The 72089-nt window shown below is 46.2% G+C and overlaps 1 protein-coding gene and 1 long non-coding RNA gene across 2 annotated transcripts; both read left to right on the top strand.

The window, feature by feature from the left end:
• Positions 1-28304: 28304 nt before the first annotated feature.
• On the top strand, positions 28305-41545 carry LOC109941443 (uncharacterized). Its single transcript, XR_002264078.2, has 2 exons — positions 28305-35890; positions 35994-41545. It is a non-coding gene; the product is annotated as an uncharacterized lncRNA (long non-coding RNA).
• Positions 41546-62697: 21152 nt separating this feature from the next.
• Positions 62698-65677, top strand: LOC100285804 (SNF1-related protein kinase regulatory subunit beta-1). Its single transcript, NM_001350996.1, has 4 exons — positions 62698-63324; positions 64652-64827; positions 64944-65106; positions 65203-65677. Exons 1-4 carry the CDS (start codon positions 63133-63135, stop codon positions 65527-65529), a joined length of 858 nt encoding a protein of 285 aa, NP_001337925.1. The 5' UTR covers positions 62698-63132; the 3' UTR covers positions 65530-65677.
• Positions 65678-72089: the final 6412 nt, after the last annotated feature.

Raw genomic sequence — 72089 nt, 5'->3', positions numbered from 1 at the left:
AAATTCTCCAAGTGGATCGAGGTCCGACCCCTAAACAGCATCAGGTCCGAACAGGCGGTGGCGTTCTTTACTAACATCATCCATCGTTTCGGGGTCCCGAACTCCATCATCACTGACAATGGCACCCAGTTCACCGGCAGAAAGTTCCTGGACTTCTACGAGGATCACCACATCCGGGTGGACTGGGCCGCCGTGGCTCACCCCATGACGAATGGGCAAGTAGAGCGTGCCAACGACATGATTCTACAAGGACTCAAGCCTCGGATCTACAACGACCTCAACAAGTTCGGCAAGCGATGGATGAAGGAACTCCCCTCGGTGGTCTGGAGTCTGAGGACAACGCCGAGCCGAGCCACGGGCTTCACGCTGTTCTTTCTAGTCTATGGGGCCGAGGCCATCTTGCCCACAGACTTAGAATACGGCTCCCCGAGGACGAGGGCCTACGCCGACCAAAGCAACCAGGCCAGTCGAGAAGACTCGCTGGATCAGCTGAAAGAGGCTCGGGACATGGCCTTACTACACTCGGCGCGGTACCAGCAGTCCCTGCGACGCTACCGCGCCCGAGGGGTCCGGTCCTGAGACCTCCAGGTGGGCGACCTGGTGCTTCGGCTACGACAGGATGCCCGAGGGCGGCACAAGCTCACGCCTCCCTGGGAAGGGCCGTTCGTCATCGCCAAAGTTCTGAAGCCTGGAACGTACAAGCTGGCCAACAGTCAAGGTGAGGTCTACAGCAACGCTTGGAACATCCAATAGCTACGTCGCTTCTACCCTTAAGATGCTTTCAAGTTGTTCATATACCTCGCTCCCACGCAAAGTTTAGTCATCAAGGAAGGGTCAGCCTTGCCTCGGCAAAGCCCGACCCTCCCTCGGGGGCTAAAAGGGGGGAACCCCCTCTGCGTCGAAATTTTCCTCGAAAAAAGATCCTTTCTGCCAGAATGTCTTTCGTGCTTTTCGACTACTTCGAAAGTGGATCCTGAAAACGACGGAGTACACGTAAGCAGCCAAGGCTGACCGAGCCGAGGGACTCCTACGCCTCCGGGATACGGATACCTCACTCATCACCTTCTGCGATAAGTAACTCGCGTTCGGATAAGTGATTCCGCAGATCGAACAAGTTTTCACGCTCGAAAGCTCCTCTGCCGAAGCGATTCTTCGGGCCTTCTCGACTGCGTCGGTGACAGAACCCTATGGACGGGCAAGAGTGCGCGTAAGCGGCAAGGCCGACCGAGCCGAGGGATTCCTACGCCTCCGGGATACGGATACCTCACTCATCACCTTCCGTGAAAAGCAACTCTCGCTCGCACAGACAATTCTGTTACCGACGAAAAAGTCCAGATACTCGAAACAAGAGGAAAAGAAGCGCAACTTTACAACACGGCGAGGGTGTGTTTAGGCCTCGGCGGCCGCAGAAAACGCACACTACAAGATAATCCGATCCTGTAGGCTCGGATCTTAACAGTTGAAGGGAGCAGCAGCACCCTCGGCGTCGACTACACCTTCGGCGAGGTCCGACCTAACCTCGGACGGCGACGCGGTCCGAGGATCTCCACTCTGAAGGACGACTTCATCATCACGCCCGGGCCATCGCCGCTAGGGTCTCCTCCAAGAATCCGGCTCGAGCAGACGGCTCGGCTGGTCACCCCGAGGCCTCGGCGAGCTATCCCCCGAAGATATCAGCCCGGCCCGAGGCCTCGGCAGATCAACTCCGGCGTCGGTCCCGCTAACGGATGACCCGGCCAGGCTCCGGCCGACCAAGTCTTCTTTTCGAGCCAACTCTGCCTCTGTCCGTGCTGACACCGCTACCCCTGGCTTCGGCTCATCGAAGAGCGGCCGAGGGGTTCCTTTAACTAAGCAAGAGAAGCCTCGCACAGCAAGGCCGACCGAGCCGAGGGACTCCTACGCCTCCGAGATATGGATACCTCACTTGTCACCTTTGTACGGGGCGACTCACGCTTGGTGAAGCAGTTCAGACAACCAACAGGCGAGTCTTAGTGCTCGAAAATGAGGAAAAAACACGGCTCCGCGCCAAAAATACATACACGTTCAGGCCCCGACAGCCACAATGAACAAAAGACTGGCATTCAAGGTGCAATTACAAACGGAACTCCGGTTCCACCTCCGCAGGTACGAACAACCCCACACGATTGGGGGGCCTGCGGAGCAATAGAAGACCGACGGGTGGCTCGCCGTCGCCCGTTCCGGCAGCAGCGACAACGACCCCCGCTCGGGGTGGCCGAACTGCAGCAGCGATGGCCTCGGGGCGGACACTGCTGCAACCTTGCCCTCGCCCACGCCGACGCTCGAGGGGCGAGGACAAGTACAAAGAGCCGGAGGCCCGAAGCGCGGATGGTGGCGGTGATCCCGTCGGCGACGGGGACTTCTCGAGCCGCCCCCACCTCGGCACCAACGACAGGAGTCGTCAGCCCTCCGGCAGGTCCCCACTCAGATCCTCCCGGACGAGTGGAGCACCGACCTCCGCGCGGGGGCACTGTACCGGTGCAAAGGCAGGACCGCCCCAGAACACGAACGCCGCCCTAGCAGCGCGCGACGTCTTGGGCGGTCCTCCCGTGCGCACGGCGCGACAACCGCCCTCGCGGCAGGAGGGGGCACTGGGCGCCAAGCCGGCGAGCCCAACGCGCTGAAGCTGACGACGCCCGCCGTCGGCCAGCCCCGCGTTATCGAAGTCCGCCCCGCTCACAGGGCCAGTGAGCGCCCTCTCCCTTGAATGCTGAAGGAGAGGCTGACCCACGAACCTGCGCGGGAGGTAGAGCTCCGGCTCAGCCCGGCCCCCACCCCAGCGAGGATGATGAACATCCTTGAAGCTGAGGGCGGGACCAAGATCGCAGCCCGGCTTGCTTCTCCCCACCTAGGGGCTGGTGGTCACCGTCTTGGGTGACCACCGGCGAGGGGATGCAGCCGGGCTGACTGATGAAAATCCTTGAAGCCGAACGATGGCTGAAAGGTACCAACTCCCACGGAGTTGCGTTCCTCCAACGACAAGGCGGAAGGACTGCGGGTGTCCCCCGTCCGGGGGCTCGGAAGGTGGAAAGACACGATGCATAAGGGAGCGCGAAGACATGGTCGCCTTTCAAGGGGCCACCCTCCTTTTAAAGGCGACTCTCCCTACTTGCGTCCCCAGCCGTCGTGGGCTGAGTCTTCTCCAACACGCTCCAAGGTCCTCCCCCTACGGCGCGAGGGCTGGGTCCCACGCGTCGTGCAAGCTGGCCCAGAGCAGAAGAAGCCAAACCGCCGCGCGCGGTGCATACAACCGCCCAGCGGTTACGAGCATTCCTCCACTTTCGCCTAGACCAGCGGGCGAAAGGGCGGGCAGCCATGCAGGTGGCATGCAACCGCGCCAAGTGGGCGCGCCCCTCCGACTTCCAACGCACCCAGCATGGGGGCCCGCGCCCACGCGTCACGCAACCGGCGCGCCGGTCGCAACGTGCAAGCAACTGCACCGCCACTCGCACCACTGCCACGCCTCCTCGACTGCGGAACCAGTACCGCGACTCGAGGCAACCCTGCGTACGACTCAGCAGTGCCAGCCAGGCGCGACGGTCAATACGGCCAAAAATGGGCCGGCAGTAATGGCGGTGGCAGGCGGGCGGGAGCAGCGGTCACGTCGTCAGCCAAGCTTACGTCCCATCCTGGGGCAGTGAGAGAACCCTCTCTCACGGCGTGAAGACGGCGCGCCCGTGTTCCGTTCCTCGAACGACTCGCGCACGCGCAACGGCCACCCCGCGAACCGCTCGCCCCGTCGCATTAACTCCGCGGCGGGAAAAGCGGCGCCTCTGGCAGGGGAAGCGAGCGACGCTTCGCCTTTGCCATAATGACCGCGTCAAAAGAGGTACGCCACGTCATTCGATTTTGTATCCTTTTCCTTTTTCCTCTTTCTCTCTCTTACAACAGGGACCGGGAAATGGGGATACCCCGAAAAGGATCCTTCTCCGTGAAGGAAACAGGCTCCGAGCCTCCCTACTGATCAGAGGTTCGAAGGCTGGCCCCTCGGAGGGGTTCAACAGCCACCTCAGAGCGCGTGGGTTCTGCGCCCACTACTGGTCAGAGGTTCGAAGGCCGGCCCCTCGAAAGGGTTCAACGGCCGCCTCAGGCTACTCGGGCTCCGCGCCCACTACTGATCAGGGGTTCGTAGGCTGGCCCTCGAAGGGTTCACAGCCGCCTCAGACACAGAGAGAGGGATGACCATGGGTACGTTCGATACATAACCAAGGCTCGGGCTACGCTCCCGAGGTACCCTAGGACATTTCCGAGACCAGCGGGAACGATCTTGTAACGGAATCCCATCAGAGGGAGGCATCGAGCCCTCGGACCCCGTCGACAGGGGACCGGGTCCGGCAGATCACCCGCAGGTACTTTTGAGCGCGCCTCCGGGCCTCTAGCCGACCCCTAACAAATGGGGCACGGGCGTCCACTCGGATTACCCGCCAGCAGCTCACCGGAGACACCATGTTCGGCGCCCTCCGAGGGCAACATGGCGCTTTCCCCCCCCCCTCCTCCTTGCGGAAAGGCGACGCAGGGGCTCGAGTCTATCCTTGACCGTCCTCTCGCCCTGTGCGGAGGCTCGGGGGCTGCTCTCGCAAACCCGGCTCCGGCCAAACCGTTGACAGCGTCAACATACCAGCCCGAGAACTTGGGACCCGACCGTGCACCTGGGCTACGGCCAGCTCGCATGAGGGAATGACCAGACCAGCCGAAGCATTGCGCGAGGCATTAAGACCTCGGAGGAGTCAAACCACTCCTCCGAGGCCTCGGGGGCTACACCCAGCGGGTGCGCTCGTGCGCACCCACCGGAACAAAACGCAACCGAGAAAGGCTGGTCCCCTTGCAAAAAAGTGCGACAAAAGCCTCCAAGCGAGTGTTAACACTCCCTTCGAGGCTCGGGGGCTACTGTCGGGGACCATAATTAGGGGTACCCTCAAGACTCCTAATTCTCAGCTGGTAACCCCCATCAGCACAAAGTTGCAAAGGCCTGATGGGTGCGACTAAGTCAGGGATCGGTCCATTCGAGGGACTCGATCACGCCTCGCCCGAGCCTAGCCTCGGGCAAGGGCAGCCGACCCCGGAGGATCTCCGTCTCGCCCGAGGCCCCCCTTCAGCGACAAACATACTTCCGGCTCGCCCGAGGCCCAGTCTTCGCCAAGAAGCAACCCTGGCCAAAACGCCACGCCAACCGACCAAATCGCAGGGGCATTTAATGCAAAGGTGGACTGACACCTTTATCCTGATGCACGTCCTCTAGTCGACAGAGCCGAAGTGACCGCAGTCACTTCGCCGCTCCACTAACCAGCCTGACAAAAGGACAGCGCCGCCTGTGCCGCTCCGACTGCTGTACCACTCGACAGAGTGAGGCTGACAGGCAGTCAAGCCCGGCCTCAGGCACCATAGGAAACTCTGCTTCGCCCGACCCAGGGCTCGGACTCGGGCTCAGCCCCGGAAGACGGCGAACTCCGCTCCGCCCGACCCAGGGCTCGGACTCGGGCTCAGCCCCGGAAGACGGCGAACTCCGCTCCGCCCGACCCAGGGCTCGGACTCGGGCTCAGCCCCGGAAGACGGCGAACTCCGCTCCGCCCGACCCAGGGCTCAGACTCGGGCTCAGCCCCGGAAGACGACGAACTCCGCTTCGCCCGACCCTAGGGCTCGGACTCAGCCCTGGCCTCCGCCGACGGTCTCCGCCTCGCCCGACCCAGGGGCTCGGACTCGACCTCGGCCTCGGAAGACAGACTCGACCTCGACCTCGGAGGAGCTTCCACATCGCCCAACCTAGGGCACGGACCAACCACGTCAACAGGAGGCGCCATCATTACCCTACCCCAAGCTGACTCGGGCTACGGGGAACAAGACCGGCATCCCATCTGGCTCGCTCCGCCAGACAAGTAATGATGGCGCCCCGCACGCTCTATGACGACGACGGCTCCCAGCCCCCTTACGGAAGCAAGAGGACGTCAACAAGGACTCGACAGCCCCGACAGTTGTCCTTCCGCCAGGCTCCAGCGCTCCTCCGATGGCCACGACACCACACGAACCGGGTGCCAAAACCTCTCCGGCTGCCACGATGGCATGTACTTAGGGCACTAGCTCTCCTCCGCTAGACACGTTAGCACTCTGCTACACCCCCCATTGTACACCTGGATCCTCTCCTTACGCCTATAAAAGGAAGGACCAGGGCCCTCTTACAGAGGGTTGGCCGCGCGGGGAAGAGGACGGGACAGGCGCTCGCGTGAGGCCGCTCGCTCCCCTCCCGCGTGGACGCTTGTAACCCCCTACTGCAAGCGCACCCGACCTGGGCGCGGGACGAACACGAAGGCCGCGGGATTTCCACCTCTCTCTCTCTCGCTCCGGCCGCCTTCTTCCCCCCTTCACGCTCCGTCTCGCATCGACCCATCTGGGCTGGGGCACGCGGCGACATCTTCACTCGTCGGCCCAGGGACCCCCCCCCCCCGGTCTCGAAACGCCGACACCAGTGCAACGGTCGAGTTCAACGGTCGGCTGACATAGCTACAGTGCGCGGACAGTTCGCGCAGAGTCAGAGCAGGCGCCAGAAGGCTCACCGGACAGTGAACAGTACCTGTCCAGTGCACCACCGGACTGTCCAGTGGTTCCAGTTGTCAGAGCTCCAACGGTCGAACCCTAACGGTTGGGTGACGTGGCTGGCGCACCGGACAGTGTCCAGTGACGCACCGGACTGTCCGGTGCGCCCATCAACAGACAGCCTCCCCAAAGGCCACTTTGGTGGTTGGGGCTATAAATACCCCCCAACCACCACACTTCAAGGCATCCAAGTTTTGAGACTTCACATTCAATACAAGAGCTAGTGCAATCAATACAAGACACAAATCAAATAGAATCAAAGCCTCTCTAAGTCCCATTTCCACTCCAAGCAAATAGTGACTAGGGAGAGAGTTTTTGCTCGTGTTCTTTGAGCTCTTGTTCTTGGATCGCTTTTCTTCTTCCCATTTCTTGTTCTCAACACCTTTGTAATCAAAGCAAGAGACACCAAGCTGTGGTGATCCTTGTGAGGGGTCTAAGTGACCCATTTATTAAGGAGAAAAGCTCACTCGGTCTAGGTGTCCGTTTGAGAGAGGGAAAGGGTTGAAAGAGACCCGATCTTTGTGACCACCTCAACGGGGAGTAGGTTTGCAAGAACCGAACCTCGTTAAAACAAATCACCGTGTCACACTCTTCATTTGCTTGTGATTTGTTTTCACCCTCTCTTTCGGACTCGCTTTTATTTCTAACACTAACCCGACTTGTAGATTGTGCTTAAAGTTTATAAATTTCAGATTTGCCTATTCACCCCCTCTAGGCGACTTTCAAGGGAGTTAGTTGAGAATCTGGTGTATTTTAATGTAGTATATGTGCTTGATACTCTCTGTACTAGCTCCACTTTTGTATGAAGATTTTGGCTCACAAACTCTATTATATGCTCTCGATGCTTATGTTGAATGTGTGTATTGTGTTTTCACCTAATATGTTATCATCAGTCTTATAGTTCTTGTTCATCGATTTCATTTCGCTTTTATATGAACAAGAAACTTAAGTTGTGTATGCGCTCATTCTTATTATTATATTACACACTCTTTCTGTCAAAAATTATTGAGTATAACTAACCATCTTCTCTATTGACAGAAATTTCAAACAAACTACTCTCACAATCTTGTAGGGTTGTCATCAATCACCAAAAAGGGGGAGATTGAAAGCATCTAGGCCCCTGGTTGGTTTTAGTGATTAATGACAACGTAATATTATATGTGACTAACGTGTGTTTTGTAGAGACAAATGGTAAGTTAGGTCGCATTACAGGTAGATGTACTACAACGGTGAAAACAATCTCGGAGATAAGAACTTGAAGCGACGACTAAAGCGACGAAACAAAATGTAAAGGTCTTCGTATTCCGAGTGTCAAGGAGTTGCAGACACTCGTTATATAGTTAGCTCTTTTATTTTGTTTTAGCCGTACTATAAAGAGGGGTTGTCGATGAGTAGTTTGACCAAGAGAGTTCTAGTGTAGTGTTGGTGCATATTCACACTCACATATAGTGCTAGGTGTCACTCTAGAACATACTCACGAGTTAGAACGAAAACCGATTTGAAAATTAGTAGAAAATAGAAATTAGGGTTGGTTGATTGATCGAAAGCTACATGTTAAAGAAATGTCTGAAGGTTAGGAAACATTCGCTAATCAGTTTGAGCTTACCCCTGCCGATTGCGCTCCTAACCCTCCCCTTCCATGTTCCCCAGGCCAAAGATGGAGCGCTACTCCGGTTTGCGCACGGGTACTACATGCAGCATCAGCGTGCTCCTTAGTTCTCGGCTCCATGGACACCATCGTCTTCGTCTTTGATGTGTACTTCACCCTACCACACTGAACTGATCGTCCTTTGTATGGGCCTAATCCAAACCAAATCAATCTACTCGATCCGAGCCAACTAAGCAGGCATCAACCCACTCACTGTTATCAATGGGCCAACTTCAGTGTGTTTCCTCCGGTACATGGTGGCGACCGTGACACAAACTCGGATGTCACGGTCTCACAAGACTCTCGCTCCACTCGATACAATTACAACGGCTCGCGCAAGAGCCGAGGGGTTGTGTGTTTTCTAAACTCACTCAACTAACTAGGATTGACCTAGAGCAAGTGCATAAGCGGTCTAACTAACATAAACACTTAGCAAGGTACCTACGCTAACCACCGAGTGATTATATTAAACACTTAGGTGTTTAATATAATGAAAATGTCTACAACATGTATTAGTATGTTTCTTGGGCGCCCGCGCCTTCAAATAGTCGGTTGGAGATATATATATCCTCCCCTCAATTGTAGCCATTGGACAAAAAGTTGACTGTTTATGTTGACGGGCGCACCGGACAGTCCAGTGCACACTGGACATGTCCGGTGCCCTAGCCACGTCAGCCGACCGTTGAGGTCTATACCGTTGGATCCAACCATTAGCGGACTATCTGATGCACACCGGACAGTCCGGCGCTACAACGCCCGAGAGTCCCTGGTTGCGGGCCTCTCTGCTCAGACTGTCTGATCACACACCGAACAGTCTGGTGCACACCAAACATGTACTGTTCACTGTCCGGTGCGCCACTAGAGCATAGGCTGACTGCCCACTTCTTGGATTTCTTCACTGTTTTCTTGTGCTTCTTTTGATCTTGAGTCTTGGACTTCGATGGATCTTTTAGGTCTTATTTTGAAGTGTTGCGTTCTCAGAGTCTCAGCCCAATCCTCTTCGCATCCTATGAACTATAAACATAAATACTAGCAAACATATTATACAAATGGGCCGGGGGTCCATTTTCCTTACAATCTCCCTCTTTTTGGTGATTGATGACAACACAACCAAAACAAGCAAATATAACAAACATTCTAATGAAAATATGCAATCTACTTGCTATGATGCATGAATGTCCCCATAATGTGAGATTATGGACTTAAGCCTCCCCTAACTTCATAATTCACGTACTTCCTATTTTAGACCAAAAACACTTGTAGAACCAAAACCACTTGTAAGATCAAGATTTTAAAATTTTTAAATTGGGTGGTGTTTTGGTGTTTGATATATTGTGAATTGCTTTGGTCCCTAAAACTTCATCTTTGGAATCAAGCACCGAAAAGGAAGCATATAGGAAGCAAATAAAACTTGTCCTCTAAAAGATTACTCCCCCTAAAAGAGTGTTATCCCCATTTTAAAGAATATACTCTCCCTTTTTGTCATAAAAGAAAAGACATACTCCCCCTGTTGGAGACCTGTACCTGTAGCTGTTGATATAAGTGTTACTGCTTTACCTGACATCTGACGACGCATTAAATGCACATGTAGCCGCTGATATAGCCGTTACTGCTGACCTGTTGGGGACTTGTTCTCAAATGCTATGAATTAAGAACAAGGCAACATAAAATATTAAATATTAATGTCCTTCGTCCGCTGAAACATTATTTCCCCAAGGATTTAATGAACTTCGGACGAAGGTTATAATGACACAATTACGAAGGTTATATCTTCGTAATTGAACTCTCAAAGATAATATAAAATAACACGAGACATAAAGTATTAAAGACAAGTAAATTAGAAGTAAACAACATCATTTACATATTATATAAACTTAAGATATTCAAATATAATGTTTAGATACATTTATACCTCTGCCTTGGCAAAGAATAATTCCGAGTGATGTGATTGCAATTACAGGAATACGTGAACAATAAAGGAATATTGTTCACTATTTATAGGCACAGGACACAGCCTGTGAGCAATTACAATCATACCCCTCATAAAAGTTTACAACAACGACTCAAACTCTTATGGACTAAAAGGTCATTCTATCTTTAAGTCGGTTTGTAATTCCGAAGCTTCATGAACGGCACCCTTCGGCATCACGTACAGACAGCTTCAGCCAAAGCTGTTTCTTCCTGCAGGACCTTCGGCGACGAAGCATGGTCCCAACAGTAGCCCCTTCGCGGTGCTAGATCGTTTTTCGTAACGAGCTTGATCCGTGAAAAAGTCTCTTAGGCTTCAGGAAGCCGAAGGTCCGAAAAACACCTTCCCTGAGCTCGTTGTCGAGAAACGATACAGTTTCCGAGCGCGTAGCGGTCCCACCATGCAGGTTCACTATTTTGGTCTTTGCGGCCCACCGCGCAGCGGGTGCGAGCAGTTGTTTGCCTGGTGTAAAAATCCTGACGATTCACCTTCTTACCTGCAGCACTATATAAACAGACAAGTAGATGTGAAGTTACCACAACATTTATTGCTATTGCACTGTTTTGCTGCCAAAAATTTTAACCATAGCCGAAGCTTAACTCTCGCATTCAGACGAAGCTCCAGTTTGGTGCCTACTTCGTCAGAAGAAAAGCTTTGGGAGAAAAGGTTATTTAATTCCCAAGAAATCTTTCAAGAAATTCAAAATTAAATGGCCAGAGTGCGCTCTACTGCTAGAGTTGAGCGCGAGGGAGACGAAGCCGAAGGAGCAGAGACTGTTCCTATCTCCGAAGCAATGCAGCGATCCGGATTGGTGACCTCGGAAAGAATCCCCACTGCCGAAACAGAACAAGCTGCTGCCGAAGCGGAACAAGGAGATATTGAGGAAGCTGATTCTGACGGTGATTACCATATTGCAGTACCGAGCAAGCCTAGCCATTTGGACTTCGGAAAGTCAACTATCTCCAAGGCTGATTTTTCCAAAATGGTGAAGTCGGGCTATTTCAGTGAAGATGAGAAGAAGCTGATTCGCTTCGGGGGAGAGGAAACTACCCCGAAGCCAGAAAAGGATGAAATAGTTATTTTCAAGAGTTTTCTAAAAGCTGGGTTGAGATTTCCTTTAAATAGAATGATTTCTGATGTGCTGCAAAAGTTTGGGATCTATTTTCACCAACTGACTCCTAACGCCATTGTCAGGCTTAGCGTTTATATCTGGGCTCTCCGAAGTCAGGCGGTGGAGCCGTTTGCCGATAGCTTCTGTCGAGTACATGAGCTGCATTACCAGACTAAGGCCAGAAAGGATGGGTTGCATGAAAATTTTGGTTGTTATAATTTTGCCTATCGGAAAACCACAAAATTTCCTGTAATTAGCTACCGAAGCAAATGGCCGGCAGGCTGGAAGTCAGAATGGTTTTATGTCAAAGTTGACGATGACAAAGAGAAGCTGGTACAGAGCCCTCTTGAACTGATCTTCGGAGAAACCAGACCCCGATGCAATATGGCAGCAGAAGGTCCAACTTGGACCGCACTAACTGAATTCAAAATTATTGCAGAACACATTGGCACTAGAGATTTAGTGCAGGAATTTCTGGCCTTCAGAGTATTTCCAACTATGAAAGAGTGGACTATGCCGAAGCTTAAAGGAGAAAAGAAAGAGGGGGAGCTTGTCCGACTACCCTATTATTATAAGTTTAAGAAATATTTTAAAGCACCCTGCCAAGAATGGCTCGATACAATCGAAGTAATGAGTAATGAAATTCTTGGAAATTACTCCAAAAAAGAGGACCAACTGATGACAGCAGCCTTCGGCACTCGGCCGAAGCGAAGGCTGAACAGGGTGCTTGATGCTATAGGATTTGAATATGCTGATTATGGTCGACTGGGCGGAGATGCTGGAGGCTCGAAGCGAAAAAGAATTGCTAGCGCTGCTGACGAAGAGGTCGCCAAGGTAGCCAAAAAGAAAAGGGAAGATTCTGAAAAACTTAGCCCTGAAGAGTTGAACCCTGAGCCGAAGGTGGCCACTGCAAGAAAGAGGAAAACTGCATCTCCAGAACCAAAAACGTTGGTTCGAGAAGAAGGTACTCCTGCAACGCCTTCTGCTGTTGAAGTAGAAGAGATTATGAAGGTAATGACTGAACCCTTGCCTGTCAAGCTAAGTCCGCTGGCGCTGGAACTGACGAAGTTTTTTCAAAAGGACAAGGCAGCTTCGGCAGAAGAAGGTCCTGCACTGCCGAAAAAACGAAGGATCATTCAAATAGCAGATGTGATTCATGGGACACCGTTACCGACACTAGCATCAAGAATTGCTATTGACCAGACTGCCGAAACTGCCGAAGCTAAAGGCGCCGCAGCCGAAGCCACCAGAGCGGAAACCTTCGAAGCTGAAACTGGCACAGCCGAAGCTGCCGGGGCTGAAACCAGGGCCATAGAAGATCCGAACCTGGAAGACACACTTGAAGTTATTGATAACATACTCCTAAAAATGACTGAGAAAGAATCTGTTGTGGCCGCGGCGAGCACAGCTACTGAAAAGGGGAAAAATAAGCTGAAGACATTTTGGAGGAAGAAGATTTTGAATTTCAAGATTTACTTGGGCAAGAACTGACAGACGCTGAAAAAGCAGAGCTTAAAAAATGTGCCATAGCCTGCGGATATAAGCCAGGGGCTACACTGTTCAGCGGGGTTAACGAAGGAAAGCTGAGGTGCCTTCGAAACCGCAGCGAAGCTAAAATTGTTAGAACTCTCTGCAAAAACATTGGCTTGCCGAAGCTAGAAGCGGACCTCTGCCGTTTCCAACGACACCATATCGCCGGAAGCTTGCTTTATGCTAACTTCAAGGTAACAAATATTTTTGTTATTTTATTATTATTATTATTATTATTATCTTTTAGGTCGTTTTCTAACGAAGATCGTTTCGACAGAGCATATTATTAAGTAAGGTTCTAAAAATGCAACAAGATCTCGAAGAAGAGAAGAACAAAGCCGTCATCCAAGATTTGGCTGAAAAAGTTGAAAATTACGAAGCTAATCTGAAAAAGAAAGACTTCACCATCCAGGACCTTGAAATCATGGTTAAAGAGCACGATGGTGCATTAGAAAAGAAAGATTTTGTTATTCAGACTATGGAGGGTTCTTTGGCTGAAGTCCAAACTGAGAATAACAGTTTAAAGAATGAATTGCTCCAACAGTCAGAAAAATTTGAGCAAGAAAATAAATATCTTGAAGCAAGCCTGAAAACTGAGGTGGATAAAAATTCAAATTTGCAGAAATCCTTTAAAGAACTTCAAGAGAAATGCCTAAGCTTCGGCAGCCGATGCGTGCAGCGGCTGAAGGATGTGTTTCATTCTATCGGAGCTAGCTCTGAAAAGTTTACACCTTCAGATGACAACCTGCCGAGTACATTAGAATATATTGAAGGCGAAGTTGATGCTCTTGACGAAGTTATTGGTGGACACGCCGACTTCTGCGCCCTGGTACCTTCTCGGGGCAAAGCTACTGCTTTTCTGAAGGCTGGCTGCACGCATGGAAATATTGTGAATAGACCAAACTTCAGCTTGTCAGCATCAGATCTGATAGACATCCCAAGCCTGGCCCGAAGCATTGGAAATAGGTTCATGACTCAAATCTGGGTAAATGGCGGGCGAAAAATGGCGGGTGACGAAGCTCGAAGTCATCTTAAACAGGTAAGAAGCTTATATTTGTTCACCTTCCCCTTGAAATTTGCACTTTTCTTATTCTGCTCTTTGATATTCGTAGGATGACGAAGCTGAAGAATGACGAAGCTGAAGTTTGACGAAGCCTAGCCTGAAGCTTGACAGTTGCTGCAATATAATTTCTTGCAAAAATTCTGAAGAAACTTTTGTAGTATAGTTATGTAACAACTCATGTAAATTTGTACATACCTTGTAATATATTTTGTTTCTGCTATACGTGCACAATCTGCTTTGTTGTGGACGAAACTTCTCTTTTGAGCCAGAGGCGAAAAACACCTTCCCTTCTTTTCGTTCATAACGAAGCATAAAAAAAATTTCCTTCGAGTTTTTCCTCATTGCCAAAGCTTCTGTGTTTTTTGTGCGGTATAATGATGATTCTATATATGTCTAAATGCATGTTTATGAATGCAAATGACATGATGAAATGTATTGTGCAAATGAATATCAAAACACATATTCAAAAAACCATAATCATAGCCCTTCAGCGTTGACTTTTCGCTGTAAGCCTCCCTTAGGAGCTTCTTCGCCTTTTACTTTCAGCGGAATCAGCGCTTATTTTTCGCTGTAAGCCTCCCTTAGGAGCTTCTTCACCTTTTACTTTCGGCGGAATCAGCGCTTATTTTTTGCTGTAAGCCTCCCTTAGGACCTTCTTCGCCTTTTACTTTCGGCGGAATCAGCGCTTATTTTTCGTTGTAAGCTCTGCATTCCCTTAGGAACGACTTTTGAGCTTCTTCCTGTTTTCTTTTCTTTTTTTCCTTAGCATTTACATTTACATTTTTGGGGGATATCACTCTCATAGGATTGAAATAAAGAAAATTACATGTTATGGCCCCATTAAAAACCTTTCTCCCCCTTTAGAAAGGAAAAGGGTGCCACAAAAAAGAATAGAAAAAATTACATCAAGCTAAACATAATATCGCCGAAGCTCATCTGCATTCCATGATCTTGGAATGTCGTTGCCGTCCATATCCTTCAATCTGTAGGAACCGGGTCTTGACAAAGATACTACCAAAAAGGGGCCTTCCCACTTCAGCTGTAATTTGCCTACTGTCTCAGGGTTGGCTACTCTTCGAAGCACCAAATGTCCTGGTTCAATGTTTTTCAGCTTAACTTTTCTGTCACGCCATTTTATTGTTTCAGCTTGATACTTATTAATGTTTTCCACAGCTTGAAGTCTGAACCCTTCAATAGCATCTTTTTCTACAGAGCAATCAGCTTCGTCTTCGCCTTCTGCCGAAGCTACTGTCCTTATTGATCCTGCTTTGGCCTCTTCCGGGGTTATTGCTTCGTCACCGAACAATAGTTTAAAGGGCGTAAAGCCTGTTGACCTTGACATGGTTGTGTTATGGCTCCACACCACTTTGATTAACTCGTCTGGCCACTTTCCCCTGGGCTGATTGAAGATTGACTTCATTATTCCTGTCATTATGATCCCATTAGCTCTTTCGACAAGTCCATTTGACTCTGGGTGTCGGACTGATGCAAAATGGATCTTCGTGCCAATTTGATCACAAAATTCTCTAAAGGCTTCAGAATCAAACTGTGTCCCATTGTCCACAGTAATAGCCTTCGGTACTCCGAAGCGACAAACAATGTTTTGCCAGAAAAACTTTTGAATAGTAAATGAAGTTATTGTGGCTAAGGGCTTTGCCTCAATCCACATGGAAAATATTCCACTGCCACTACTACATATCTTAGGTTCCCCTGTGCTGGTGGTAATGGGCCTTGTTGGGGACTTGTTCTCAAATGCTATGAATTAAGAACAAGGCAACATAAAATGTTAAATATTAATGTCCTTCGTCCGCTGAAACATTATTTCCCCAAGGATTTAATGAACTTCGGACGAAGGTTATTATGACACAATTACGAAGGTTATATCTTCGTAATTGAACTCTCAAAGATAACATAAAAGAACACGAGACATAAAGTATTAAAGACAAGTAAATTAGAAGTAAACAACATCATTTACATACTATATAAACTTAAGAAATTCAAATATAATGTTTAGGTACATTTATACCTCTGCCTTGGTAAAGAATAATTTCCGAGTGATGTGACTGCACTTACAGGAATGCGTGAACAGTAAAGGAATACTGTTCACTATTTATAGGCATAGGACACAACCTATGAGCAATTACAATCATACCCCTCATAAAAGTTTACAATCAACGACCCAAACTTTTATGGACTAAAAGGTCATTCTATCTTTAAGTTAATTCCGAAGCTTCATGAACGACACCCTTCGGCATCACATACGGACAGCTTCAGCCGAAGCTGTTTCTTCCTGCAGGACCTTCAGCGACGAAGCATGGTCCCAACAGTAGCCCCTTCGCGGTGCTAGGTCGTTTTTCGTAACGAGCTTGATCCGTGAAAAAAGTCTCTTAGGCTTCAGGAAGCCGAAGGTCCGAAAAACACCTTCCCTGAGCTCGTTGTCGAGAAACGATACAGCTTCCGAGCGCGTAGCGGTCCCACCATGCAGGTTCACTATTTTGGTCTTTGCGGCCCACCGCGCAGCGGGTGCGAGCAGATGTTTGCCTGGTGTAAAAATCCTAACGATTCACCTTCTTACCTGCAGCACTATATAAACAGACAGGTAGGTGTGAAGTTACCACAGCATTCATTGCTATTGCACTGTTTTGCTGCCAAAAATTTTAACCATAGCCGAAGCTTAACTCTCGCATTCAGACGAAGCTCCAGTTTGGTGCCTACTTCGTCAGGAAAAAGGCTTCGGGAGAAAAGGTTATTTAATTCCCAAGAAATCTTTCAAGAAATTCAAAATTAAATGGCCAGAGTGCGCTCTACTGCTAGAGTTGAGCGTGAGGGATACGAAGCCGAAGGTGCGGAGACTGTTCCTATCTCCGAAGCAATGCAGCGATCCGGATTGGTGACCTCGAAAAGAATCCCCACTGCCGAAACAGAACAAGCTGCTGCCGAAACAGAACAAGGAGATATTGAGGAAGCTGATTCTGACGATGATTACCATATCGCAGTACCGAGCAAGCCTAGCCATTTGGACTTCGGAAAGTCGACTATCTCCAAGGCTGATTTCTCCAAAATGGTGAAGTCGGGCTATTTCAGTGAAAATGAGAAGAAGCTGCTTCGCTTCGGGGGAGAGGAAACTACCCCGAAGCCAGAAAAGGATGAAATAGTTATTTTCAAGAGTTTTCTAAAAGCTGGGTTGAGATTTCCTTTGAATAGAATGATTTCTGATGTGCTGCAAAAGTTTGGTATCTATTTTCACCAACTGACTCCTAACGGCATTGTCAGGCTTAGCGTTTATATCTGGGCTCTCCGAAGCCAGGCAGTGGAGCCATTTGCCGACAGCTTCTGTCGAGTACATGAGCTGCATTACCAGACTAAGGCCAGAAAAGATGGGTTGCATGAAAATTTTGGTTGTTATAATTTTGCCTATCGGAAAACCACAAAATTTCCTGTGATTAGCTACCGAAGCAAATGGCCGGCAGGCTAGAAGTCAGAATGGTTTTATGTCAAAGTTGACGATGACAAAGAGAAACTGGTACAGAGTCCTCTTGAACTGATCTTCGGAGAAACAAGACCCCGATGCAAAATGACAGCAGAAGGTCCAACTTGGACCACACTGGCTGAATTCAAAATTATTGCAGAACACATTGACACTAGAGATTTAGTGCAGGAATTTCTGGCCTTCAGGGTATTTCCAACTATGAAGGAGTGGACTATGCCGAAGCTTAAAGGAGAAAAGAAAGAAGGGGAGCTTGTCCGACTACCCTATTATTATAAGTTTAAGAAATATTTTAAAGCACCCTGCCAAGAATGGCTCAATACAATCGAAGTAATGAGCAATGAAATTCTTGGAAATTACTCCAAAAAAGAGGACCAGCTGATGACAGCAGCCTTCGGCACTCGGTCGAAGCGAAGACTGAACAGGGTGCTTGATGCTATAGGATTTGAATATGCTGATTATGGTCGACTGGGTGGAGATGCTGGAGGCCCGAAGCGAAAAAGAATTGCCAGCGCTGCTGACGAAGAGGTCGCCAAGGTAGCCAAAAAGAAAAGGGAAGATTCTGAAAAACTTAGCCCTGAAGAGTTGAACCCTGAGCCGAAGGTGGCCACTGCAAGAAAGAGGAAAACTGCATCTCCAGAACCAAAAATGTTGGCTCGGGAAGAAGGTACTCCTGCAACGCCTTCTGCTGTTGAAGTAGAAGAGATTATGAAGGTAATGACTGAACCCTTGCCTGTCAAGCTAAGTCCGCTGGCGCTGGAACTGACGAAGTTTTTTCAGAAGGACAAGGCAGCTTCGGCAGAAGAAGGTCCTGCACTGCCGAAAAAACGAAGGATTATTCAAATAGCAGATGTAATTCATGGGACACCGTCACCGACACCGGCATCAAGAATTGGTATTGACCAGACTGCCGAAACCGCCGAAGCTAAAGGCGCCGCAGCCGAAGCCACCAGAGCGGAAACCTTCGAAGCTGAAACTGGCGCAGCCGAAGCTGCCGGGGCTGAAACCGGGGCCACAGAAGATCCGAACCTGGAAGACACACTTGAAGTTATTGATAACATACTCCTAAAAATGACTGAGGAAGAATCTGTTGTGGCCGCGGCGAGCACAGCTACTGAAAAGGGGAAAAAGCAAGCTGAAGACATTTTGGAGGAAGAAGATTTTGAATTTAAAGATTTACTTGGGCAAGAACTGACAGACGCTGAAAAAGCAGAGCTTAAAAAATGTGCCATAGCATGCGGATATAAGCCAGGGGCTACACTATTCGGTGGGGTTAACGAAGGAAAGCTGAGGTGCCTTCGAAACCGCAGCGAAGCTAAAATTGTTAGGACTCTCTGCAAAAACATTGGCTTGCCGAAGCTGGAAGCGGACCTCTGCCGCTACCAACGACACCATATCGCCGGAAGCTTGCTTTATGCTAACTTCAAGGTAACAAATATTTTTGTTATTTTATTATTATTATTATTATTATTATTATCTTTTAGGTCGTTTTCTAACGAAGATCGTTCCGACAGAGCATATTATTAAGTAAGGTTCTAAAAATGCAACAAGATCTCGAAGAAGAGAAGAACAAAGCCGTCATCCAAGATTTGGCTGAAAAAGTTGAAAATTACGAAGCTAATCTGAAAAAGAAAGACTTCACCATCCAGGACCTTGAAATCATGGTTAAAGAGCACGAGGGTGCATTAGAAAAGAAAGATTTTATTATTCAGACTATGGAGGGTTCTTTGGCTGAAGTCCAATCTGAGAATAGCAGCTTAAAGAATGAATTGCTCCAACAGTCAGAAAAATTTGAGCAAGAAAATAAATATCTTGAAGCAAGCCTGAAAACTGAGGTGGATAAAAATTCAAATTTGCAGAAATCCTTTAAAGAACTTCAAGAGAAATGCCTAAGCTTCGGCAGCCGATGCGTGCAGCGGCTGAAGGATGTGTTTCATTCTGTCGGAGCCAGCTCTGCAAAATTTACACCTTCAGCTGAAAATCTGCCCAGCACATTAGAATATATTGAAGGCGAGGTTGATGCCCTTGACGAAGTTATTGGTGGGCATGCCGACTTCTGCACCCTGGTAGCTTCTCGGGGCACAGCCACCGCTTTTCCGAAGGCTGGCTGTACGCATGGAAATATTGTGAATAGACCAAACTTCAGCTTATCAGCATCAGATCTGATAGATATCCCAAGCCTAGCCCGAAGCATTGGAAATAGATTCATGACCCAGATCTGGGTAAGTGGCGGGCGAAAAATGGCGGGTGACGAAGCTCGAAGTCATCTTAAGCCGGTAAGAAACTTATATTGTTACTTTTACCTTCTCCTTGAAATTTGCACCTTTCTTATTCTGTTGTTTGATATACGCAGGATGACGAAGCTGAAGAATGACGAAGCTGAAGTTTGACGAAGCCTAGCCTGAAGCTTGATAGTTGTTTAATATACTTTCCTGCAAAAATTCTGGAGAAACTTTTGTAATATAGTTATGGAACAACTTATGTAAATTTGTACATACCTTGTAATATATTTTGTTTCTGCTATCTGTGTACAATCTGCTTTGCTTGTGGATGAAACTTCTCTTTTGAGCCGAAGGCGAAAAACACCTTCCCTTCTTTTCGTACACAAGAAGCATAAAAATTTTCCTTCGAAGTTTTTCCTCATTACTGAAGCACCTGTCTTTTTTGTGTGGTATGATGATGATTCTATATATGTCTAAATGAATGTTTATGAATGCAAATGACATGATGAAATGTACTGTGCAAATGAATATTGGGACACATGTTCAAAAAACCATAAGCACAACCCTTCATCCCCTTAGGAATGATTCAAATCTTTTTGTCGTTTACTTTTCGGCTTCACCGTTTACTTTTCGGTGTATCAGCGTTGACTTTTCGCTGTAAGCCTCCCTTGGGAGCTTCTTCGCCTTTTACTTTCAGCGGAATCAACGTTTATTTTTCGCTGTAAGCCTCCCTTAGGAGCTTCTTCGCCTTTTACTTTCAGCGGAATCAGCGTTTATTTTTCGCTGTAAGCCTCCCTTAGGAGCTTCTTCGCCTTTTACTTTCAGCGGAATCAGCGTTTATTTTTCGCTGTAAGCCTCCCTTAGGAGCTCCTTCGCCTTTTACTTTCAGCGGAATCAGCGTTTATTTTTCGCTGTAAGCTCTGCATTCCCTTAGGAACGACTTTTGAGCTTCTCCCTGTTTCCTTTTCTTTTTTCCTTTGCATTTACATTTACATTTTTTGGGGGATATCACTCTCATAGAATTGAAATAAGGAAAATTACATGTTGTGGCCCCATTAAAAACCTTTCTCCCCCTTTGGAAAGGAAAAGGGTGCCACAAAAAAGAATAGAAAAAATTACATCAAGCTAAACATAATATCACCGAAGCTCATCTGCATTTCATGATCTTGGAATGTCGTTGTCGTCCATATCCTTCAATCTGTAGGAACCGGGTCTTGACGAAGATACTACCAAAAAGGGGCCTTCCCACTTCAGCTGTAATTTGCCTACTGTCTCAGGGTTGGCTACTCTTCGAAGCACCAAATGTCTTGGTTCAATGTTTTTCAGCTTAACTTTTCTATCACGCCATTTTATTGTTTCGGCTTGATACTTATTAATGTTTTCCACGGCTTGAAGTCTGAACCCTTCAATAGCATCTTTTTCTACAGAGCAATCAGCTTCGTCTTCGCCTTCTGCCAAAGCTACTGTCCTTATTGATCCTGCTTTGGCCTCTTCCGGGGTTATTGCTTCGTCTCCGAACAATAGTTTAAAGGGCGTAAAGCCTGTTGACCTTGTCATGGTTGTGTTATGGCTCCACACCACTTTGATTAACTCGTCTGGCCACTTTCCCCTGGGCTGATTGAAGATTGACTTCATTATTCCTGTCATTATGATCCCATTAGCTCTTTCGACAAGTCCATTTGACTCTGGGTGTCGGACTGATGCAAAATGGATCTTCGTGCCAATTTGATCATAAAATTCTCTGAAGGCTTCAGAATCAAATTGTGTCCCATTGTCCACAGTAATAGCCTTCGGCACTCCGAAGCGACAAACAATGTTTTGCCAGAAAAACTTTTGAATAGTAAATGAAGTTATTGTGGCTAATGGTTTTGCCTCAATCCACTTGGAAAAATATTCTACTGCCACTACTACATATCTTAGGTTCCCCTGTGCTGGTGGTAATGGGCCAAGTAAATCGAGGCCCCACCTTTGCAACGGCCAAGTGAGTTGTATTAATTGGGTTAAAGACGAAGGTTGTTTTTGATCTTTTGCACATTTCTGACAACCTTCGCACTTTTGGACCAGATCCGCTGCATCCGAAGCTGCCTTTGGCCAATAAAATCCTTGGCGAAAAACTTTCCCAAGCAAGGGCCTAGATGCAATGTGAGATCCACATAGGCCTGCATGTATTTCCTTCATTAATTCTATACCTTCGGATCTGGATAAACACTTGAGCAATGGGGAACAGACCCCACGCTTGTATAACTCCCCTTCTATTATGACATATGGTCGAGCTCTTGCTTCTATTCTCCTGTTATAAGCTTCGTCGTCTGAAAGAAAATTACCCTGAAGGAAAGAGATGATCTCAGTTCTCCAATCTTCGCTATAAACATGGGATATATTAAGGATTGCTCTTTCAAGAAGCTCGACCGAAGGTGCTTTTATTGTTTCGAAAAATACTTTCGAAGGTATAGGCAGCCCCTGGGCCGCTGACTTGGCCAATAGATCAGCATATTCATTTTCTCCACGAGGAATATTTTTGACAGAGAAACCTTCGAAAGAAGCCTCAATCCTTCGGACTGTATCTAGATATTTTTCAAGCTTCGGGTCTCTTGCTTTATAGCTCTTGTCAACATGGCCAGAAATAACTTGGGAATCAGTCTTGAGAATGACCCTTCTGATTCCCATTGCCTTTAACTTCCGAAGACCCAAGAGCAGAGCTTCGTACTCAGCAATATTATTTGTGCAACTGAAATTGAGTCTTGCCACATAACAGGTTTTAACTTTAGAAGGTGAAACCAACACAGCAGCTGCTCCTGCTCTGAAGGTTCCCCAAGACCCATCGCAAAACATTGTCCATGCTTCAACATCTTTATTCGTTTCTTCCTCCTGAGCCCCTGGCGTCCAGTCAGCAATGAAGTCTGACAACGCTTGAGACTGAATCGAAGATCTATGAACATAATCAATACAAAATTCATTGAGCTCTGCAACCCATTTTCCAATCCTTCCAGTAGCTTCTCGATTTCTCATAATATCCTTCAAAGGTTGTGAAGAAGGAACAATTATGTTATAAGCTTGAAAATAATGCCGAAGCTTCCTGGAGGCCATCAAAACAGCATACAGTACTTTTTCCAATTCTGTATAATTTTTCTTTGATAAACTAAGAACTTCGGGTACGAAATATATTGGAGCATGTTTCTTGACTTGGCCCTCAAGCTTCTCCTGGACAAGTGCTGCACTTACCGCTGAGTGCGAAGCTGCCACATATAATAACAAAGGAGCCCCTGGCGTTGGTGGAGTTAATGTTGTTAAATCTATCAAATATTGCTTCAGTTCTTCGAAGGCTCTCTGCTGGACTGGTCCCCATTTAAAAACTTCGACTGATTTCAGCACTTCGAAAAATGGTAAATTTCTCTCTGCTGATCTAGATATGAATCTGTTGAGAGATGCCAGCCTTCCTGTCAATCTTTGGGCCCCCTTCTTTGTACTTGGTGGTTCCATTCGAAGTATAGCTTCGATTTTGCTTGGATTAGCCTCAATTCCCTTTGTTGAAACTAAGCAACCAAGAAATTTCCCCTTCTTTACTCCGAAGACACATTTTTCTGGATTCAGCTTTAAGCCAGCCTGTCTAAAATTAGCGAAGGTCTCCTGCAGATCAGCAATGTGGTTATCTTGCTTCGTGCTTTTTACAATGATATCATCAACATAAGTTAGCACATTCCTGCCTATCTGAGAATGGAGAACCTTCGCTGTCATTCTGCTGAAGCTTCCTCCAGCATTTTTAAGCCCCTCAGGCATCCGAAGGTAACAATATGTCCCACTAGGGGTTATGAAGTTGGTTTTCGGTTCATCCTCCTTCTTCATCCAGATTTGATGATAGCATGAATAGCAATCCAGCAGACTCATAAGCTCTGATGAAGCTGCTGCATCGACTAGGGAATCTATCCTTGGCAATGGAAACTCGTCCTTCGGACAGGCCTTATTGAGATCAGTAAAATCGATACACATTCTTCATTTACCATTGACCTTCTTCACCATAACAGTGTTAGCCAACCATTTTGGGTATTTTACCTCTCTAATAACTCTGGCGTTGAGGAGTCTTTTCACTTCATTCCGAGCACCTTCGGCCTTGTCATCAGACATCTTCCGAAGCCTCTGCTTTCTGGGTCTGAAGGATGGATCAACATTGAGCGAGTGCTCAATGACATCCCTGTTTACTCCGCAAAGATCATTAGCTGACCAAGCAAAAACATCTTTGTTGTTGAACAAAAACCTTATCAAGGTTTTCTCCTGCTCTTCAGACAGTTGAGATCCCAGTAGCACCTTCTGTTCTGCTACATCCTCACATAAGAGCATGGGCTTCGGCTGATCAGCCGAAGCAGCCTTTTCCCTTCTGAACTTGTATTGCTCACAAGCTTCAGTTCCATCTATATTATAGATTGCTTTTGAGTCTGTTCAATTTCCTTCGGCCCTTCTGGCAGCTTCCTGACTTCCATGAATAGCAATGGGCCCTTGGTCCGAAGGTATCTTCATGCAAAGATAAGCTGAATGAAGAATTGCTTCGAAGGCATTGAGAGTACCACGACCAATGATTGCATTGTAAGGGTATTCCATGTCAACAATATCAAACACAATTTGTTCAGTCCTTGTGTTGTTGATAAATCCGAAGGTCACTGGCATTGAGATTTTGCCGAGTGCTACAATCTGCCTTCCTCCGAAGCCGCAAAGGGGATGTGTGGCATCAAGAATTTTATCTTCGGGCTCTTGCATCTGTCTGAAGGCCTTAGCAAATATGATATCAGCTGCACTGCCTGTATCAACCAAAACATTGTGGACCAGAAATCCTTTGATAATACAAGAGATAACCATAGCATCGTTGTGTGGGTAATCCTTGAGTTGAAGATCCTCTTGGGAGAAGGTAATAGGAATGTGAGACCATCTTGACTTGATGAAGGGTCCTTGCACCCCGACGTGTTGTACCCTTCTCTGTGCCTCCTTCTTCTGCTTCTTGTTGGCTGGTTCTGAGCATGAACCGCCTGTTATCGGGAGTACCAACTTCGGAGCCGAAGCAGCTCCAGCTTGAAAGTTGAACGAAGCCATCAGCTCAAAAAAGTGGAAGTGAGTTCACCGGAGGTGGGCGCCAATGTTGGGGACTTGTTCTCAAGTGCTATGAATTAAGAACAAGGCAACATAAAATGTTAAATATTAATGTCCTTCGTCCGCTGAAACATTATTTCCCCAAGGATTTAATGAACTTCGGACGAAGGTTATTATGACACAATTACGAAGGTTATATCTTCGTAATTGAACTCTCAAAGATAACATAAAATAACACGAGACATAAAGTATTAAAGACAAGTAAATTAGAAGTAAACAACATCATTTACATACTATATAAACTTAAGAAATTCAAATATAATGTTTAGGTACATTTATACATCTGCCTTGGTAAAGAATAATTTCCGAGTGATATGACTGCACTTACAGGAATGCGTGAACAGTAAAGGAATACTGTTCACTATTTATAGGCACAGGACACAGCTTGTGAGCAATTACAATCATACCCCTCATAAAAGTTTACAATCAACGACCCAAACTCTTATGGACTAAAAGGTCATTCTATCTTTAAGTCGGTTTATAATTCCGAAGCTTCATGAACGGCACCCTTCGGCATCACGTACAGACAGCTTCAGCCGAAGCTGTTTCTTCCTGCAGGACCTTCGGCGACGAAGCATGGTCCCAACATGACCATTGCGATTTCGGCCGTTGATGTGCAGGGGCGGACCGTCCGGACCAAGGGCGCAACCCGTCCGCGGTTGGCAAAACAAGAACAACGACTAGAAAGTGGTTGGTGGCTATAAATACAACCTCAAACACCTCCATTCAATATATCCAAACATTATACTCATACACATTCAATACAAGAGCAAGCAATACAGTCTAAGACACATTCAAATCTTCCAAGCCTCTCCAAGTTCCACAATTGAGACAAGTGATCATTAGTGATTAGTGACTTGAGAGAGTATGATTCGTGTTTCATTAGTTGCTCTTGTTGTTTGGTTTTTAATCGTGCTTTCTTCATCTCCTTCTAAACTCTCTGGTGACTTGTAAAGCTAGCAAGAGACACCTAAATGTGTGGTGGTTCTTAGTGATCCTTAAGATTAAGAAGAAGCACTCAACCGGTCTAAGTGATCGATTGAGAGAGAGGGAAAGGGTTGAAAAAGATCCGGCCTTCGTAGCCTCCTCAACGGGGAGTAGGTTCATTGGAACCAAACCTCGGGAAACAAATCGTTGTGTTATTTTGTGTTGATCATTACCTTACGATTTGATTCATCCTCTTTCCTCTCTCTAAATTCTCTTGCTCACTATTTTTACGCGCAAGATTAGGCCAACGATCGACAATCACCTCGGCGACATCGTACGCGAGAGCATCTCCAAGAGCTTTCCAGAAGTCTTCCCCCTAAATCAAGTTTTTTTGAAGAAAACATAAAAACGTGTCTCCAACAGTTCTCCTAAAGTGCTTCTAACTTTTTTCAGTTAAAACTCCCTCATTTGCTGTAGAAAGGATTAAAAGGGTGTTTAAATACATTAGAGCTAATAGTTAGAGGGTGTTTGAATGCACTAGAGCTAATATTTAGTTGGCTAAAAAAATGCTAGTGGAATTATCTAGCTAACAAATAGCTAGCTAACTAGTAGCTAATTTACCAAAAATAGCTAATAGCTGAACTGAACTATTAGATAGGGTGTTTGATGTCTCTAGCTAATTTTAGTCACTAATTATTAGCTCTAGTGCATTCAAACACCCCTTAGTTAGCTAAAAATTTGATAGTAAAATTAGCTAGCAAAGAGCAACTCGAACATCTTATATAAAATCTTAGGTAAATATAGAGTTTTGCAATGGAGTTTTTAAAATAGAAAACTTTCTTTTGCTGAGGATAACCAACGGACTAGCTATTTGTTAGCTTTTGTGGTCCACGTACCTGCGCCAGCTCGTTGGCTGTCACTGCACAAACATGAAACCCAGGACGCACCAAATTTTATGCTTCATCTAACCAGTACGATCGCAGGACACGCGCACATGCTCTTTCCCACGCCGCCATCGTAGGCACTTTCCGAAGCCACCATCACACATAGCATGAAGTCAATCTGTTCGTCCACAAGTTGAAATAGCAGGCGATGGATGGTGCCTGACGTGGGTGCATCTTCTAGCTGAAGGTGCGGACAATTCACGCAACACGCTCGACAGCCAGGCGCAGTATAGTGTCGTCGAGACTCAAAGCCTGAATTGCTCTGATCAATTGAAAAGGAATGTAGTCATGTTTTTCCAAACGAAATTAAATTAGCGCCAAGCAAGCCATTGAATGAAACGAGAGCAGCTTTCTGGCTTCATTGTTCATCAGTTTATATTAAACAAATACAACTTATGCCGTCCAAAAATAAATTAACACAAACCAATACAAAGACCAAAATCATTTTGACATGACCTCAAGAACACAGCCTCGAGAACGTAGTAATAGCAAAGGAAGCATCATGGCCTCTTGATACATAAATGATGAAAACAACATATTTTACCAATGAATAATGCAATACAACAGATTGATTTGTAATGTTGCCTCTGTTCGTGCGTACTGAAACTGAAGACTAAATTGATTAATTTAATAAGCATCTCACCAGTGTATGTGTCCTCACCGTCGTATTGTGTAGCATTGGGCACATCCTCTGGCATCTGGTCGTCGAAGCTTGTGACATGAATCACCTGACGTCGCATCGTCGATCCCACACCAGATACATCCAACTCTTCCTTCGTCTGAACTGCATCTCGTTGCATTCTTCCTGCTGCAAATGGAGAAGTACGAAGACTTTCCCAAACCTCCATTGCATGAGGACGTGGCGGCCTGTACATGGACGAAAGAGGGGCGAGAAAAAATGCGGCAGTGTGGGCTATACGTGGCGCAAGCTGCAGGCAGCGGCGCAGGAAGTACGGAGCGACGACGCAGGCTGTACGCGCAGGATCAGGAGCGTGAGGGCGAGATGGCGCGCGAAAGGGCGAGAGATGACGAGCGACGAGAGATGGCGAGTTGCAAGCGCTCGGCAAAGGTACCTAGCGAAGGCAACATGATGACAAGGGGATAGATAAGCGAGGAAGATGGCGAGACTGTTGGTTATGGTTTTCACATGGTTTTTTTACGAGCGAAGGATAATTATTGGGTCTGTTGGAGGTGCTCTAATAAATAGTAGTTAACTAGTAGCTAATTTGCTAAAAATAACTAATATCTGAAATATTAGATAGGGTGTCTAAATGTCCCTAACTAATTTTGGCCACTAACTATTAGCTTAGTACATTTAAATCTATCCGCTAATTTTTTAAATACTTCTTAAAACTGATTTTTAAGAGTGATTTTCTTTGATTATCTACCCCAAACTCCCGACGCGCCTGGAAATTTCCAGGTCCGGCGGACCTACCATGAGACCATCACCACGTGAACCGCCCAAAAATATCGCCGCGTTGCCGAGACGCCAACCACGAACGAACTACCCGGAACCAACCGACCGATTCAACCCCTTTTGCTGCCAGCCGCTCGTTCGTAGCGACGCGGTCTTTACCCGTGCTTTGCCGGACAGTCAACGTCCCCGCGCACGCCAGCGCAGCGCCAAAACAAACACCCGCCCGTCCCGTGTCCGCCAGGGATTCATCTCCGTCTGGCGCGAGACCTGCTCCTCCACCGCCTCTCCTCGCCCATAAATAGCGCCCACCGGATGGTTTATTCCCCTCGCGCTCTGGTTTTCATCTCTTCGCGTCGGTGTTGCTGTTCAAGCGCCTCACCTGTCCCCCTGTCTTCCCCTTTGCCCCTTCGTCGCCGCGGCGCGTTTGCGTTTTCCAATTCTTCCTTGTCTATACTGTCTCCGTTTGGACTTCGAGCTGGTTCGGTTTCGACTTCGGCTGATCTGTTCCGCTGCTGTTGCCCTTCCTTGTTCTCGCAGATCTCCATCGGGCGTTCCGCTTTCGTGCGACGCGGGGAGCGAGCCTTTGTTCGGTTGCGGGGTTGTTGGGTTTGCGGTTTATTTTTTCCCCTGCGATTCGTCTAGTCATCGTGTGCAGTTCGTCTAGTCATCGTGTCGATCTTGTTTCGTCCCGTCTTCTCATCGCGTGGGTTGCAGGATTGGATCCGATCTGGTGTTGGGAGTTCGTCATGTTCGCCAGAACTCGGAAGCAGGTCAGTGTTCTGTCAGATCCGACGGTTCATTGGTTTTGTCACTTGGAAAGCATGGATTCGGTGGTTTCAGGCCCAATCGTCTCCCGGTGTGGTACCACCAGAAATTGTCACTTGGACATGGATTCGGTGGTTTCAGGTTCAATCGTCTCCCGGTGCGGTAGCATCAGAAACCGATAGTGCAGTTGTGGCCTGCACACCAGGTGGATTTGGAGAACCTTCGGTACATTCTTATGTTAACGGCTGATCTCGCTTGTGGCCTTTTGGTTGTTTGTCCTCCTTAAACTTCAGATGCAAGAAGGTCTTTGCTGGTTATGGAGAGATCAGTTGAAGGGTGGAGGTTTGCTTATGGTTCATTCGTCGTTTCTCATTCTGATATCATCATATTGGTGCGAAGATTAGCATTTAGCACCGGACTTACTCTAAGCTTGATTGGAAATGCTGCTAGCTAGATCTGCAGAGGCAACATAGTTTTGGAAGTAGGTTGAGCCGTTGACTGGACTGGAGTTCGTAGTATTGGAGAGAAGATCGTTTGGATATATTTACCTATCGCCGTTCATATTATTAATTTTCTATCCGTTGCAATTTTAATTTCTTACATTGGGGTGATGGTTTTCTCCAGCAACTTGATTAAATGGATGGATGGGTTGGAGGCAAGTTTGATCCTGCTTCTGTTTAAGCAATCAGAAGTTCGGAATTGGTCTGAGTTCCTTGTGTTTGTTCACTAACCATCCTCCTGTAGATGTTCTAAAATTAACTGCACACATAAGCTCCCTTCAATGCTTCGTTACTGAATCTGCAGTTTTGGGATATATCAATTCAGAGTTGTGTGGAGGTTTGCTTACGTTCCTTGGTTTTGATCTGATATATATGGCTATTTTTATGTTGATCATGGTGGCGTGAAGATTGCCACCAGACTAAGCTTGATTGTCCTTAATTGGAAAAATGCAGTAGAGGCAATTGAGGTGATGTTTTGGACCTGGGTTGAAGCTTTGACCTGACTAAGTTCATGACATGCTGATAACATTGTTGGGATATATGTATCTCTCACACTTCTATTGGTACTCTTAATTTCTTGTTTCTTATATTTGGGCTGATGTTTTTCTCCAGCAACTGGATTACAACATCTGGATTGTATATGGATGGATTGAAGCCTGAGTTTGGTCCTGCTTCTACATGAACAATAATAAGTTCTGAACTATTCAGGGTTCCCTTTTTGTTCAAAAAACAGTTCTATCATGTCAAATGTTAGTTCACTCGTAGGCTACCTTCAATGATCCTAATGTGATCTGCAGTTTTGGAGGCATCACAACAGAGATAGGACTTCGCAGTTGAACTTGTCGGCGAATGATTGGACTTCATCCTATCCCACATTATTTGATGAACGTTCATGCTGTTTAAGTGTTCTAAGTGGTAACTATCAAATATATAGTTACCAGAGGGCGGTCTTGCTGATTGCAGATCTCTAGGTGGGATATTTGCATGGGCACAGAAGGAACCCGATCAATTCAAACCTACAACAACCTTTAACTCTCACTGTGTTTGTTCAGTGTGTTCTACCTTGAAGTAGATAATGATTGGGGTCTTCATTGCAGGTCTTCTCATATTTTTGCATGGGCTTGTCACGCCGCACGGAATATGGGCTGAGTACTAAACTTATCCAATTTACAAAATGCTAGTATATGAACCATGATGAAATTTCGTATAATTCGTAGTTGTAGAAGGCACTGGGTATGTTTGGACGTGGGAGATTCAAGCAGATATGGGTAGAACTACAACTTTGATTTAATCAAACGTGTTTCTGCTTCATCATGCTATATATGCTCTGACTGAAGCTTTAATTCTTGTGTTGCTATCATTTCTGCGTTCTGCAGATCATTTAGCTCAAGTAATTGGTAGTCCAACGGTCATGATACTTGTTTTGGTTTGGGATTAGCTTTATCTACATTTTTGTGCTCGCTTTTACATGTGGTTGCAGGGTAAGTTTGGCAATTGGAAATCCCTGTAGCGAAGAACTGATATTTAAAACTGGGGGCAGGTCAGAGATCATTCCGGTTGCGTTGGTTCCATCACTTGTTTTCAGTGATTTTAGATCTGAATGGTTGGCTAACATTCTGGCGCTCCAATGATATCGCTGGTCCAATGATATCACTGGTGTAGTAGTAGCAAGGTTTGAGATGCAGGGAGGACATTGGAGGTGGATTTTCCTCGCACTCTGGTTTTTCATCTCTTCGCGTCGATGTTGCTATTCAAGTGCCTCGCCTCGCATGTCCCTGTCTTGCCCTTTGTCCATTCGTCGCCATGACGCCTTTGCGATTTCCATTTCTTCCTTCTCTGTACTCTCTGTTTTGACTTCGAGCTGGGTCGGTTTCTACTCCGGTTGATCTTTTCTGCTGCTGTTGAGCTTCCGTGCTCTTGCAGATCCCCTTGGGACGTTCAGCTTTCGTGCCACGCTGGAGTGGGCCTGCGTTCGGTGGCGGGATTGTTGGGTTTGCGGTTTATTTTTTCCGGCAATTCGTCTAGTTCTCGTGTCGATCTTGTTTCATCTTCGCCTTCTCAGCGTATGTGCTGCAGGATTGGATCTGATATGAGTTGTTTGTCCTCCTTAAACTTCAGATGCAAGGAGGGTCTTTGCTGGTTATGAAAAGATCAGTTGAAGGGTGGAGGTTTGCTTATGGTTTATTCATCGTTTCTCATTCTGATATCATGGTGCAAAGATTAGCATCGGACTTGCTCTAAAGCTTGATGGAAATGACGCTGGCTAGATTTGCAGAGGCAACTTAGTTTTGGAAGTAGATTGAGGTGTTGACTGGAGTGGGAGCTCGTAGCATCGGCGAGAATATCGTTTGGATATATTTACCTACCTCTCTTCATATTATTAAATTTCTATCCGCTGCAATTTTACATTGGGGTGATGGTTTTCTCCAGCAACTCATGGATAGATGGGTTGGAGGCGAGTTTGATCCTGCTTCTGCTTGTGCAATCAGAAGTTTGGAATTGTTCAGAGTTCCTTGTGTTTGTTCACTAACCATCCTCCTGTCAATGTTCTTTGAAAGTTAACTTCACACATAGGCTCCCTTAATGCTTCGTTAGTGAATCTGTAGTTTTGGGAGAGGTCGGTTGAAGGGTGAAGGGTGGAGTTTGGTTGAAGGGTCGAGCTATGCTTACGTTCGTCGATTGAAGGGTGGAGGTTGTTTTTTTTCCAGCAACTGGATTGTATATGGATGGATTGGGGCCTAAGTTCGATTCTGCATTCTGCATGAGCAATAATAAGTCTGAGCTATTCCTGTCAAATGTTCTTGTTTCCTGTGTTTGTTCAATAATAACCATATCCTGTCAAATGTTCTTGGAAAATTTAGTTCCCTACTTCCCTCATAGGCTACCTAGTACCTACTCTTTTATTGGCACTCCTAAATTTCTTGTTTCTTATTATATTTGGGCTGGTGTTCTTCTCCAGCAACTGGATTATAGCAGCTGGTTTATATACGGATGGATTGGAGTCAGTTCGATTCTGCTTATTCGGGGTTCCCTTTTTTTGTCCAAAAAACCATCCTATCCTGTGGAAATTTATTTTACTCGTAGGCTACCTTCAACGATTTGATTGTAATCTGCAGTTTTGGAGGCATCGCCACAGAGATAGGACTTTGCAGCTGAACTTGTCGGTGAATGATTGATCGGACTTTATCCTATTCCACATTATTTGATGAACGTTCATGCTGTTTAAGTGTTCTAAGTGGTAACTATCAAATAAATAGTTATCAGAGGGTGGTCTTGCTGATTGCAGATCTCCAGGTGGTCTTGTGTTTGTTCAGTGTCTTCTATCTTGAAGTAGATAATGATTGGGGCCTTTATTGCAGGTCTTCTCATATTTTTGGATGAGCATGTCACGCGGAATATGTGTTGAGTAAACTTATCTAATTTACAAAATGCTAGTATATGAACCATGATAAAATTCAGATAATTCTTATTTAATCTGCAGTGATAGAAGACACCGGGCATGTTTGGGATGTGGGAGATTTAAGCAGATACGGGTAGAACTACAGTACTACAGTCTACAACTTTCATTTAATCGAACTTGTTTCTGCTTCGACTGAAGCTTTAATTCTTGTGCTGTTGGAATTTCTGTTCTGCAGATCATTTAGCTCAAATAATTGGTAGTCCAACGGTCACGATACTTGTTTTGGTTTGGGATTTCTGTGCTTTTGTCTACTTTATCTATGTTGTTGTGGTTGGCTGGTTGCTTTTACATGTGGTTGTATGGTAAGTTTGGCAATTGGAAATCCCTGTAGCGAAAACTGATATTTAAAACTGGGCCCTGGTCAGAAGTCATTCTGGTTGTGTTGGTTTCATCACTTGCTTCCAGTGATTTCAGATCTGAATGGTTGGCTAACATTCTGCCCTCTATGGATATTGCTGGTATAGCAGTAGTGAAGCACAAGATCTGGATCTATTTGGTACTGTATATCAAATCTATTTGGTACTGTATTTCAAATGATCATAGTATGTCGTTGTGTCCTTTATGTACCAAGACTATGTATTCTCTTGATGTATCGCTCTTTGTAACCTTTTAATATAAAGTCTCCTTTATCGAAAAGAGGTGCAGGACATTGGAGGTGGATTTTCCTCGCTCTCCGTTTATTCATCTCGGCGCGTTTGCGTTTTCCATTTCTTCCTTCTTTGTACACTCCGTTTCGACTTCGAGTTGGGTCAGTTTCTTCTCTGGCTGATCTCTTCTGCTGCTGTTGCGCTTTTGTGCTCTCGCAGATCCCTTTGGGGCGTTCCGCTTTCCTGCGACCCGGGGAGTGAGCCTGAGTTGTGGCAGGGTTGGTTGGGTTTGTAGTTTGTTTTTTCCTGCAACCCGTCTAGTTTTTGTGTCGAATCTTGTTTCGTCTTCGTTTTCTCTGTGCGTGGGTTGCAGGATTGGGTCCGATCTGGTGTTGGGGGTTCGTCGTGGTGCCGTGTGGCGATCTGTTTGCCCAAGTTCGGAGGCAGGTCAGTATTGTGTTAGATCCTACGGCTTTCTGGTTTTGTCAATTGGACATGGATTTGGTGGTTTCAGGCTCAATTGTCTGTCCCTGGTGTGGTACCATCAGAATCAGATAGCGCAGTCGTAGCTTGTGCACCAGGTGAATTTGGAGACCTTTCTTCTTATGTTAACGACTGATCTCGCTTGTGGCCTTTTGGTTGTTTGTCCTCCTTAAACTTCATCAGATGCAGAAGGGTCCTTTCTGGTTATGGAGAGATCAGTTGAAGGGTGGAGGTTTGCTTATGGCTCACTCGTCATTTCTCATTCTGATATCATCATATTGGTGCGAAGATTATTAGAACCAGACTTGCTCTAAGCTTGATTGGAGGTTTTGTCACTTGGACATGGATTTGGTGGTTTCAGGCTCAATTGTCTGTCCCTGGTGTGGTACCATCAGAATCAGATAGCGCAGTCGTAGCTTGTGCACCAGGTGAATTTGGAGACCTTCGTTCTTATGTTAACGACTGATCTCGCTTGTGGCCTTTTGGTTGTTTGTCCTCCTTAAACTTCATCAGATGCAGAAGGGTCCTTTCTGGTTATGGAGAGATCAGTTGAAGGGTGGAGGTTTGCTTATGGCTCACTCGTCATTTCTCATTCTGATATCATCATATTGGTGCGAAGATTATTAGAACCAGACTTGCTCTAAGCTTGATTGGAAATGCTGCTGGCTCGATCTGCAGGGGCAACAGAGTTTTGTAAAGTAGATTGAGGCCTTGACTCGAATGGAGTTTGTAGTATCATCGATGAGATCGTTTGGATAAATTTACCTATCGTTCTTCACATCCTTAAATGTCTATCTGCTGATTGGAAATGTTGCTGGTTGGATCTGCAGGGGCAACCGAGTTTTGGAAAGTAGATTAAGGCCTTGACTCGACTCGTTCATAGTATCGGCGATAAAATCGTTTGAATTAATTTACCTATCGCCCTTCAAATTCTTAGATTTCTATCCGCTGCCATTTTAATTTCTTATGTTGGGATGGTGGTTTTCTCCAGCAACTCGATTTGTGGATGGATGGGTTGGAGGCGAGTTAGATCCTGCTTCTGCTTTTGCCATCAGAAGTTTGGAAATGTTCAGAGTTGTTTGTTCACTAACCATCCTCCTGTCAATGATCTTTGAAAATGAACTGCACACATAGGCCCCCTTTAATGCTTGGTTAGTGAATCTGCAGAGTTTGTCTGGCTAGATGCAAAATGAAAGGTCCTTGCTGGTTTTGTCCTCCTAGATGCGGAAGGAAAGGTCCTCTGGTTATGGAGAGATCCGTTGAAGGGTGGAGGTTTGCTTAAATTCGTTGGTTTTGATTTGTTACATGGCTATTCTTATGTTAATCATGGTGGCGTGAAGATTGCCACCCGATTAATTAGAAACTTGATTGTCCTTGATTGGAAAAATGTAGAGGCAACAGAGGTGATGTTTTGGACGTAGATTGAAGCTTTGACTGGACTAAGTTCATGGCATGCCGATAACATCGTTTGGATATATGTATCTCTCACTTATTGGTACTCAAATTTCTTGTTTCTTATATTCGGGCTAGTATTTTTTTTCCAGCAACTGGATTGTATATGGATAGATGTCTTCTCATATTTTTGGGTGGGCTTGTCACGCAGAATATGTTTAGAGTAAACTTATCCAATTTACAAAATGCTAGTATATGAACCATGATAAAATTCAGATAATTCTTATTTAATCTGCAGCGATAGAAGTCACTGGGCAAGTTTGGGATGTGGGAGATTTAAGCAGATATTGGTAGAACTACAGCCCTACAACTTTCATTTAATCAAACTTGTTTCTGCTTTATCATGCTATATGCTTCGACTGGAGCTTTAATTCTTGTGCTGCTGGAATTTCTGTGTCTGCAGATCATTTGGCTCAAATAATTGGTAGTCCAACGGTCACGATACTTGTTTTGGTTTGGGATTTCTGTGGATGCTTTTGTCTAGCTTTATCTATGTTGTGGTTGCTTTTACATGTGGTTGTAGGGTAAGTTTGGCAATCAAAAATCCCTGTAGCGAAGAACTGATATTTAAAACTGGGGGCAGGTCAGAAATCATTCCGACTGTTTGGTTGGAGCACGCCGTTGTGCAACTGCACGCGTGGAGTTTTAAATCCAGCCTTGTTTGGTTCTCTTCTCTACCCATGCAGGCTCATCGGATGCAAGATATGTCATTCGGCCAGGCTCCACAGATACGCCGGTGGAGCGCGTATTGGCGCGTGCAGGCTCCAAGCTTGCCGCCCGCATGCAGCAGCGCCAAATACAAAATATTATTTTAATTTGTTTTTTATTATATCTTTTAATTAAACGATTTAATTACTAAACTAATTTCATATTTATGTTTCTAAGATTTTTATGAACAAAACTAAACCATTGATACTTATATATATTTGAACATTTATTTATGTACCCTTATGTTTTAATTTACACAACCAAACATAGTCTATATCTAGTATGCATGAGTTTGTGCAAACAACCAAACAAATATGACTTGCATGAGCTCAATCGGGTGCTACTTATCCTGGCTCATGTCGAGCAGTCTGGCTACGCTGCTACGGCAACCAATCAGATGGATTCCGGTTGTGTTGCTGCAAAATGAAAGGTACCTTCTGGTTTTGTCCTCCTAGATGTGGAAGGAAAGGTCCGCCTTGTTATGGAAAGATCAGTTGAAGGGTGGAGGTTTGCTTACTTTCGTTGGTTTTGATTTGTTATATGACTGTTCTTATGTCAATCATGGTGGCGTGATGATTGCCACCTGATTAATTAGAAGCCTAATTGTCCTTGATTGGAAAAATGATGTAGAGGCAACATAGGTGATGTTTTGGACGTAGATTGAAGCTTTGACTGGATTGCAAATGGATGGATTGGGGCCTGAGTTCGATTCTGCTTCTGCGTCAGCAATAATAAGTTCTGAACTCTTCAGGGTTCCTTGTTTGTTCAAAAAAAACCATCCTATATGTCAAATGTTCTTCGAAATTTAGTTCACTTGTAGGCTACCTTCAATGATTCGATTGTAATCTGGATTTATTTGGTACTGTATATCAAATGATCATAGTATGTGGTTGTGTCCTTTAGAGGTGCAGGTTGGAGGTGGATTTTCCTCGCTCTCCGTTTATTCATCTCGGCGCGTTTGCGTTTTCCATTTCTTCCTTCTTTGTACACTCCGTTTCGACTTCGAGTTGGGTCAGTTTCTTCTCTGGCTGATCTCTTCTGCTGCTGTTGCGCTTTTGTGCTCTCGCAGATCCCTTTGGGGCGTTCCGCTTTCCTGCGACCCGGGGAGTGAGCCTGAGTTGTGGCAGGGTTGGTTGGGTTTGTAGTTTGTTTTTTCCTGCAACCCGTCTAGTTTTTGTGTCGAATCTTGTTTCGTCTTCGTTTTCTCTGTGCGTGGGTTGCAGGATTGGGTCCGATCTGGTGTTGGGGGTTCGTCGTGGTGTCGTGTGGCGATCTGTTTGCCCAAGTTCGGAGGCAGGTCAGTATTCTGTTAGATCCAACGGTTCATTGGTTTTGTCACTTGGACATGGATTTGGTGGTTTCAGGCTCAATTGTCTGTCCCTGGTGTGGTACCATCAGAATCAAATAGCGCAGTCGTAGCTTGTGCACCATGTGAATTTGGAGACCTTCGTTCTTATGTTAACGACTGATCTCACTTGTGGCCTTTTGGTTGTTTGTCCTCAAACTTCATCAGATGCAGAAGGGTCCTTTCTGGTTATGGAGAGATCAGTTGAAGGGTGGAGGTTTGCTTATGGCTCACTCGTCGTTTCTCATTCTGATATCATCGTATTGGTGCGAATATTATTAGAACCAGACTTGCTCTAAGCTTGATTGGAAATGCTGCTGGCTCGATCTGCAGGGGCAATAGAGTTGTGTAAAGTAGATTGAGGCCTTGACTCGACTGGAGTTCGTAGTATCATCGATGAGATCGTTTGGATAAATTTACCTATCGTTCTTCACATCCTTAAATGTCTATCTGCTGATTGGAAATGTTGCTGGTTGGATCTGCAAGGGCAACCGAGTTTTGGAAAGTAGATTAAGGCCTTGACTCGACTCGAGTTCATAGTATCGGCGATAAGATCGTTTGAATTAATTTACCTATCGCTCTTCATATTCTTAGATTTCTATCCGCTGCCATTTTAATTTCTTATGTTGGGATGGTGGTTTTCTCCAGCAACTCGATTTTTGGATGGATGGGTTGGAGGCGAGTTAGATCCTGCTTCTGCTTTTGCTATCAGAAGTTTGGAAATGTTCAGAGTTGTTTGTTCACTAACCATCCTCCTGTCAATGATCTTTGAAAATTAACTGCACACATAGGCTCCCTTTAATGCTTGGTTAGTGAATCTGCAGAGCTTGTCTGGCTAGATGCAAAATGAAAGGTCCTTGCTGGTTTTGTCCTCCTAGATGCGGAAGGAAAGGTCCTCTGGTTATGGAGAGATCCGTTGAAGGGTGGAGGTTTGCTTAAATTCGTTGGTTTTGATTTGTTACATGGCTATTCTTATGATCATGGTGGCGTGAAGATCGCCACCCGATTAATTAAACTTGATTGTCCTTGATTGGAAAAATGTAGAGGCAACAGAGGTGATGTTTTGGACGTAGATTGAAGCTTTGACTGGACTAAGTTCATGGGCATGCTCTCTTTTATTGGTACTCTTGAATTTGTTGTTTCTTATTTTTGGGCTGGTGTTCTTCTCCAGCAACTGGATTGTAAATGGATGGATTGGTGCCTGAGTTCGATTCTGCTTCTGCGTCAGCAATAATAAGTTCTGAACTCTTCAGGGTTCCTTGTTTGTTCAAAAAAAAAACCCATCCTATATGTCAAATGTTCTTCTAAAGTTAGTTCACTTGTAGGCTACCTTCAATGATTCGATTGTAATCTGCAGTTTTGGAGGCATCGCAATGGAGATAGGACTTTGCAGTTGAACTTGTTGGCGGATGATTGGACTTCCTATCCCACATTATTTGACGAATGTTCGTGCTGTTTAAGTGTTCTCTGTTCTCACTATCAATTGGATAGTTACCAGAGGTTGGTCTTGCTGATTGCAGATCTCTAGGTGGGATACTTGCATGGGCACAGAAGGATCCAGATCTATTCAAACCTACAACAACCTTTAACTCATTGTGTTTGTTCAGTGTCTTCTACCTGGAAGTAGATAATGATTGTGGTCATTGTTGCAGGCCTTCTCATATTTTAGCATGGGCTTGTCACACGGAATATGTGTGGGGAGTACTAAACTTTGTGTTTGTTCAGTGTCTACTACCTGGAAGTAGATAATGATTGGGGTCATTGTTGCAGGCCTTCTCATATTTTTGCATGGGCTTGTCACACGGAATATGTGTGGGGAGTACTAAACTTATCTAATTTACAAAACGCCTATGAGTTGTTTTGTGCTTCAACAATCTAAATTACAAGGGTGCTTCTAATTCATTTCTGTCAACAGTCCTATCCAGTTTCTTTCTTCAACCAGTAGCTCTTTGTGCTGCAACAATCTAAATTACAAGGATGCTTCTAATCCTTCATTTCTGCCAACAGTCCTATCCAGTTACTTTCTTCAACCAGTCTTTCAAGTTTGTGCAGGTGTGGCACACAGAAGCTGAGATAGAATCTCCAACCATCGGTGCTGTCTTCAAAGCCCATCCCTGTTCCATTGGCCATTTGATTTGCCTTGAATTTGAAGGTTTTTTAAGCCTATCACTGAACCAAAATAGACAAATCATCATAGATGGTCTCTTTAGTAAATGTAGGTTTTGCACTTGAAACTTTAAAGTTCAGTCTGATCCTGATCATAATGTGTGCCTATCTTCTGAAATTTAGTACCTTCAATTTTGCTAGCCAGAGAACTTTCAGATAGTGTGCATAGTGTGTATTGAAGCTTGATTACTTGGACTGATCTACTGTTTCAGATGCTTTGAATCCTCCATGCTATAGTTATATGATCTACATGATCACAACCGAGACGATACATTGTCCAGAGATTGCACTAACTACTGTTCCTGAATATTGACTGCATATCACTTTCCATTTCAATTGTTTGATTTGGATTTTTGGTGGTTTGCTTGGTTTCCAGTTATTTGAGAGAATTAATGCTTGGATGTTAGGAGTGAGGAGGCACTCAAATACTCTTTGCTCATACTGCCATTTTACATTGGAAATTGGATCCATTTGGAGCTAAGGTTAGGCTACTCCTTTGCACTACCTTTATTTTGAAGCTGTCCTTATTAATCTGCATGCCTCATCTGATGGCTCAGGTCCACTATTTGCGCTGATATCCAGCAAGAACTCTTTCTTGACATACATACCTTCATTGAGCAAAATTGTTTTGTTACTGAAATTGTAGGTACTTGAGCATATGTGCATCGTATTCTTTATGGTCCCAAATACCCAAATTTTCTTTTAGGACCCCTACTAATGTTTAATCTAGTTTCTGGTTTGCTTCTAATTTTACTTTCTGTGGTATAACCCCTAGTCCACTTACTGGTTCAGTTATGCATTATTAGTATAAGGCTGTTGACTGCATTGTTTATGAAAGTCAAGAAAGGATGTTAGTGCTTCTGTGCATGCCAAAAGAAAATCTCTCTGAACAAACTTGGCTTCTATGTGCTTATTGTTTGACCATTTCTGTCGTGGACTAGCAGTAGTGCCTTATATACATGGATTTTCAATTTATCACAAGTTTGGGTTCAAGTTGACTCATCCTAATTTATAGATCAAATAAGGTTGTGCTAAAGTCAGTGGAAGCTTAGTGCTTGCTTAAATCTGTTACAACTGGGTTTCTTGAATCTTGACCTTGAGTGAACTTGAATGGTTGGTTCCATTTGTGTCATCTGTACAGCTTGGTGTTTGGTCATGCAAGCTAGGATATGATTGCTTCTGTTTCTGTAATTCTGTACTATCTCCAAATTAGCATGTTCATTCATCTTGTTATAATGGTGATTGAGTAGTTAGGCTAATTTAACACTAGGATTGCATTTGGTTAGGTCCTTGCAAAATTGTCCAGGTAACATTGGCGATGACAATAGTACCTTAACCTAGCTAGGATATGTTTGGTCATGCAAGCTAGGATGTTGGAAGTCTTAACTGTACATAAGATTGCACGAGTGTACATTGTACACTGGCTGTTTTTTTAGCTTTGCACTTGCTCAAATTTCTATGGATCTTTGTTGATGGTATGATTTTTATTAAAGCTGGTTCCTGTTGCTGTTCAGTCCTCGAGATCATTAGGTTATTCGAATTAGGTATACAAGTGCTCTGACCATTCAACTAATATGTTCGACGCAGAACCGGTTATACGATTTGTTTTTTTTTTCAAATTATGTCTGGGAACACGATTTCTTTGTGTAATTGTTTGTATTTCCTGATTTGTTGTTTGTTTGCGGTTTAACACTGCCTTTGCCGGTCCAAGCCCGGATGAGAAATGTGGAGGGAACTGCAGTGTTTCTCACTCCCATAATTGGCATCAGGCTACCGGGAAGAAATGTTGTTTGGTCAAAACAGCTAGACTCAGAGCGCAGAGGGCGTAACCTAATCATCAAGCGGCAGTACAGTCATGCCTCCAGCCGTGTCTGGTAGCCTGGTAGTGGTAGTAATACTAGTTGTTTTGGAGACTGCATGCAAGTTCTTTTCAAGGAGTGCTGAACAAGTTTATTTATCAAGTCCTTTTTAGGAGTGCTGAACAAGTTTATTTATCTCATTACGCGCTGAAGAACTCAAGGCACAGCAAGCTACCTGAAGCCGTTTCGTTGATCTTCGAACCAATGGATACCTCTAATCTTCAGCGAAGTATGCACGTACAAAACTCTATTCAGCAAGCTACCTGACCGCCTGAGTCCTTATTAGGGACTAGGAGGGATGGTAATGGGTCGGTTGGATGGTAATGGGTCGGTTGGATTCGGGTCGGGTGAAGTAAAACTCTATCCACAATTACACGCAATTACACATGTGAAGTCTACCTAAACCTCTTGGATTCGGGTTGGGTAAAATAAAAACCCATCCGCAATCGCATCAGTGAAGTCTACCTAAACCTATCTGTGCGTAATTTTAAACCAGCACCTAAATCCCCAAATCCGTCGTAAGGTACATGTGTTTCAGTTCAACTGTCAATGTGCCAAGCAAAGGCCAAAGGGCCCATAGACATGTGAAGTCTATCTAAACCTATCCGTGTTGTATCTGCGTAATTTTAAACCAGCACCCAAATCCATCGTAAAGTACATGCGTTGCGTAATTTTAAACCAGCACCCAAATCCATCGTAAAGTACATGCGGTGCGTAATTTTAAACCAGCACCCAAATCCATCGTAAAGTACATGCGTTGCGTAATTTTAAACCAGCACCCAAATCCATCGTAAAGTACATGCGGTGCGTAATTTTAAACCAGCACCCAAATCCATCGTAAAGTACATGTGTTTCTGTTTAACTGTCAATGTGCCAAGCAAAGGCCAAAGGGCCCATACCCTAGAGGTCTGGTAATGGTGGTAACGGACGGCTCCTAAAGTACATGCGTTTTTGTTCTTCCTCCGGCCGACGATGCTAAGTTTTTCACAGCGAAACTTAATATCCTTCTATGTGCTTATGGTACACATGATTTTGAGGTAAATTCACTAGAAAATCAAAGTATGGTGGACGCTATATCTTGCCACACTGAGAGCTCTGCCCCTGTTGTTATGGTTATTAAGTCTATATTTAAATATAGACATAGACATAAAAATTAATAGACATAAGATTAATAGCTATAGCCGATACTATTTAGATATTTTTGTTTTTGAAATTGGGTCTTTAAAAAGAACGGGACCTAGGCTTCAACGATGCATTCCTTGGTTCATAGTTTTACTTTTGAAATCTTGATAGCTGGGACCTGGGCCTAAAGTTTCCATATACGCTAGTATTAGAAGTCATGTGAATTCTTGTACAAACTCACCTGAAGTTTTTTTCCGTCAGGTTACTTGATGTTTTCTTACTGTCACACGTAAAATTACATTTAGCATGGCTAAATAATATTGATTATTTATTAAGTTATCATAATGAAACCGATCTCAAGTAGTACATTTAACAAGTTTACAGAGACCTATATATGTTTTTATTAGCTTAGTTGGACACTTGGTGCTGTCTGAAACTCATGTTGAAATGTTCTTAGGAGACTTAATTTGAACCACTAGTTTTTTGCTGCCTTACATGAAAATATTAGGACATATTATTTAAAGTAAAGGCTTCAATATGTTGAGCAACATTACCAGGGGTCTAAGGAGGCCCACGGAGGGGCTGCGGCAGCGACAGCCATGGGCCATCTAAGTGAGATTAGATAAGGATAATTAGAGATAAGATTAGAAGATTAGTTGAGATTATTTAGGAGAGTTTTTAAGAGAGTTTTAATGAGATAATGATTTCTAGCTAGACAAGGGCGGCGGCCTATTTATGTAATCAATAGATGAGAAATAAAGTAGGCAAGAATTAGAATGGAGAAACCCTCCTCTTGCTCAAATGTGATACATTTACTAGTCCTAGGAGGCTAGTAAACACATTTATACATCAGATGATTCCAGATCTGCTTAAACGAGACAAACCTATAAAGGTGGCGACAACTTTAAGAGTTGGTCCACAACTCGGGACATATCATCAGAGTGGGGCGGAAGCAGCCCGATATACGCAGCGAAGCAATTCGGCGGTTCCAACAGCCACAGGCAAGGTTGGGAACAGTCGTAACTCTTACTCGATCTCCTTTTTCTGAAAAACAACAAATAAGCAAGGGTGAGTACAAACGTACTCAGCAGCCCACCTTCACCCGCGGAATGGGGAAATCAGATATAATGCATGGAATATGTGGAGCTCAGGATATTTTACAGAAACAACAATATTTTATGCAGGGTTGTTTTGAAAAACATTTTGTATTTTGCAAAGCGTATCCTCTCCAAAAGGAGTAAGAAGTTTTTCAATATAGAACAAAATCCCCTGGACTAAACCATCCAGGTATCTCAGCAGTTTCCCACTGGTTTTCTTTTTCAAAAACAGCTACTGGACTTCTCGTCCACCATAGCTCACGGCTCAACCGTCGGACCTTTTAAAAATCACTTTTCTCAAAAGCACCTTTTTTTAAAAAACAAAACACTAATTGCCATACCACACCAGACTCGTCCATTCCTGTGGACACAGACTATTCGAATAGGTTTTCAAACTCTACGCAGAGGGGTACACTTTACCCACTAGTCTGGCTCTGCGATCCCATAGCTAGTGAGACCAGAATCCGAATCTCTTTCTTTCCTCGCACGTCCTAACCTTAACGGTTATACCGGAAGGAGTCAGGTCACCGCCATGTCCAAACCGGACAAAACTTTCCCCCCTCCTTATCCTCCCGGTGCTCCCCAGCCTTCATAACCCTGGGGTTGGACCGTACGAGTTCAGATTGAGTGACTGCCCACACAGTCTCGAGTGGTTGTACTTATCATGAGTACAAGTAGTGAAGGATGACAAACCGGTCCTTATATGAGGGGACAATCCTTCTGCTCACGCCTAAACCAGCTGAGCCATCACCTTAGGCCCTCCCCTAAACCAGGGAGTCCTTGATTATCCCACTCACAAGGTGATAAGGGTGAAAACCCTTCATCATACACATTTTGAAAAGCATTTTCTTTTGAAAACTCACACCTTTTCTCAAATCATTTATAACAAATATATCAATGATTGATTGCGGCAAGCGGCTTGGGTGGCCATAATAACTTGTCTCAAAATCATATCATGCATAAAATAACAGACTGAGGGTTGTGGTTGAAAAATCATAGGTAATTTATGCATCAAAGGGATCCAGTGAGCTTGTCGTGCTTATTCGGCGAAGGGGAAGGGGAGCTCGCGGAACTGGCTTCTATCTCCACTGCCTGGCGTAGACTTGCAGATCTGGCCTCCACGAGATGGCATGAACACTTCGAAAACTATGCAACATGAATAAGCAAACATACAAACAAGCAAGTATACCAACAAATATTTAGTATAGTGGTCAGAATAGCGATACATGAATGGGTAGAGTCTTGAGTAGAATCTGTGTCATGTGGTGTTGAGATACTACTAGTGGTGGAGCGGAGGTGCTTACCAGGAGGGTGGACTGTAGGCGAAGCGACACTATGCGTGTAGCCGGAAGAGCGGCGTAACTGAGTGGGTAGGGTGTTTTCCTTGACTGAGGGTGTTGAGTGTGTGTGGAGAGGGAGAGGGTAGCTGGGTGTATTTATAGCTGGGTGTATGTGGTGTAGCACAGTGAAGTTCACTGTTGGTGAGAATAATGACGAATGAATCGTCTGACTTAATATGAATAGGAGAGTTATAGGCAGAATATGGGACAAGAGTATTTTGGGAGTTTTCTGGAATATGGACCATGCTTAAGGGATGACATGGTTGGATAGGAAATAGTTTGATAAGAATTTAGAAACAAGAATTATTGGAATCTGAGTTTGGGAGCCTGGTTCGAAGGAATCTCAAAGTTAAGTGTGCTCAACTTGGAGAAACCTGGGATGAGTGACCAGATGGGAAGTTCCCTACTGGAAGGAAAATCACAGTCACCGGAGTTTGTATGACTGGAATATGGGTCTGGCTGGTCTTAGGTGGACCGGACAACATGATGGATGAGTAGTTGAAATCTGGGGTGATCGGATGATCGATGAATAGTAACGATAAATAGTAATGATGGTGAATAGTATCGATGAATAGTAACGATGATAAATAGTAACGATGAATAGTGATGGTGAATAGTCGTATGAACGAACGATGAACGATGAATAGGAACTATGAACAAACGGACGAACGATCGAATGATTGGACGAACGAACGATCAGAATTTCGGTAGCATAACGGCAGGACAAAGATTATCTAGAAGAACGATGAATAGGGACTATGAACGAACGATGAATAGGAACTATGAACGAACGATGAACGATCGAATGATTAAACGAACGAACGATCGAAATTTCGACAGCATAACGGCAGGAAAAAGATTATTTGGACGAACGAACGGACGAACGATCGAACGATCGGACGAACGAACGATCAGAATTTTGACAGCATAACGACATGACAAAGATTATATGGAAGAACGATGCATAGGGACTATGAACGAACGATAAACGATGAATAGGAACTATGAACGGACGATGAACGATCGAATGATAGAACGAACGAATGATCGGAATTTCGGCAGCATAACGACAGGAAAAAGATTATTTGGACGAACGAACGGACGAACGTTTGAACGATCGGACGAACGAACCATGAACGATCGAACGATCGGACGAACGAGCGAACAAACTAAGAACAGGGGGACGAACGATCGAAGAACGACCGAACGATCCTTGTGCTAGTGTGTGCTTGTGTGGAACATGGAGTGGGTGTGTGGGGGGGAAGAGTTGCCATGAAATGGCTTGGGGTGGGATGAGAGGAGGCCCTTGCCCCTCTATTTATAGCTATGGTGCGGGGATTAGGGGGAGGGATGAGAGGGTTAGTGGGAGGATGAGAGGATTAGTGGGAGATTAGCATGGATTTGTCTTGTATGAGTGTAATTAGCTTGTAGAGCTCACCGTATGACACCGGAGGCATACGTATACGTATGAGCATGAGGAAAGTTATGAAGAAAATATTTATAGGGACTTGAAAAATGATTCTGAAGGTATTTCTCAAGAGGAAAATACTTGGAAATATATCGGTGGAATATTTGGACAGTATTTCTGGAAAGAACTTGAAGGGGATTACTAGGGAAATATCTGGGCGGTATTTCTGAAAAGAAATTGAGGGTGATTACTGGTGAAATATTTGTAGGATATTTTGAGTAGGATTTTGGAGAGAATATAGACCACTATAATTTATTTATTGATATCAACTTGCAAACAAACATTTTGAAACAAAATTTGAAATTCATTTTGAATTTAGAGCAAGTTTGAGAAAATTTCAGGATTTGAATTTTTGGGATGCTACAGGCTGCTGCAAATCAAGGCAGCAGTGCAACATGAGCAGCAATAGCTGGCGTTGTTTGCACTGCTCCAGACGTCGGCGACTGTGGGCATAGGCTGCTGCTCGTGGCTTCCTTGCACGACGGAGAGTGCAAGAGATGCGCCGACAGATGCTCGAGGCAGCCTTGGTGACGGTTGACCTCGGCACACGGGGGCGCGACCTCGCCCTGTCGGTCGGCCATCAGCAGCGGCCCGGTGCCGCTATCTCCAAGTGCGAGCATGGTATGTGTCCCATAGGCGACGAACTTCAACTCTACGGCAGTGTCGGTAGGGAAGACACTCCTCTCGTCATCGGCAAGGGCGCACTGTTTAGTGCCACCGCGTTCCGCTACCGGCCGCCACGAGGGTGCCTCCGCTGGTTATTGTTGCGGCCTATTCCAGGTGCCCATCCATGTGCTCCCCTTTCGTCCAGATGTTGTCCATGGGATCCAGATGGCTGCACACGTGCAAGTCCAATGCACGGAACGTGCTCGCCTTATCTTATGGGGCCATAAAAAATTCAGATTCAGAATAATAAGATAAGCCAAGATATAAAAGGCTTGTCTTCTAGGTGTTTGGTTTTGGCTCAAGTAGATTCGATCTTTGAGCACTCGTCATGCTGCAGCTCGAGGACGAGCTGCTTGTCCAGGAGGGGTGTAGTGTCAGGGGTCTAATGAGGTCCACAGAGGACCTGCGACAGTAGTAGCCATGGGCCATCCAAGGGGATTAGATAAGGATAGTTAGAGATAAGATTAGAAGATTAGTTGGGATTATTTAGGAGATTAGTTGAGATTATTTAGTAAGGTTATCAGTTAGTTTGTTGAGAGGTTTTAGGAGAGTTTTAAGGAGATAAGAATCTCTAGCTAGACAGGGGCGGTCAGCCGGCCTATTTATGTAATCAATGGATGAGAAATAAAGTAGGCAATAATTAGAAGGGAGAAACCCTCCTCTTGCTTGGCCGTGGGCAGAGGCCCCCGACCGACATTTCCGATACCCCTTTCCAATCCCTCACCGATCTAGTGACCATAACAAACATTCTGTCCAATTTTCCAAAGCAGGTGTTGACCAAAATAACAAAATCTGACTCATCAGATATTTGGCAAGACAACAACTGAATTTAGAGCAAAATTTAGCACCATAGTTCTTAAGGCGGTAAGGCGAGACAAGGCGTTGGGCCACCGCCTGGACGCTTAGGCGCTTACTAAGGCGAGCAAGGCGATGCCTTACCAATTAAAGAAATGACAGAACAGCAACATATATGAGGAAGAAAAAGAAAAAGGGAGAAAGAAAAAAAGAAGGAAGGGGTAGAAGAGATGGCCCAGCCCACCAGACAGGCAACCCATATATCCTTCGGTTAGGGTTGCTCCCATCTCACTATCGCCGCTCGTCCACATCACAGCTCGTCCACATCACAACATCGCTGCTCCCCCAAGCTCGGTGGCGCTCCCCCGAGTCTCAGCGTCGCCGCTCCCCCGAGCTCGACACTCCCCCGAGCTCGACACTCCCCCAAGTTCTGCGCCGCCGCTCCATCGAGCTCGGTACTCCCCCGAGTTCTGCGCCGCCGGTCCCGCTCCCCAAAGTCTGCTAGGCTTCTTCCCCTCCCCTCTTGCCTCTCTTGTTGACTCTTGGCTAGGCGACGGGGACGCCAAGACTTTTTGGCCGCCTGGACGTCTAGGCGATGCCTTTGAAACCATGTTTAGCACACAGGAAACGACATCATTTATCATTTTACATGTTCTTTCGTTCATATTGTTCATGCTTCTCAACTGGATAATATGTTTAAGTCTGAATTTTTGCTGCTCACTTCCGATAATAATCAAGGCTGCCACATCCACATATTGCAAGGTGCCCTTCAAGATTACGGAAAACAGTAGCACAGAACTTATGTATAGAACATAGAAAGGAAAGATCAGCTGCTATACATATCTTTAAGAAAACAATATGTGTATGCATGCATTTTCCCATTTTTTCATATGTAAGTACAAGTGAATTCCCATTTTCAACAAATAGTTAGCTCTATCTTAGACAACAGGAACGAAATAGCTAGTAGTATATGTCCATGGAGTTTCAGATATACGAGTCTTGCCAATGATTTGTGTAGTAGTATGGAGTTTGTCCAAACTTTGGTTCCCGGATACTATATTCTAATAGCTGATCTGTCACGACTCACAGTTTGATGTGCAGTGATCATCTTATCTCGTTGTACCTTACTTAAGTGCTAGTTGTTTATTATACATTGTCCTATATAGGCTTTTTATATAGGGTCTTGATCCATGTCAGCTAGCTGTTTATTATATGTTGTCCTATATTAGAGCGCTTGGTGCTATCATGTGATGTGAAGTGAATGTGGCTAGAAGAGATGGGAATTTGCTTTTGTAAGAACAACAAAAGTTTTTGTAAGGCCATTCCAGTTTAGTTTTTCACATGTTTTTTGTGTGCTATTTACAAATGCACCAGACTTCGTGGTTCCTAATATTTGGTTGGGCACCTGATTGATTTTGACATATTCCAGGAGAACTACAAATCTGAAGGAAGTCCCTTTACATATTCCAGACTGCTTGTGCCCCTAACCATCTCCTCTCATCTTTGATAGAAGTTAGCTAACTTTATTTCAAGATAATGTTCATTGTATATATATGATGTGCTACTAATCTCTGCCCATAGTGTAAATATTTGTAACTTTCTAGTAGTTGTTACTAATACTGCTAGTAGCTTCTACTAATACTGTGTTGTGGAATACTGCTAGTAGCTACTTCTAATACTGTGTTATGGTTATGGAATACTACTAATAGCTGCTACTGTTATGCTACTCCTAGCTGTTGCTTCTATGCTACTAACAGATGCATTAAACTCTGAAATATATAGCTATGAAATATATAATTGTGATATATAGTTGTAACCATGTAAACAAAAATGTGTGCCAATTGGTGTTACTTGCATAGTGCTAAGTGGAAGCAACAAATGAAGCCAATATAGAGAAGGAAATCGCAATGAAGCTGATGAAAAAGGAGTTAAACTTATAATTTATTCTAGTGCTAGAGTTCCATAGACTTGTTTTATGTTATATTGTTTATCTGTACGTGTGAATGGAGATGACCTAATAATGTGATGATGGATGAATTAGCTTCATTGGATATTAGATGGTATTCAAATTAAACATTGTGTGAATCATATTTGGTGTAGTTTTGGGGAATTTTAGTGGGGAACATATCTGAAAGGGAATTAGGCTTACACCTAGTCCCTAATTAATTTTGGTGGTTGAACTGCCCAACACAAATAATTGGACTAACTAGTTTGCTCTAGTGTATAAGTTATACAGGTGCCAAAGGTTCACACTTAGCCAATAAAAAGACCAAGTATTGGGTTCAACAAAAGAGCAAAGGGACAACCGAAGGCACCTCTGGTCTGGCGCACCGGACTGTCCGGTGTGCCACCGGACAGTGTCCGGTGCACCAGAGGACTCCAACTCTAACTCGTCACCTTCGGGAATTTCCAGAGGCAACTCCACTATGATTCACCGGACTGTCCGGTGTACACCGGACAGTGTCCGGTGCTCCAAGGAAGAGCGGCCTCAGGAACTCGCCAGCTTCGGGAAACTACAATGGCTGCTCCGCTATAATTCACCGGACATGTCCGGTGTACACCGGACTGTCCGGTGTAGCTGCGGGGCAACGGCTACTTCGCGCCAACGGTCGTCTGCAACAGCAATTAATGCGCGCCAGAGCGCGCAGAAGTCAAGCACGCGCGTAGTGGCGCACCGGACACTCTACAGTACATGTCCGGTGCGCCACCGGACATCCAGGCGGGCCCAGAAGTCAGAGCTCCAACGGTCAGAACCCAACGGCTTTGGTGACGTGGCTGGCGCACCGGACATGTCCGGTGTACACCGGACTGTCCGGTGCACCATACGACTGTCAGCCCCACCAAACGGCTAGTTTGGTGGTTGGGGCTATAAATACCCCCAACCACCCACCATTCATTGTATCCATGTTTTCCACTTCTCAACCACTTACAAGAGCTAGGCATTCAATTCTAGACACACCAAAGAGATCAAATCCTCTCCAATTCCACACAAGGCTTTAGTGATTAGCGAGAGAGATTTGCCGTGTTCTTTTGAGCTCTTGCGCTTGGATTGCTTCTTTTCTTTCTCACTTGTTCTTGTGATCAAAACTCCATTGTAATCAAGGCAAGAGGCACCAATTGTGTGGTGGCCCTTGCGGGGAAGTTTTGTTCCCGGTTTTGATTTGAGAAGAGAAGCTCACTCGGTCGGAGGGACCGTTTGAGAGAGGGTAAGGGTTGAAAGAGACCCGGCCTTTGTGGCCTCCTCAACGGGGAGTAGGTTTGCGAAAACCGAACCTCGGTAAAACAAATCCGCGTGTCACACTCTTCATTTGCTTGCGATTTGTTTTGCGCTCTCTCTCTCGGACTCGTTATTATTTCTAACGCTAACCCGGCTTGTAGTTGTGATTAATTTTGTAAATTTCAGTTTCGCCCTATTCACCCCCCCTCTAGGCGACTATCAATTGGTATCGGAGCCCGGTGCTTCATTAGAGCCTAACCGCTCGAAGTGATGTCGGGAGATCACGCCAAGAAGGAGATGGAGACCGGCGAAAAGCCCACTACAAGCCACGGGAGCACTTCATCGGAAGAGTCCCGCACCAAGAGGAAGGAGAAGAAGGACTCCTCCAAAGGGAAGGAGAAGAAGTCTTCTTCACACCACAAAGAGAAGAAGGAGAAATCCTCTTCCCACAAGCCGCATCGGAGTGGGGACAAGAAAAAGAGGATGAGGAAGGTGGTCTACTACGAGACCGATTCTTCATCGGCATCCACCTCCGGCTCCGACGCGGCGTCCGTCACTTCTAAGCGCCAAGAGCGTAAGAAGTATAGTAAGATTCCCCTACGCTACCCTCGCATTTCCAAACATACACCTTTACTTTCCGTCCCATTAGGCAAACCACCAACTTTTGATGGTGAAGATTACGCTAGGTGGAGTGATTTAATGCGATTTCATCTAACCTCACTCCACAAAAGTATATGGGATGTTGTTGAGTTTGGTGCACAGGTACCATCCGTAGGGGATGAAAACTATGATGAAGATGAAGTAGCCCAAATCGAGCACTTCAACTCCCAAGCCACAACCATACTCCTCGCCTCTCTAAGTAGAGAGGAATATAACAAGGTGCAAGGGTTGAAGAATGCGAAGGAGATTTGGGATCTACTCAAGACCGCGCACGAGGGTGATGAACTCACCAAGATCACCAAGCGGGAAACGATCGAGGGGGAGCTCGGTCGCTTCCGTCTTCGCCAAGGGGAGGAGCCACAAGATATGTACAACCGGCTCAAAACCTTGGTGAACCAAGTGCGCAACCTCGGGAGCAAGAAATGGGATGACCACGAGGTGGTTAAGGTTATTCTTAGATCACTCATCTTCCTTAACCCCACTCAAGTTCAATTAATTCGTGGTAATCCGAGATACACACTAATGACTCCTGAGGAAGTTATCGGGAATTTTGTGAGCTTTGAATGTATGATCAAGGGCTCAAAGAAGATCAACGAGCTTGATGATCCCTCCACATCCGAAGCACAACCGGTGGCATTCAAGGCGACGGAGGAGAAGAAGGAGGAGTCTACACCAAGTAGACAACCAATCGACGCTTCAAAGCTCGACAACGAGGAGATGGCTTTAATCATCAAAAGCTTTCGCCAAATCCTCAAGCAACGGAAGGGGAAGGATTACAAATCCCGTTCCAAGAAGGTTTGCTACAAGTGTGGTAAGCCCGGTCACTTTATAGCTAAATGTCCATTATCAAGTGACAGTGACAGGGATAACGACAAGAAGGGCAAGAGGAGAGAAAAGAAGAGGTACCACAAGAAGAGGGGCGGCGATGCTCACGTGTGCCGCGAGTGGGACTCCGACGAGAGCTCCACCGACTCCTCCGACGACGAGGACGCCGCCAACATCGCCGTCACCAAGGGACTCCTCTTCCCCAATGTCGGCCACAAGTGCCTCATGGCAAAGGACGACAAAAGGAAGAAGGTTAAATCTAAATCCTCCACTAGATATGAGTCCTCTAGTGATGATAATGCTAGTGATGAGGAAGATAATTTGCGTACCCTTTTTGCCAACCTTAACATGGAACAAAAGGAAAAATTAAATGAATTAATTAGTGCCATTCATGAAAAGGATGACCTTTTGGATTCCCAAGAGGACTTCTTAATTAAGGAAAATAAGAAACATGTTAAGGTTAAAAATGCTTATGCTCTAGAGATAGAAAAATGTGAGAAATTAACTAGTGAGCTAAGCACATGCCATGACACTATTGCCAATCTTAGAAATAAAAATGCTAATTTATTAGCTAAGGTTGATTCTCATGTTTGTAATGTTTCAACTTCCAATTCTAGAGATGATAATGATGATTTACTTGCTAGGATTGAAGAATTGAACATTTCTCTCGCTAGCCTTAAGAATGAAAATGAAAAATTGCTTGCTAAGGCTAAAGATTTTGATGTTTGCAATATTACTATTTCCGACCTTAGAACTAAGAATGATATGTTACATGCTAAGGTTGTAGAATTAAAATCTTGCAAACCATCTACATCTACCATTGAGCACACTACCATTTGTACTAGATGTAGAGATATTAACATTGATGCTATACATGATCACATGGCTTTAATTAAACAACAAAATGATCATATAGCAAAATTAGATGCTAAGATTGTCGAGCATAACTTAGAAAATGAAAATTTTAAATTTGCTAGAAGTATGCTCTATAGCGGGAGACGCCCTGGCATCAAGGATGGCATTGGCTTCCAACGGGTAGGCAATGTCAAACTTAATGCCCCTCCAAAGAAATTGTCCAACTTTGTTAAGGGCAAGGCTCCCATGCCTCAGGATAACGAGGGTTACATTTTATACCCTGCCGGTTATCCCGAGGACAAAATTAGGAGAATTCACTCTAGGAAGTCTCACTCTGGCCCAAATCATGCTTTTATGTATAAGAGTGAGACATCTAGTTCTAGGCAACCAACCCGTGCTAAGTTGCCTAAAAAGAGAACTCCTAATGCATCAAATAATCATGACATTTCATTCAAAACTTTTGATGCATCATATGTTTTGACTAACAAATCCGGCAAGGTCGTTGCCAAGTATGTTGGGGGCAAACACAAGAACTCCAAGACTTGTGTTTGGGTACCCAAAGTTCTTGTTTCTAATGCCAAAGGACCCAAAACCGTTTGGGTACCTAAAGTCAAGAACTAAATTTGTTTTGTAGGCTTATGCATCCGGGGGCTCAAGTTGGATCATCGATAGCGGGTGCACAAACCACATGACTGGGGAGAAGAGAATGTTCTCCTCCTACGAGAAAAACCAAGATCCCCAACGAGCTATCACATTCGGGGATGGAAATCAAGGTTTGGTCAAAGGATTGGGTAAAATTGCTATATCACCTGACCATTCTATTTCCAATGTTTTTCTTGTAGATTCATTAGATTACAACTTGCTTTCTGTATCTCAATTATGCAAAATGGGCTACAACTGTCTCTTTACTGATATAGGTGTCACTGTCTTTAGAAGAAGTGATGATTCAATCGCATTTAAGGGTGTGTTAGAGGGTCAACTATACTTAGTAGATTTTGATAGAGCTGAACTCGACACATGCTTAATTGCTAAGACTAACATGGGTTGGCTCTGGCACCGCCGACTAGCCCATGTTGGGATGAAGAATCTTCATAAGCTTCTAAAGGGAGAGCACATTTTAGGACTAACCAATGTTCATTTTGAGAAAGACAGGGTTTGTAGCGCATGCCAAGCAGGTAAGCAAGTTGGTGCCCATCATCCACACAAGAACATCATGACGACCGACAGGCCGCTTGAGCTACTCCACATGGATCTATTCGGCCCGATTGCTTACATAAGCATCGGCGGGAGTAAGTATTGTCTTGTAATAGTGGATGATTTTTCTCGCTTCACTTGGGTATTTTTTTTGCAGGAGAAATCTCAAACCCAAGAGATCTTAAAGGGATTCTTGAGACGGGCTCAAAATGAGTTCGGCTTAAGGATCAAGAAAATTAGAAGCGACAACGGCACGGAGTTCAAGAACTCTCAAATCGAAGGCTTCCTTGAGGAGGAGGGCATCAAGCATGAGTTCTCTTCTCCCTACACGCCACAACAAAATGGTGTAGTAGAGAGGAAGAATCGAACTCTACTGGACATGGCAAGGACCATGCTTGATGAGTACAAGACTTCGGATCGGTTTTGGGCCGAGGCAGTCAACACCGCCTGCTACGCCATCAACCGGTTATATCTACACCGAATCCTCAAGAAGACATCTTATGAACTCCTAACCGGTAAAAAGCCCAATATTTCATATTTTAGAGTCTTTGGTAGCAAATGCTTTATACTTGTTAAAAGAGGTAGAAAATCTAAATTTGCTCCTAAGACTGTAGAAGGCTTTTTACTAGGATATGATTCAAACACAAGGGCATATAGAGTCTTTAACAAGTCCACTGGACAAGTTGAAGTTTCTTGTGACGTTGTGTTTGATGAGACTAACGGCTCTCAAGTAGAGCGAGTTGATCTTGATGAGATAGGTATTGAAGAGGCTCCGTGCATCGCGCTAAGGAACATGTCCATTGGGGATGTGTGTCCTAAGGAATCTGAAGAGTCTCCAAATGCACAAGATCAACCATCCTCCTCCACGAAAGCATCCCCACCGATTCAAAAAGAGGATGAAGCTCAAGTTGATGAAGTAGAAGATCAAGCAAATGAGCCACCTCAAGATGACGACAATAATCAAGGGGGAGATGCAAATGATCAAGACAAGGAGGATGAAGAACAAAGGCCGCCACACCCAAGAGTCCACCAAGCAATCCAACGAGATCACCCCGTCGACACCATCCTCGGTGACATTCATAAGGGGGTAACTACTAGATCTCGTGTTGCACATTTTTGTGAGCATTACTCTTTTGTTTCCTCTATTGAGCCACATAGGGTAGAGGAAGCACTACAAGATTCGGATTGGGTGGTGGCAATGCAAGAGGAGCTCAACAACTTCACTAGGAATGAGGTATGGCATTTAGTTCCACGTCCTAACCAAAATGTTGTAGGAACCAAATGGGTTTTCTGCAACAAGCAAGATGAGCATGGTGTGGTGACAAGGAACAAAGCTCGACTTGTGGCCAAAGGATACTCCCAAGTCAAAGGTTTGGATTTCGGTGAAACCTATGCACCCGTAGTAGGCTTGAGTCAATTCGCATATTATTAGCCTATGCTACTTACCATGGCTTTAAGCTTTACCAAATGGACGTGAAAAGTGCCTTCCTCAATGGACCAATCAAGGAAGAGGTCTATGTTGAGCAACCTCCCGGCTTTGAAGATAGTGAGTACCCTAACCATGTTTATAGGCTCTCTAAGGCGCTTTATGGGCTCAAGCAAGCCCCAAGAGCATGGTATGAATGCATAAGAGATTTCCTTATAGCTAATGGCTTCAAAGTCGACAAGGCCGATCCTACTTTATTCACTAAAACTCTTGACAATGATTTGTTTGTATGCCAAATTTATGTTGATGATATTATATTTGGGTCTACTAACGAATCCACATGTGAAGAATTTAGTAGGATCATGACACAGAAATTCGAGATGTCGATGATGGGGGAGTTGCAGTATTTTCTAGGATTCCAAGTCAGGCAACTCCAAGAAGGCACCTTCATTAGCCAAACGAAGTATACTCAAGACATTCTAACCAAGTTTGGAATGAAGGATGCTAAGCCCATCAAGACACCCATGGGAACCAATGGACATCTCGACCTCGACACGGGAGGTAAATCCGTGGATCAAAAGGTATACCGGTCGATGATAGGTTCATTACTCTATTTATGTGCATCTCGACCGGACATTATGCTTTCCGTTTGCATGTGTGCAAGATTCCAATCCAACCCTAAGGAATCCCACCTTACGGCCGTAAAACGAATCTTGAGATATTTGGCTTATACTCCTAAGTTTGGGATTTGGTACCCTCGGGGATCCACATTTGATTTGATTGGTTATTCGGATGCCGATTGGGCGGGGTGTAAAATCAATAGGAAGAGCACATCGGGGACTTGCCAGTTCTTGGGAAGATCCTTGGTGTCTTGGGCTTCAAAGAAGCAAAATTCGGTCGCTCTTTCCACCGCCAAAGCCGAGTACATTGCCGCAGACCATTATTGCGCGCAATTGCTTTGGATGAGGCAAACCCTGCGGGACTACGGTTACAAATTAACCAAAGTCCCTTTGCTATGTGATAATGAGAGTGCAATCAAGATGGCGGATAATCCCGTCGAACATAGCCACACTAAACAGATAGCCATTCGGTATCATTTTCTTAGGGATCACCAACAAAAGGGAGAAATCGAGATTTCATAGATTAACACTAAGGATCAATTAGCCGATATCTTTACCAAGCCTCTTGATGAACAAACTTTTAACAAACTTAGGCATGAGCTCAATATTCTTGATTCGCGCAATTTCTTTTGCTAAATTGCACACATAGCTCATTTGTATACCTTTGATCATGTCTCTTTCATATGCTGTGACTAATGTGTTTTCAAGTCTATTTCCAACCAAGTCATAGGAATATTGAAAGGGAATCGGAGTCTTCCGCGAAGACAAAGGCTTCCACTCCGTAACTCATCCTTCGCCGTCGCTCCGGGCAACTCTCCATCTTTGGGGGAGAGACCCTGAGTCCAAAGCAAAAGGACTCCGTCTTTGGTATAATCTTCACTCGTATTTTACTTGCCAAAGAGAAGAAAGTAGTTAAAAGGGCTCTAATGGTTCCGTTTTTGGCGATTCATGCCAAAGGGGGAGAAAGTATGAGCCCAAAGCAAAAGGATCGTACCACCACCAATTTCAAAAACTTAGTTTTTCAAAAGAGTATTTTCAATTGGTATCTTATTATGTTCAAAAGGGGGAGAAAGTAGTATTTCAAAAATGATATATCAAAACCCTCTTGAACACTAAGAGGAGGATCTCATTTAGGGGGAGTTTTGTTTAGTCAAAGGAAAAGCATTTGAAAAAGGGGGAGAAAATTTCAAATCTTGAAAATGCTTCATAAAATTGTATTCATTTACCTCTGACTACTTGCAAAAGAACTTTGAAAAGGATTTACAAAAGAGTTTGCAAAGACAAAACATGTGGTGCAGGCGTGGTCCAAAATGTTAAAAACAAAGGAACAATCCATGCATATATTGTAAGTATTTATATTGGCTCAATTCCAAGCAACCTTTGCACTTACATTATGCAAACTAGTTCAATTATGCACTTTTATACTTGCTTTGGTTTGTGTTGGCATCAATCACCAAAAAGGGGGAGATTGAAAGGGAATTAGGCTTACACCTAGTCCCTAATTAATTTTGGTGGTTGAACTGCCCAACACAAATAATTGGACTAACTAGTTTGCTCTAGTGTATAAGTTATACAGGTGCCAAAGGTTCACACTTAGCCAATAAAAAGACCAATTATTGGGTTCAACAAAAGAGCAAAGGGACAACCGAAGGCACCTCTGGTTTGGCGCACCGGACTGTCCAGTGTGCCACCGGACAGTGTCCGGTGCACCACCGGACATGTCCGGTGCACCAGAGGACTCCAACTCTAACTCGTCACCTTCGGGAATTTCCAGAGGCAACTCCACTATAATTCACCGGACTGTCCGGTGTACACCGGACAGTGTCCGGTGCTCCAAGGAAGAGCGGCCTCAGGAACTCGCCAGCTTCGGGAAACTACAACGGCTGCTCCGCTATAATTCACCGGACATGTCCGGTGTACACCGGACTGTCCGGTGTAGCTGCGGGGCAACAGCTACTTCGCGCCAACGGTCGTCTACAACAGCAATTAATGCGCGCCAGAGCGCGCAGAAGTCAGGCACGCGCGTAGTGGCGCACCGGACACTCTACAGTACATGTCCGGTGCGCCACCGGACATCCAGGCGGGCCCAGAAGTCAGAGCTCCAACGGTCAGAACCCAACGACTTTGGTGACGTGGCTGGCGCACCGGACATGTCCGGTGTACACCGGATTGTCCGGTGCACCATACGACAGTCAGCCCCACCAAACGGCTAGTTTGGTGGTTGGGGCTATAAATACCCCCAACCACCCACCATTCATTGTATCCAAGTTTTCCACTTCTCAACCACTTACAAGAGCTAGGCATTCAATTCTAGACACACCAAAGAGATCAAATCCTCTCCAATTCTACACAAGGCTTTAGTGATTAGCGAGAGAGATTTGTCGTGTTCTTTTGAGCTCTTGCGCTTGGATTGCTTCTTTTCTTTCTCACTTGTTCTTGTGATCAAAACTCCATTGTAATCAAGGCAAGAGGCACCAATTGTGTGGTGGCCCTTGCGGGGAAGTTTTGTTCCCGGTTTTGATTTGAGAAGAGAAGCTCACTCGGTCGGAGGGACCGTTTGAGAGAGGGTAAGGGTTGAAAGAGACCCGGCCTTTGTGGCCTCCTCAACGGGGAGTAGGTTTGCGAAAACCGAACCTCGGTAAAACAAATCCGTGTGTCACACTCTTCATTTGCTTGCGATTCGTTTTGCGCCCTCTCTCTCGGACTCGTTATTATTTCTAACGCTAACCCAGCTTGTAGTTGTGATTAATTTTGTAAATTTCAGTTTCGCCCTATTCACCCCCCCTCTAGGTGACTATCAATATCTGGTGCAAACCAATCCCTCCGTGCAACCGTGCAAACTTCTAATCTGAACCACATGATGTTGATACAAGGGGGCGTGCGGGGGGAGTGGGAGGGGGATTTGAAAAAGTGTGATTAGCAGCGAGTGGTTAAGTGTAAAATTATCCACGCCTATGTGTCCCTTGGATCAATATCATGTGGTACAGATTAGAAGTTTACACGGTTTCACGGAGGGGTTGGTTTGCACTAGATATGTTCGCATTTTAGTGATGTTTCATTATGTTTATGATTTATCTAAATATTTCTTTCTTTGATTTTTAGTGATGTGAATCATATCTTATGTTTTCTTTGATTTTTTTTCTGAACGTTAAGTATTTTTTCTGAATGTGATCCGTCAGCTTGCCACCCAGTAACCGCTAGGGGTAACAATGAACTCTAAATTTTACACTATAAAATTTAAGGATCGAATTGGGATCGGACCATATTTCTATTTATTTTAAAACTAAAATTTATTTAGTGTCCTACTATTTTACGAATAAACATTTGGATGACGATCCATTACCACTCCTAGCAATTGATCCACTACCACTACTAGCAATCGTTGATGATTAGAAATCCACTTCTCAAAGCTTCAAGGAACATCCTTTGAACAAGTTCCTGATTCTTTCACCTCCCCATCTCTTCTCGCCTTCTCGGGAACCTTTCTTGTGCAACTTGTCCATTGACCAAAGGGGGAGAAATTTGTACCTGGCCAACTAAGCTTTAATAGATCATATCTAATTTTTACTTTAAAAATATTACTATAATCTTGCCGGCGTCGAAAAAGGCCAGGTCCCTAGATATTGACAAAACATCCCACGGAACATCATCAACGAAAAAAACTCACAACAAATCTAGTTTGATGACTGTTTGGCATCCTCTGAGCCTTGTGCCATGAGGGCCAAACCTAGGGCCTACAACCCAGGTGGTTGTAGCCTCTTGGTGCTCCTTAAGATACCATCACATACGCTCTGGCTAGGTCGACCACATAACATCGGGCGGTTGAGATAAGACTCCGATCCTTCACGTTTATTGCAAGGGCGATATTGCGGTAATTTTTTTTGCCACGACTGAGATCGTAAGCAAACCTTTGAACACTATGCAGTACGTGCGGCTACGAACTATGTAGACGGGTATGAGGCGTTATTGTAGCCACAACCAAGGATATAGGCATACCCGCAAGCACTATGTAGTTGTGTGGCACGACAGGCCCATTGATAACAGTGAGCGGGCTGATGCACAGTTGGCTCGGCCCGAGTAGTTTGATTTGGTTTGGATTAGACCCATACAAAAGGACGATCAGTCCACTGTGGTAGGGTGAACCGGTGAAGTACACGTCGAAGCCGAAGACGATGGTGTTCGTGAAGCCACCGAGAACCAAGCTAGGAGCACGTTGCTGCTGCATGTACCCGTGCGTGAACCGGAGTAGCGCTGCATGCATCCCTGGCCCGAGGAAGATGGATGGGGAGGGTTAGACCAACTCCAGCAACGGCACCCTTCGTATCCGTATCCTAGGGAGCACCCTCTGTGTTTGCGTAGGCGGAGCGTGGAGGCGTTTCCAGTAGAGTCCGTATACGGCTCTGTACTCGGTGGAGGGAAAGGCGGTCGTTTCCGTTGCCACCAACGGTCAGAAAACGGATCCTGTTGGGCCATGTTGGAAGCCACCGGCCACGTCCAAGATGTTGTCTCCGTCCAACTGTGGCTGCTGCGTGCTGCTTTGACTTCGGCAGCGGTGAAGACCTCGTTTGCAAAGTGACGGTTGAAGTGCGGGAAAGAGAGAGAGGACGCAGAAAAGGGAGCGAGCACCGGCGCCACGTGTTCCCCGCGCCCGGATACGGAGTCCGCTGTCTACGTGAATAGTAGCCTCGGCCGCGTATTTTACGGAAACGTGCTTGTATATGGGCCCTTGCTGGAGTTGGTCTTAGGAGCGCAGTCGTCATGGGTCAGCTCAGACTGATTAGCGAATGCTTCCTAACCTTTCGGTCATTTCTTTATTAACAAGTAGCTTCGGTCAACCAACCGTTTGTGGAGTCAACAGTAGCATGTGAAAGACCACCGAATGCTTGTCCCCATACTAGCATATCTTCAACGCAGCGACAGAGGTGTGGCGATGCTGAGAATCTAGGAGACTGTAGTCTGTTTGATACACAGTAGTTGCAATGCTTGTCCCCATACTAGCATAGCTTCAACGCCTCATCAAGGCACAAGGACGCAGTCTAGCTTGTTCTCTATTCCAATGAAGACGCACTCTTCATAATCCACCCACTGACGACGACGCAGTCTTGCAGTCGCAGGGCATCAGCAGCGTTTGGCCCGCGTCGACCTGCGTCGTGCGCGTGCGTCGGGCGTTCACGCGATGCCAGCCAGGTCCGCAGAGGCAGGTAGTAGGTTGGGGTACCACACGGCCACGCGTCGCAGAGGATCGGAGGGGTCAGTTGAGGTCGCCCCCAAACACAGACAGCAGCGCAGGGGATGAGATGAATGAGACTAGTAGGATAGTAGTGGATAAGCACGGGCCTACCAATCTATCCAATCCAATCCCTCCCTGTCCCCACAATGGTCCATGGTCCATGGCCCTTGCTTAATTTATTAGTAATTCCTGACTTGCTCTTGAAGTCACCATCTTCGATTGTCCTTCATCTCTCACATGCTTCAATTAGCTTTGCGTGCTCGACCGTACCATCTGATAATCTTCGGATCTAGTAGTACCAGATGAGTCATCACACTATATATAATATATTTTATATTTTCTCAATACTTAATTAGATCACGACTGTTTATAGAGTTTATTTTCAAATAGAAGGCACGATAGATAGGAGATGCATGGGATAGACGCACCCTAACTTTTTAGAATTATGGCCGCACGAACGCCATCGTGTTTCTTTGGTTGTTTGCTGGCTGTAGATCGATAACGTACGTCGAGCTATGCTCAATCTTAAACTAGTACGAATAGTTTTAAAATTTATATATACTTTATATCTCTATCTATATTGGCTCTAATAAATCTAATGATATATATTTTTTTCATTTGAACTTTGAAACTGTAGCATATGTATGCGTCGACGTTCCAATCCGTGTCAACATGTTTTCTCGGCCACCGCCCCAGAAGAACATATCTAGCCTTCTAGAAAGAAAGAAAAAAAACCGTCCAAAATGTTGACTTCCTACACCCCTGCGCAGATAAACCAGGAATATGCCGACCTAATCCGAGACCATACTACTAGGGGTCACCGTGGTAATCGTCTAAACCCACGACGCATGCATGCACGGACGCACCTCAACGGTCGAGACGCCCCGACGCCTCCTATCCGACGGCGGAGAAAACACGCGTGAGGGGGCGTGCGACTCGCCACGTTATATTTCGTCCGCCTTGCTCCGCCTCCGGCGCACCATTTTCGTCAGCTCCTGGCGCCCGGTGGCTCGCCGGCGCAAATTAAGTAATTAACCCGAACTCCCTGGCATTCTCCGCGGGCCTGTAGTCTTGTAGCCTATCGCTTGCTTCGCCGTAGCACTTGCTTAATTAGGGCGGTGTTCGAGAGGTGGGTGTGGTGGTGTACTAGTAGTACTACTCGCCTCGCCTCGCCTCGAGGGTTTGACTGGCGGAGGCAGGAGCGGGGAGTAGCTGCGGCGGTCCGGGAGCGCATGGGGAACGCGAGCGCCAAGGAGGGGGAGAACGGCCACATGGCGGCGTCTCCGGAGCCGGCGGCTCCCAACGGCGGCGGAGGAAGCAGCAGCTCGGCGGGTGGCGCCGCCGCGCGACCGCCACCGTTGTCGCCGCCGGACGACGTGATGCTGGAGCGTCCACCGCCCGTGCCCTATCTCTTCGTGCCGCAGGTGATGATTTATTACCCGAAAATGCAAGAAAAAGAAATGAGAGAGAGAGAGAGATAACCTGGGGTGTTGTTGATGGTCTGATCCGTAGTTCGGTTGAATTTCGTTCGGTTCAGTTACCCATACTACTCGGGGTTTTGTTTAGTGCTCCTCCTTGCTGATCAAATTTCGTTTTGCTATGGAATTGCTTCTTTTTTTTTTTTTTGGTTCGTCGTAGAAACTGAATGCCTTTTCTGTGGGCCATTTTGTGTCGCTCGGTCATCAGGTTGATCCACATGGTGCTTAAAACTTGAAACTGTAGGAGCAACGCATGGGACAAGCTGTAGGTTACACAGTCTCACAGAACTACTAAACTGTGTACGCCCTTTTGATATTCCCAAAGCAAAGAGTGTTATTCTTGTTCAGGATATTGCTCGAGCTCACCACTTTACTAGTGGACCTTGAAATTTTAATTGGAAAAAAAATGGCATTGCAGCTGAAGCATGGAGCCCACAGGTAAAGGCGACTTGATTGATTTAGGCATTTTGCAAACGGATGTGATGGTTCTGAATATTGGATTGGGTTTGGTGTAGTGGATAAGTTGCCCCTCCTTTCTCAGATCACATTCGCCTATACCTTTTTTTTTTAAAAAAAATAATCTTTGGATGGATATTTAGCTGTCGGGCATACAAACTACTAGCTGATGCAAGCAATGTTGCTTCTATTATTATTTTGGAACAATTGGATCTATACCATTAAAAGATCCAAACTTTAGATATATACCATGGACCCCACATGTCATTGACTCATGTGGACCCACATGTAAGTGAGATAGTAATGGTATGGATCTAAAGTGGTGATCTTTTAATGGTATGGATCCAAATTTCCCTATTTTTTTTGTCTTCCCTTGGTGATCACACACTTTTTTCGCGACAAAATCTTTACAACTTATCTTGTTTCGACGGCATGTGGTCTCATCCTTGAAAACATACTCTGTGGCTTGTGCTAAAAGTTCGCCAGCGTTTGATGTACATGGTGGAATGAATTGTTTGGATGGGTCCCCATCGAAGAAAATAATGTTAAGAGCCATGGTTTCAGAAATGTGATTATCTATAAGGTCAGTTGAGGAATATTGTGATTGGCCACACCGCCACAAGTACACTCATTCAGTTAGGCTTAAATGTAGCCGCTAGTTAGACCTGCAACAGAACAGAGTGAGTTCATCATCACCTGCATTCTGGATGAGATAATTGGCCCTATTTCGATGTTGCTTAACTCGTTTTCAGTTGTAACAAGTCACAGTATCTGCGTTGCTGCTGGTCCTGTTCTTTTACTGACATGCCCCTTGCAGGTTCCAGAGACTCCACTGCACAGACCTACTGAGCTCTCTCCTCTTCTCAACCATTCACCAGTAAACGAATCCACCGACCACCACTCCCAGGAGCAGGGTATTCCGACTTTGATTACATGGAGCCAAGGAGGAGATGAGGTGTTCCTGGAAGGATCGTGGGATAACTGGACATCGAGGTAGTACATATACATGATTCTCCCCAAATAAAAAAAAACTGTAATTTTTGCACTTGGGACACCTTACTTTTTCGAGTATTAAATCCATAAACTCTGGTGTGTATGTAATCTTATAGGAGGGCACTTGAGAGATCTGGAAAAGATCACGCCGTCTTGTTGGTTCTGCCATCCGGAGTCTACCATTACCGGATCATCGTGGACGGGGAGCTGAGGTACATCCCTGAACTACCTCACGCAGCTGACGAAAGAGGGCGAGTGGCCAACGTCCTCGATGTCCATGTCAGTAAGAATGGCATTATTCAAACCTGTGACAGTTTTAAACAGCAAAGACAAGCAAATTACCATCTCTCATTCTCGTCTGTGTTCTTTGGACAGGACTACGTGCCAGAAAGCCTCGACAGCGTAGCCGAGTTCGAAGCGCCCCCGTCTCCCGTGCACAGCTACGACCTGCATTGCCCGGGCGACGAGGAGTTCGCCAAGGAGCCGCCCACGCTCCCGCCCCAGCTTCTCGTGTCCGTCCTCGGGGGGGACGTCGATAGCGCTGGCCATGGCAATCAAGCTTTGAAGCCACAGCACGTCGTCCTCGACCACCTGTTCATCGAGAAAGGGTGGGGGTCGCAGTCGCTGCTCGCCCTCGGCGTCACCCACCGGTTTGAGTCCAAGTACGTGAGCTTTGTGCTCTACAAGCCGTTGGAGAGGTGATGGTGGTACTGTCTACTAGCTGTGTGTGAGTGGAAGAACAGAGTGGACTGCTGGAGGTGAATAATGTGTGTGTGTGCCCTTGTATAGAAGGGAAATGCATGCAGGAGCTTGTAGCTGTAGCTGATCTTTTATTTTATTTTTTTATTTTCCTTTCACTTTCGACGAAAGTAATAAATTAGTTGACCATGCATGCATGCTTCGTGCAAATCTGAATGTTTGTGTGGTCTGAATGCGTGCAGATATCCGGACTTTGTTCTGATGTGGAGACACCATGGGAAAAAAGAAAAAAAAAGGAAAATAACGACACCAGCAAATCAGTGGATAAAGCGGATTTGTCGATTTGATGGAGGCGGTAGTTAACTAGGACAGGTAAAGAAAATGATGGATGCCCGCTGATGTCGATGTTCACCAAAGGGACGATAGATAACGTCGTGCGATCACGAGCTGCCTGGATTTGTCAAAAAGCTTGACAGCGACTAGGGGAGGAAATGGTCTTTTTCTCTCGATTTTTTGGAGTCCGAATTCGTTTTTATGAATGATTTCCATGGGGTGTCTGTATGTAGATTCGATTCCGACTAAAAATATAAAAATAAATATAATATACCCATTTGTGTGTTTGGGCACCTAATAACAGCCACAGTAGAGTAATAAAGCAGTATGATGGAACCTGATCTTCTGAAACCGAGAAATTATTGTCAATACAATACCTGTGGATCTGTGGATTAGGTGTTCCATCAACGTAGCAGTTTTTTTCTTTTTAGGGAAAAAAAAATCTTTTACTTGCGCACAGTATTTTTTTAAAAGAAAATACTCAAAATTGCACTGCAAAAGAGCGAGACCAAGGTTACGTCGATCGGAAGGGTTGCACACGGGCACAAGTAAAAAAAAGGTGATACCATTGTAAAAGTTGCGATGTGGTAAATAAACAGAAAGAATTTATAGACTTATCTAGAGACATCGTCAAAAGGACCAAATAATTGACCAAAGTCAAAAACTATGTAGTGAAGAAGAACTTTACTTTCAAATAAATTCCAACACGCTATAAAAAGTTAAAAAGTTCGGGCCATCTTTTTCTTTGGTGAAAGTAGAAAGTTGTACCGTAGGACTTGTAGTAATAAGGCTAATCGTCTTTTTTTATTCACCATCTACCGATTACACATTATCATCCTATGTTTCTAGTTGGGTTCCGGATATTGCTTGCTACTACTGACCTGCGTACTGTTGACCCACTCGAGAGAATTGGCTCCATAGCTGCCACACCGGTCGCCCTACACATAATCATACACACAACTATGAGTGATACATCAGCATGGACAATAATGAAGAAAATAAACAAAGAACCGTACGTGGCCAGCCCCATGAGCACCACGGCCACCGCTAGCGCCACGAGGGTGATGGTGCTGCGATGCAGAGGCACCAGCGTCGGCGTCCACTATTCAATTGTTGTGACTATTATGGAAGATGCAGCCGTCGATACAAGGTTGCGTTGTTGATGGAAGGTTGACCCCAATTGCGGGATGCGGGAGAAGGGGGCGGCAGCGGGGGCACGACATCCTACCTCGTTGGGGGGGGGACCTCACCGCAGGCCAACCCGGCAGCTGTAGCGTTGCGGGGACGCGGGGAGGGCTGGGGGAATGGGGTTCCGGGGGGCAGGGAAGACGTGGCGGAGCTCGTGGAGGGGTGCGGGGGCAGGGTTCGGGGGAAGGGCGAGGATCTTGCGGCGGACGCGGAGGCGACTGTCATGGTGGCGACGTGGACAGAGGCATCGCGAACGGAGGCGGGGACATGAGGTGCGGGGCATGGTTCGAGTGGAAGGGCGGGGATCTCGTGGCGGGGGCGGAGCATCACGAGCGAAGGCGTCAAGGCGGGGGCATAGTGAAGCATGTGAACGCCCACAGTAGAGACGTATAGAGTAGTAGAGATATAAAGAATGGACCAAAAGATCATCTTCTAGAAGTAACCCCCCAGCTAAGTAGGACTGCCTATACTAAAATGATGTAAAATCAACAGCAACATTGCCCAAAGCCCACACAACCTTTTATATAGCAAATAGAAAGCACACAAACCAAGACTAAATAAATACCTACTCACAAACATCATCACTACCATACCCAAGAAGTTTCACAAATGTAGGAACAATCACATGATCAATAACAACTTTGTATTTTCTGAAGTGCCAGAAGCAATATTTGTGAGAGCCCATGTTGCATCGAACTACAAAAGATTTACAAAGCTGGTGAAAAATCCATTTTTATTTAGCAACAACAGGATAAAAGAATTATATTGTATCAAAATACCTGCAGCTGGGGCAAATTCTCTCTTGTGAGAAACTGCACAAATCTTGGAACTACATCTGGTTTGATCACTTCTTTAATGGGGGGCTCCTCTCTGGAGCAGAAATATTGCAAATTCAGACAATGTTTACAAACAATGTATAATGGGCCACCGTTGACAAACAAACTAAGAAACAAAAAGAACTGGAAAGAGAGCAAGTTAATACCTATCGATAGCAACTTGCGGAACAGTGTGGTGGCCTCAAGCCGAAGATTATTATCATCTAAATAAAGCCCAATAACCATAGCTAGGAGGCTTTCGAGCTACCAATTTAACACATCACAAATATTAGACCAAATATAGCCAGTACTAAAAGAACCTAAATTGAATAAAGACCACACAGAGACCAAGAAAATAATCTTCTCAACATATAGAAAATATGGTGATGTAAACAAAAAGAAAGAGATAATCCATTTTATGCCATTGTCAACATCAGGACAGGGTATCACGGACAGACATAAAAATTCATCATTTAATGGTATGTTAATTTTATGAACAGAGCATGGGGAAAGATCATAGAACAGGGGGAGGGAGGGTGTCGGGTACCGTAATTAGGGGTACCCCCAACACTCCTAATCACGGCCGGTAAACACCTTCAGAGCAAACCATAAAGGCTTACGGCTCGGGTCAAAGTCAAAGCTTCATCTACCAAGGGACGCGGTCTCGCCTCGCCCGAGCCCGGCCTCGGGCGGAACAGTGGTCCCGGACGAATCCATGTCTCGCCCGAGGGTCTCCTCAGACAGTGAGCGCACCCTCGGCTCAGCCAAAGGCAAGCCTTGTTGTGCAAGCGACTTTGGCCAAATCGCCTTACCAGCCGACCGTATTGCATGCGCATTTAATGCTGGGATCGCTTGACACCTTATCCTGACACGCGCGCCTCAGTCGGCAAGGTCGAAGTGACCGCAGTCACTTCACCCTTTCACTGACCGATCTGACAGGAAAAATAGCGCCGCCCGCCCCGCTTCGGCTGCTGTGCCAACCACCCGGGCGAAACCGACAACGGTCGAGTTAAGCCTCGGGCGCCACAGGAAGCTCCGCCTCACCCGACCCCGGGGCTCGGCCTCGGGAGGAGATCTCCGCCTCGCCCGACCCAAGGGCTCGGCCTTGACCTCAGCCTCAGGAAGAGTCACATCCTCGCCCGACCCTGGGCCTCAGCCCCAGCCTCGGCCTCGGAGGAGCCGCCGCCTCACCCGACCTCAGGCTCAGATCAACCGCGCCACAAGGGATGCATCATTACCCTACTCCTAGCTAGCTCAGGCTACAAAGGAACAAGACCGGCGTCCCATCAAGCTTACCCCGGTAACAGGCAATGATGGTTCCCCGCATGCAACCATGACGTCGGTGGTTCTCAAGCCCCCTATGGAAGTAAGGAGACTTTAGCAGGATCCATGCAGCGCCAACAGCTGTACTGCTACAGGGCTCAAGGCACTTCTCCGACCTCTACAGGGCTCGAGACGCCCCCAACGGCCACGTTGTTATCTATACAGGGCTTAGGGCACTTCCCTGCCAGCCACGTTAGCTCCCAGCTACACCCCATTGTACAGCTAGGCATCTCCTTATGTCTATAAAAGGGGGTGTCCAGTGCCCCATGGGGGGAGGGAGGGAAAAAACGAACAAACGTACGAGCATACAAACACACGAACACATGGCAGGAGAGACGAGTAGACGCACGGCAAAGGGACAGGAGAAGACGAGCAGGGGCCGGACCCCTTCTCTCTCTCTCTCTCTCTCTCTCTCTCCCTCGCTCTCTCCTACTCGCTCTCTCTCGCCCTCGCTCTCTCGCAACGCTTGTAACCCCTACTACGAGCACCCTGGTGCAGGATAATACAAGGCTCATTCCCCCACTTGTGTTCCATATCGCACGAACCCATCTGGGCAGGGACACGCAGCAACAAATTTACTCGTCGGTCCAGGAACCCCCCGGGTCCGAAACCCCGATAGTTGGCGCGCCAGGTAGGGGCCTGCTGCGTGTTAACGAACACTTTCCCGTTGAGTTCCAGATGGGTAGACTTCAGCAACCTCTCCAGCCCGGGACGGTGCTCCGCTTCGGGAGTCTCGAGTTCATGTCCCTCGACGGCAGCTACGACATGGTACTCCTCCCTCTGCGGCACGACGACAACAATAGTCAACGGCTCGCCCAGCGGAGGCGACCTCCATGACGGCATCTCCCTGCGGCGGAAGAGGAGCACTCGGGTCGTCCCCACCCTCCTCGCCGGAGGAGACGGAGACAGGGCAACCGTGGCCACGCAGGAGACGGCACCTTATCGGCTGTCAAACTGGATCGAGTCGATGACGCCGCACTCCTCCGGGGGACATGTCGGGTGTTGTCTTCGCGCCTGAGACAACAACAAGCGCCGCTTCCACGCAACGTGCCAGCCCCAAGCGGACTGACGACGCCAGCACCCTCCCAAAGGACCTACTGGGCGTCACCCTCGTACCTGAGATGACGGTGCGTTCCGTCCCCGTCGCGACTTCACCACCGTCCATTCACCAAGAGGTACCGTCCGTATTCCACCCTGTTCCCTTTCGATTCAGCTTCGATCCACCTAGCGACCCCGCTACGGTGAGCGCTTTCGCAAGGGCGTATCCAAACCTTCCAGGGTACCATATGTGGTCAACCTGGGACCGACTGACAGCCGTCTCAACCTCCGGACCGGCGGTTCCGAGGAAGAGGACGACCCCGACTTCGGTTGGGATTTCTCTGGCCTCGGTGATCCCGGTGCCATGCGGGACTTCATGTCCGCATGTGACCACTGCCTCTCCGGTTGCTCTGACGATGGCCACGGCCTTGACGACGAGGGTTATGGCCCAAGTCGTGAATGTTTCCACATCGACCAGGGAGATCACGATGAAGGCAACCACCTCGGTATGCCGGAGGTTGACGATCCCCCTGGGTCCGCATCTCGCGTTGACATCCCGCGGGAGCTAGCTGTGGTCCCAGTCCCCGCGGGGGGTCGGGACACATAGCTCGAGCAAATCCGCAAGATGCAGGCCAAGGTCGACGAGGAAGCAGAGCGGCTTGTGCAGCTTCGACAGAACATCGAGCAGGAGTGGGCAAGCCGAACACTCGCCGGAGGAGCCCGTCATCGGGCCCGGGATGTCCAGCGCCGCATCGTCGACAATGTCAGGGCAGCGCTGCCCCCGGCCATCAGCGGGTCCGGCCAGGACCTAGCTGCAGTGGCGATGCTACTTCGAACCATGCTGGAGCCATCCACCACCGAGGGACGGCATATCCAGGGCAAACTCAAGGATCTCCTGGAAGGTGCCGCAGTTCGACGAGCCGAGAGCTCTGCCTCCCGAAGGCGAGCTGACCCCTCGGAGCATCACGTGGCATCCTCCCGACGCATGCGGGAGGCCTTAGTCCATCCCGAGCGCACGTGGAACGAGGCACCTGCCGCCCAGGATCGCCTCGGCAACGGGCATCACCATCGTGACCATCGAGCCTGCCTCGAGGAGAAGGTGCGCCGAGGTTACCATCCTAGGCGCGGGGGACGCTGCGTCAGCGAGGAGGATCAGAGTCCCTCGCCCGAGCCACACGGTCCATGAGTCTTCAGCCGGGCCATACGACGAGCGTTGTTCCCCGCCCGTTTCCAAGCCCCGACTACCATCACCAAGTACTCAGGGGAGACGAGGCCGGAGTTGTGGCTCGCGGACTACCGACTGGCATGCCAGTTGGGAGGGGCGGACGATGACAACCTCATCATCCATAATCTACCCCTTTTCCTCTCCGACGCCGCCCAGGCCTGGCTGGTGCATCTGCCTCCTGCACAGATCTCCGACTAGGACGACCTGGTCAAGGATTTCGCGGGAAATTTCCAGGGCACGTACGTGCGCCCTAGGAACTCATGGGATCTCCGAAGCTGCCGCCAGCAGCCTGGGGAATCCCTCCGAGAGTACATCCGGCGGTTTTCGAAGTAGCGCACCGAGCTGCCTAACATCACCGACTCGGACGTCATCGGAGCTTTCCTCGCCGGCACCACTTGCCGAGACCTGGTGAGTAAACTGGGGTGCAAGACTCCCACCAAGGCGAGCGAATTGATGGACGTCGCCACCAAGTTCGCCTCGGGTCAGGAGGCGGTCGAGGCCATCTTCAGGAAAGACAAGCAGCCTCAGGGGGAGCCGAAGGAAGACGCCCCCGAGGCGTCCGCCCAGTGTGGCGCAAAGAAGAAGGCCAAGAAGAAGGCGCAAGCGAAGCGCAACGTCGCTGACGCGAATCTCATCGCTGC

This window comes from Zea mays, chromosome 8 (assembly GCF_902167145.1).
Source record: "Zea mays cultivar B73 chromosome 8, Zm-B73-REFERENCE-NAM-5.0, whole genome shotgun sequence".
NCBI lineage: Eukaryota > Viridiplantae > Streptophyta > Magnoliopsida > Poales > Poaceae > Zea > Zea mays.
The sequence above is the reverse complement of the archived record's forward strand: the minus strand, read 5'-3'. Positions and strand labels throughout refer to the sequence as shown.

Coding starts and splice junctions, on each gene's coding strand:
- LOC100285804 (NM_001350996.1), top strand. CDS start 63,133: ATGGGGAACGCGAGCGCCAAGGAGGGGGAGAACGGCCACATGGCGGCG. Junction 63,325..64,651: donor CCTATCTCTTCGTGCCGCAG/GTGATGATTTAT, acceptor TGCCCCTTGCAG/GTTCCAGAGACTCCACTGCA. Junction 64,828..64,943: donor TGGGATAACTGGACATCGAG/GTAGTACATATA, acceptor GTAATCTTATAG/GAGGGCACTTGAGAGATCTG.